We start from the raw sequence: 67178 nt of genomic DNA on the forward strand, positions 1-67178 counted from the left end.
GACACCGTTTCGCGTTGATTTCGCCTCCCAAAAATCATAAATATTCCAAAAAAATCTCTGTCCGTTTTTATCCCGTTTGGACTCCGTTTGATATTGGGTTTCTGCGAAACAAAAAAACATGCAACAGACAGGAACTGGCACTGGGCACTGGATCAATATGTTAGTCCCAAAAAATAGTATAAAAAGTGGCCAAAAGTATATAAAAGTTGGAGAATATTGGCATGGAACAATCAAAAATTATAGATACGACGGAGACGTATCAGTGCCATGCATGAATGTTGATCAGCATGATGTTAACTGGCTGGTAGTTCCGTTTTCGACCATGAATAAAACTTCCAACATGATGTTAACACTGTTTGAAAAGGCCGTGTTAATATAAATGCTCTGCCTCTGAAAGTTGCAGTTTCTTATCTGAAACTGAAACTTGCAGTTTCTTCTCTGAGAATCACATTGTCTGCACTTTTATACTCCTATGAAACTACATTTTTTAAGTGCTAAAAATAGATCTCTAGAATTCATAAAATACTTCATATGCTCAATACTGCAAATCTAAAATTCAAAAGACATTCATATCTGAAAGTACTCTCAAAATACACCACACAAAACACAATTCACAACCTGCAAATACTGACAACCCTAAGCTCCTCCTGACAATTCACAACCTACCCGACTATTTGGCTGGGGGGGGGCAGCCCCCTCCTATTCCTCGGCGGCAGACAGCCGCCCCGTGAGACGATGTGAACGGCGAGGGAGACGATGGAGGGGAAGCATCGTCGGGCCAACTGCTTTTCTCCTACTGCAGTTGGGTTCGGTCGACGAAGACTCCACCGGCTCGCTCTGGCAGGACACCCTCACAAACGGCACCCTGAAGATGCTCGATCCTTAAATCTCTGGTGGATGCTCCATCTGGGATCGATACTCCCACCACCGCTCCCACACGATCAGATTCGGTGAATCTGTTTGCTCCATGGCCCAGAGGAGCAGCTCTATGTACTCCGGCGCAATTCCCTCTGGGAGTATCGCCGCCTTTTCGCTCTGTTGCAGATATTTGGCCATGGATGTCGCCGTCGCCTCTAGTTGGTCCTTGTTGTCAAACCAAGACTGTATCTCCAACATCCTAGCTAGCTTCACAGGGTCGCCGTCTGCGATCCTCACGTATTGGTTGTACTCCTCCATCGATCTACTTCTCCACAGCACCTTCACTCGCCGGCGGTGGTTTTTGAATGGAAGAGGAGAGGAGCAGCGCTGGTTTTGGATTAGAATGGGAGAGGAGTGACGCTGGTTTTGACTGGAACAGGAGAGGAGGGGCGGTGGTTTTGAAATGGAAGAGGAGAGGAGCGGTGCTGGATTTAGATTGGAACAGGAGAGGAGCGGCGGTGGTTTAAGAGGAGAAGAGCGGAAGAGCGGCGCTGGTCTTGGAAGTATTTTTTGTTGTTTTGCGTATTTTGGGTCAAAGTTTGACGACGTACTGTATTTGACAAGAAAAATGTGACTGCATGTCACCAAAAATTGTATCGTTTGGTTCGTATTTGAATATACTTTCAAATTATATTATTTTTGCAACATATAACATATATTTTATGTGCGAAAATCATGGTCAATTATGACCCAGAATAAAAGGGAGACTAGTTAATGTGGGGTCGCTTTCTTAATTGAAGGGTAAATTGATTTTGATTTTGATCCAGTCACAGCGCGCTGGCCCTCTCGTCCAATCCTAAATTGCTGCCGCACGCTCCTCTCCCTCTTCTCCATTGCAAAACCACCTCCTCTCATCTCCCTCTTCTCCATTGCAAAACCACCTCCTCTCCTGTACATCATCTCCATTCCAAAACCACCGTGTCGCCTCTCCCTCTTCTGATCTTCTCCATTGCAAAACCACCTCCTCTCCTCTCCATCATCTCCATTCCAAAACCACCGTCTCACCTCTCCCTCTTCTCTAATGCAAGACCACCATCTCTCCTCCCATCTTCCAAAGCTAGCACCGGACCACTCAGAAGGACATCTATGGAGAGGATGCAGCAACGAATCAGGCAGATCGCCGGCGGCGACCAGGCAAAGTTAGCCAGGTTGAAGGATATCCTTAGTTGGTTTGACAATGAGTGGGAGATTTCAAGGATGGTGCAGGCCATGTGGCAATGTATGCGAAAGAGCGAGACGGCGACGATGAGGGCGGCGATGTACATGTACTCCTCGGCAGCAGTCATGCCGCAGTCCTCCGAGTTCATCGAGTATCTCCTATGGGTGATGGAGCAGACAGATTCTCCCGAGGCGACAGTCAGGCGTAGGTGGTGGGCGTACAGGTCGAAGGTCGAGCACCCAGAGGATAACGAATCGATTGTGTATGGTGTGCCGTTCGTGAGGGTGCAGACCCAGCCGGAGCCACAGGAGTATTCGTTCTCCCACTGCAAGAGGAGGCCGGATGGCGCGACGTCGCTTCCCCGCCATTCTCCACGATTCCCTCGATGCTCGCCTCGTTTCAACGGCGGCGGTAGGGTTTAAGGTAAGCTTCACACTAACCTAATCTTCCACCTGCTCATGCTTACAATCAGTGTGACAGCTAATGAAAATCATGCTTACAATCAGTCTCCGAGTACTATGCCAATCACCCTAAAATAGCTCTGTACCTTTGGGTCAAAGTTGTGACATAGTGTACAAATAAAGAAAAATAGATTGGTGCTTCTTTTAGAAAAGAGTACTCCCTAGAAAACTGCCAATATAAGCTACTAGTATTTGGTTAGAGGATTTGCTGCCGAGAAAGATCCGTCCACATAGAGCGCCACACATCCCACTGGTGGTGGTGGATGCCAATGCGTGCATGCAGCATGGTTGGTGTCGGTAATTTTTACTTGGCACACCTCGCACTCTGCATATATGCCGGTTCCATACGTACATTTGTGCAGTTCCACCAAAACGCAGCTGAATAACCCTGTTTGCACAGATAATGAAAAAGCGTGATTACATTGTAGTGGCACTAGTTGATGAAACACCCAGTATAAATAGAAGAAAATATTGCGATAGTATCATAGTATGCCATGCTGCGAGGGCGAGATGGGCCCTGCGACGCCTCATACGGTACGTCTCATACTGGACATCGTCCCAAGTCTCCCAGATAAACCTTCTGCCAGTGATGAACATCAATGTACAGCGGTAGTACAAGGAGGCGCCTTGAGACATTCAAATCTCTGTTTTTGTACATATCAACTAAAATTAAGCACCCCAGTTTGCAGAAACGCTTAAACATTAACAATGGGATTAGTTGATGAAACATACGTTAACAAAGAGAAGCACTTTCTTTATCTACATTGGAAATGAAATGATAGAGATGACACTCGCTCTATTTTAACTGTATTATTACTTCATTTTATAAGTGACACTAGGGTCGAGCAGGTGGCAAACGAGTTGTACCGTGCGTCGCAAGGATGGAGGCCGGGGGTGCTTAGACTGGGATGCTGAAGCTGGCTCTTTCAGTCACCAACATGGATGATTCAATTCATGGGACCTTTGGGTGCAGTTCAGCTAAAATGAAGCAATGTCCCGTGAGCTAGCAGCTTCTTCTTCAATTTTTTTTAAGAAAAGGGCTCCAACCCCGGTTCCATTTCCATCAGAAAACGAAACCCACAAAGCTTCTTCTTCATTAGTTGCAATAAAATTGAGCAACATCAAGGTTGGTTGTGAAGCTCCTGGAATGCTCAACTATAATTTGGATATCATTTGTGCAGTTCAACTAAGATCGAGCGTGAAATGTATATCTCTGTTTGCACAAAAAAGGTGGAAAGGAGGGTGACTAACAAGTGATGAAACATGCATCAAATGAAAAGAAGCATTTTCCTTATCTGAATGGCAATCCTACAAGGACAATAGCAATTTCTAAAGCAGTGGCATTGCTAGATATTAGTGTGGGCATTAGGATTAACTATGACAACCGTTAAATACGACATTACTTTGGGCATGGGAGAGTAGGCGGACCAGGACAGTTGCATTTCTAATGAAAAGAACCAACTTATCTTAATGGGAAATTTTAGCAGGACATGTAAAGAAGTGCCATTGTTTCATATTACTGGAGGCATTACATTGAAAACAACATTGGTTTAACGTGTCCTTACTTTTAACAGTGCGACTGCTACATTTTTGTTCGGTATAGCCACCTTATACTGTGTGAGGCTAGCAAATCTAGTGCTGGACTTACTCTGTTGACTTGTCCCCCAGTCCACACTTTCTTTCCTTTTTCAACCAATAGATCGGGTTTATATTGAGTTTGTACTGCGTTTCCTTGTATTTCCCTATTAGACCTAGAGACCAGTTGGATAGCCAGTCTCTGCTACTTTTCGCCCCCATTATTTCCTCTTTCGACCAAGTCCTAGATTCAGGTAACAAATCATCCCCCACCCCCACCCCCTTTCTTCCTTGTTTGAACCAAGTAGTACTATATTCGAGTGCATGAACTAGTTTTACCTCCTAAACGTAAAAAAATAGGTGGTTTTCGAACAGCCGATCGATCCTATCTACGAGGGGGCCTGAGAAATAGTAAAAGATACAAATGCAGCGACATCAGGAGCTCGAGAAGTAGAGCAAGGCCGGTTTCGAAGGAAGTTATACCTGATGGTCGCCGGGATGTCACTAGGTGGGCGGCGGGAGGCCGGATCTGCCCACACTACGACAGCGAGGAAGAAGGGGTCGGAGGCCCTTCCTCGCCAGCAGTGCTTGGGAGAGAATGGCAAGGCAAGCTGATCGGGACGCGCCCAGCAGTGGGTAAGAGCCGTCGTCGAGGACGACCGCGTGAACGTTGCACCTTCTCACCTTCCCTGGTAGAGAGGATCCGGTTGGATCTGTGACCAGCGGTGAGCAGAGAGAGAGAGAGTGTGGCCATCGCTGTCGTGTTTAGATCTGGAGAGGCCAAGACAGTGTGAAGAGAGCAACACTAGCAAGCAAGCGCGGAAGCTCCTGCCTATATAGTGGAGTAGTACTAGTTTTCTTTTGTCTACCGGAGCCGGCTTGACCTCGTCAATGACTGTCGAGAAGTCTTCATGCACGTGGCCCGGAGGCGCAGTTGTCGTCGTTTTGATCTGAAGCGCCGGATTATAACATATAACACGAAAAAATGCCACATGACAAGAAATCATAACCTCACTGCCCAAAGGAGACAACATGAATCCCGACGGACAAACTAGAGGAGGAACAAAGCTCAAATTAAAGATAAACTCGTATAAAAGGGGTCCGTCGATAGATGTCCTAATTAACATAGCCGGCTTGACCTAGATGGCAGCCGAGTAGTCACTATTCGTGCATGTGCCCCCAATGACTAGCCCAACTCAGTTGTTGCTATTTAACCCTCGCAGTGATCCGAAGCACATGACACCTAATTTTGCGAGATGACAAGAAACCTTTTTTAGATTTCTCACCACAACTACAACCATGTACAACACAGCCTGCACGATATGTAGACGATAGCCAATCCAGGCGTGTCTGCTGGAGTCTGGTCACATGCATAGACGAACTGATCTATCGTGTCTTGCAGGGATCGTCCAGGCACAAACGTAGTACAACACTTCTCTATTACTATCGCTCGTCTCCCTCTTCTATTAAGTCACCCGACTTGCGGGGCCGGGGAGTGTGCCCATGGTCGGTTCTCAATTATCGTCCCACATGTGTGTGCGAACGCAATATGACGCATGTTCCATTCGGAGTGCAGCGTGCCAGACCGACCGACCATCTGGGGTGCGACGCGAACGCGACGGGCGTGCTGTATACTCCGTACATGTGTACCACCGTTTTCTAGACGCTTTGCTCCATGGCGTGGGTGCAATCCATGGATACAAAATTAGTATATTGTATTCTATTTAAAAGTCGAGGGCGGGGCTTTTCCTGCGCGGTAGGCGGCGGGGCAGTTCCGCCTAGTCGGTTCGAAAGAGATGCGAGAAGACAAGGGAGTAGGCTGCTGCAAACGTAGGGCTGTGTGATTTGACAGCGAGTTATTGCTGGACAGGTGGGGCCCCGTGATTTGACTTGCCATTATCATTTTAACTGCGGCGCTACGACCGGCGTGAGTCTCCCGATTCCTGACCACCTCCATACATGTGCCTCTCCCAATGCTCCACCATGTAGTAGAGGCTGGATCTTGCATGAGAGCCCACTTCTCCACTTTTTCCTTGCCTCTCTTTCCTCCACATATGCAAAAATGCCATGTAAAGCGCACTATTGTACTTACTTGCTCCTACAGGTGCTTAAGCTTGCCACATAGGCATAAAGACTGATGTGGCAAGTTAATCAAGAAGAGAGAGACTAGGTTGGTGACCCAAGGAAGAAATGGTGCTAAGGGCATCCACAATGTGAGTATTTGGCGCCACTAAGGTTGCCTCTAGACCCATGAACACTGCCTCTATACACTGCATCACCCGCCTCTAGCCTAAAAATTCTTGGAGATGTATCTATGCTAAGCGCCGGCCTCCAATGCTTTGTGGTGAATAAAATATTCTGATGTCCCCATTGTCAGTCAGTTAGGTGCTGGAGGGACCGATGAGTTGGTTCACAAATGCATCATATTTTATTTAATTTTGGGCCCGGCTTTGTGTAGCGACCCGACCCGAATGGATCAAGTCTCTGTGCTTAAGTGTCATCCCTGGATCGGTATGCTGACACACACAGTACTCGAGGATTTATAACAGAGGTAAATCACATGTATAAATAATGTAAATACCATTACCTCAATCCAAATAGTGGAAGTAACAAGGTTGTGGATTCCCATCAACACCAACGGCAAAGTTGAGTGTAGAAAACATATCACTTACTCGTCGTAAGATCCTGCAACATGAGACGTTGTAGCCACAAAGGGTCAGTACATTGAATGTGCTGGCAAATTCACACCATAGAGCAAAGATGAATAATAGCTATCACTACATGCATATTTGGCTGGTGGAAAGCTTTATGGTTATAATGTTTTTGCGAAAAGCCAATTTTTCCCTACTACAAAGGAATAAATTTTATTTAACTATCATGGTGGTTGTTAAACATTGAGAATGGTTGACAGCATTCTCAATCCCAATTAAAAATATCATCATTAACCCAACAAAATTATTTGACATAACATGATGAGATTCACATGATACTAGATACTCAAGATGTCCATAACCGGGGACACGGCTAATCATGATTAGCTTGTACACTCTGCAGAGGTTTGCGCACTTTTCCCCACAAGACTCGATCGCCTTCGTTGATTTCTCGCACTATAGGGTGTTTGAGAAACGGATGACCGAGACATAGTCTTTCAGAAGCGCTAGCACCTTACGATCGGGTAGACCGTACCAACCTACATCCCCTACATCAGCTAGTCTACCACTGTAAGAGTTCGCACGACTTAGTCAACTATGCTAGAGCCCATAGTAGCTTGTGGCTGCACACGGAAGTTTCTAGTATGAATAGTCTCATGATCCCTTTGAGCCTGGGTGGCGGTTCATAATAAAACAGGCAATCCTGGTCTACCCAGGTGCCTAGACAGGCAATCCTGGAATAACCAGGTACCTCAATCCACCCAGATGTGTGTTTAAGTTGCCACCTTAGATAAACCATTTATTAAAAATCTCACATCTGTCATGGATATTCACTCAAACCCAATCCACGTCTACGAGCATAGCATGGCATTATAAGCAAACGTAGAAGTAACTCCCAAGGGTTTGATAATAAATCAGGTAATAGGTAGTACCTCAAACTACTTCCCAAAACCCACAATTTAATTAGATCCTAATCATGCAATGTTTGAGGATTGATCTAAAGCAATAAAAACTGGGTAGTAAGAGGTATGATCAAAGTGTGAACTTGCCTGCAAAGTTGATGAAGATGATTCGCACTCAAAACTCTTGATAGCTCTACTCGTCACACTCTGTTCAATCTATCGTAAGCAAGAAATAGTAACCACACATAAGCAATCACTCAAAAGATCGGAAAGAACAAAGAAAACAATTCAGAAAACATCAAACTAAGCAAATAACTCTTGCAACATAAAACAATTTCTAACAGTATCAAAATTATGTGAATTTGGCCTTATCAAAAAGTTTAGGTCAAGAGCTTCGATTTGCAAAAAGAATCAACAAAATCGGAGTTACGAAACTCAAGTTATGATCAAACGAAGTTCAAATTCAAATCTGATCTAATTCAAATTTTAAACTTTCAAAAACATGTTGAGTTGGATTACTGGATAGAGGAGATTGTAACAAAGAAGTGGGCGTTGGTTTCGTTGGATTTGGACAAGCGGACAAAAAGTTGTGAGCGTTTGAAGTCCAGGGGCTAAACTGTAAATAAAACATCTACAGATAAGTCCCTGACTAAAACTAACAGAAAAAGAAAAAAGTCTAAATAACGAACGTTCGTTGTAGAAGCCTAACAAACGAAAACCATCCACTACTGAACCCTAACTAACGAACGCTCGCAAAATAACTAAACTAAAAGAAAACGATTTTTAAAGGAGAAAACCTGAAAAAAACCTAAACCCTAAAAGAAATAAACCGGACCGGGCGGTTTACCGGTTTGGTTCGACAACGGCGGATCTCCGGCGAGACGGCGGCGGCGGCGGTTCGGATTCGGCCGGGACGGCGGCTCCGGTCGTCGAGGGCGGCGGCAAAGTAGTCGGGGAGGGGCGGCGCGAGACGGCAGACCTGATGGCGGTGGTGGCACCGGCCGAGCGCGCCGGTGGAGCGCGGGGCGAGGCGGCGGATTTTCGCCGACGGCGGTGGCTTCCGGTGAGCGCGGTGGAGATGCGAAAAGGAGAGGGGTGGGGGGGTCCCGTGCGGCGGCTTTATAGGGGGAGGGGTGGCCTCGGGAGGCGTGGAGGAGGGGGCACGGAAAGGCGGCGGCGTCCGGGCGGGACACGGCGGCGGCGGCGCTGTCGTGGTGGAGGCGGTCTCCCGCTCGGGAGCTCAGGGGCGGCGGCGCATGGGCTGGGCCGTGGCCTGGCCTGGGAACTGGGCCGGCCCAGTCGGCGGAGGAGGGAATTTTTTTTTATAAAAGCAGACAAAAAGCAAATAAATAAACTATCAAACTTAAAAAATATATACTATTGGCATATAATATATCAAAAATTTCAGAAAAAGATTTTCTACAAGTTTAACATTTTTCTAGCATCCAATAAAATCCACACTAATTTAAATAATTCAAACAGTGCTACTGCTATAATAAAATCCAGTAAAAATCATTTTAAAAATACCAAAATTAATTCAAATTTATTTCTCTCCAATTTTATGATGTAGGGAATCATGTTACCCTATTTTCCATATATTTTATTTTTGGAGAAAAATAATTTGGATAAAACTCAAATAACTCCAAATTGAAAATAAATTCAAAAGAACTTTGAATTTAATTCTTTGAAACTCCCAACTCATATTTCATATGTTTTGAAGAAGTCATTTTATCTTCGCTCGTGAAAATCATTGAGTTGCATAAAGTTCCTGGGTTGGAAATATTTTCCAAATGAAATTCAAATATTTTCAACACCCCTTGTCATTTAAATAAATGGAAGAAGTCATGTCATCTTCTCTCCAGGGTTTTGTGGTGAAAAGAATTTGAATTCTCGGAGAGTCTAAAAGCAAAAATGAAAGTTTGGGAAAGTCCTTTTATTCCCTCTCATTTAACTTTCCAAAAGTTTCAAATTCACTCACTTTCAGTCAGTCAATAAAACAATCAATCAAAACTATGTATTTAATATAACATTCCAAAATTTAGAATTTTGTGATGTTACACTTTGTCTCTAACGCTAGAGGCTGCACACTGCGGAGTTTTCATCTATGGTTAGAGGCAGACCCGTGGGTCCCAGTTTAGAGGCAAGGTTGTCTCCAAACACTGGAGATGCTCTAAGCGCGTGTACCTAGGTGAAAAGACAATTTTGAGTCTATAGCTAATTAAATGAAGCAAACTTAGCAATACCATTTCATTGGAAGAGGTCACTCCTTGGCAAATGCAATAAATACTAGTACTCCCTGTGTCCCATAATATAAGAACGTTTTTGGCACAACACTAGTGTCAAAAACGTTCTTATATTATGGGACGGAGGGAGTACAAAGAAAGAGATAGAGAGAAGTAAAAAAAATACACTTATAGCCAACCTTATAGCCAAAACCTTGTTGTAGTATGAGTGACTAAGTGATGACTATGTATGACATGCCAACATCAGAGAGCCTAACGCACCGTGTTAGATCTCCAAGGGCGCGACCGCACGAGCGACACGACGGTCGTGGTAGGCGCGACCATGGTACGGGCTGCTGGCAGCCCTTGGATCTGAGATCAAACGGTCGCATGCTAAGTTGCTGAAAATTTGCAAAATAACCCTCCAGGATAGGATATTCACCCATAGGTCTAGAATCACGCCATGCAACCGTTCGATCTCAGATCCAAGGGCTTTCGGAAGCCCGTATCATGGGAGAATGGAAAGCCACTACCCTGCCGTTCTCACGCTGGCAGTTCGCTCCTACTCGTGCCTGCACGTCCTTTAATACTACGGTGGTTCGCTCCTAGTCGCCCCGTCCTTTCACATTACGGCAGTTCCACTAATCCTAACCCTCCTCCCAAATCCATGGCGTCCCAAATCTCCCCAATCGGCGGTGAGTACAAGGTTAGAACCATTACCGGCGATGAGTTCGACGTCATCTACACCCGTTCTTCCGCGATGGTGAAAGGATGCCTTTCTCGCTTCAGACGCATGTTCGAAGACTCAGATGATGAGTGGGTCGCTGGGCTAGATGTTGAGTACACCACAATCCTGGGACGAGAGAAGCATCTAAAGGACGAAGAGAGGAAGAAGCCCGCCGTGATCCAGGTTTGCGTGCATGAATTATGCTTGGTCTACCACATATGCCATGCCGACGTTGAGTGCCAGGATTTTAAGGACTTCCTCGAGAGAAACCTAGTCAAATTCATTACTGTAGACTTTGGTAACGACAAAGAAGTCCTGCGTCGGATAGGCCTCGTTGTAGGAAACACCTTCGACCTCCAGAAGAATCGGCTGGTGCCCTCTCGTCAGCCTTCAATGCTGACCCTGGCAGGAGCCATGGTTCATCCTTCGTACGGTAAACTGGAGAAACCTCATTACATGTTTCATCGTCATGCATGGCAGCGGAATGTACTAGATATAGACCACATCCACGACGCTGCAATGGATGGCTACCTTTGCTTCAATATCTACAAGGGTTGGATGAAGAGCAACAGCAAAGTGTGCGGTTCAAGCAAAGAAGTATCGGCCAAGAGGAAGAGGGACAAGGACGAAGTCGAGGACGTGGACGAGGACTCCGAGTAAGGTGGCGGTGTCGTTGCTCATGGTGGTTCTAAACTTCTAATGCAGTGTCCACCGGATTAGTTGCATAGTTTAATTTCAGGTGTGCTTAGTTTAATTTGAGGGGTGTGTTGTGTTGAGCCCCCAGCAGAACTATGTTATGTTTCTTCTTGTTACTTTAACTCTGCAGTACGTACATACTAGTATTTCCTACATTTCATCTTTTAGTTGGTATAGTACTACCACTCATTTCTTCACATTATATACGTACAATATATATGGCCAACATCATATAGCCAGCAGTTTAGTTGTCAAAGAATTTCAGGGTGCTTAGTTTTGTCAAAGAATTCCAGGGTGCTTAGTTTTATTTGAGGGGTGGGTTGTGCTGGACACCATTATTGTGACTAGCCTTTTTAATAGTACTATATGCATAATTTGGCGACGAGCGCTCTCTATATGTACCACCTTTTTTTAAATTTCAAGTTTTGCTCCATGGCGCAGTCCATCGATACTACTGCTGTACAAAAGTATACATTTTTTAAAAGGCTAGAGGGCGGGGCAGTCCAGCTTGGTCGGTTTCATGAGAGGCGAGAGCCTTTGTGATTTGACGGCTCATTACTGTTGGAAGGTGAGGCCTTGTGATTTGACTGCTCGTATAAATGCGCCGATGACCTGATCGAGGAGGAGCAAAGAACCGTGCGGTATACTCAAGTTTTCCACTTGAGTAGTACTGCGACGGAGGAGCACGAAACACGGCAGCCCAGTGCCATATGGCGATAAAAAATGATCTTATTTGCTAGTCATCTCATTGTTAGAATTGTTCTATTAATTCCCTCAAAAAAACATTGTTCTATTCATGCCTCGCAGAGAACGTGACACGTGCGGCGAAACACCCGAAGCAAAAGATGAAACACATTAGCAAAAGAAGAAGGAAGATTATCACCCGAACTGATCTAATTCGCCGCAGAGTCGTAACTGCTTCTTCATCGCCTCCACGACCTCCATCTCCTTGCGCGTCTCCTCCGCCATCTTCTTCATTCTGTCCATGACGCGGGATTTCTCGACGCGAGGCTTCATCATCTCTTCCACGGCCGCATTACATACCTTGACAGCAGCCGGGTGCTCGATGCGGAGCTTCGCCAACTCCTTCTTCTGTTCCATGACGAGGGCCTGCAGCATCTTCATCGAGGAACTACTATTCTCATGGAGCTTCTTCCAGCCGGCGTTCTTCTCCTTCAACAGGTCGATCTCGTGGCAGAGCTTCGCCTTGTCCTGCAGAAGTCGCGGGATTTCGCCGGTCGTCTTCTTCTCCGAGGCCATGCTCTTCTTCAATAGCATCACCAAGCCGGCGATCAACTCCCCCTGCTGATTGAGCTCAGTGGTTATGTCGTCGAGGCTCTCCTTCAGAACTCCATCAAGCCTTGGATGAACTCCTTCTTCTTATTGAGGTGCTTATTGAGCTGACCGGTCATGCCGTCGAGGGATAACGACTCCAGCTCCGCCGGCTCGGCATGTTCGCCTCCGCGGCTAGGGCGCTCCTGGGAGCCATCGCCTGCCCGTGAGAGATCTTTCGAGGTCACTGCGTGGTGGCGAGCCCTCTCTTTTTTTTCCCAGCCTTCGTTGCCCCTCCCTTGTTACGAGTAGTTCTCGACCTAGAGCTCTGGTCACCGGCCATGGCAACAACGGACGAAGAAGAAGCACTTATGAGGAGGAAAGGTAGACTAATTTTCGGTTAGGTAGTTCCCCTTTTTATAACCTAAGTACTAGCACTACTACTAATACCTGCATAGTGGGAACACGTTCAGGTTTGGTACGCACTAGTAGATGTGAGCATGCTTTTGAATGTGATGGGAACAAGGTAAAGATTAATTGATGGTTTTGATTTCGAGGCCCGAAACGGCTCCCGATGAGTTTAGCGGAACATAAATTTCAAGTACTACACTGCTCAAATGCGTAAATATTATGTTACTGTCAAAAATTGGCACAAAATATGAAGGAGACCAATGAAAGTACTACTAGCAACCCACTATTTAACTACTTGCATGCGCGCAGTGGAGTAATAATGTCTTTCTTCCGCCCTCACGTCCACTCAATTTGCATGCGCTGTATTAATTGACCATCAATGAAGTGAATGACTTTACACACGTCAAATTATCACATGGGGTGGATCTTGGTACAAAATTGCGTCCGCCCGTGTACCCGCGTGTGCATGCGAGGGAATGAGTGCGTGCGTGGTGTGTGTGCACATCTTCGCTTCGTGCATGTACCGCCAGTATGGCTCAGGAAGGACGAGTACATTCTTCTGGAACCAGCAGCACGTCACTATGATCAATCCACGCAAGGAGGTCGCGACAACGCCTCCACATGTGCCACGTGGCTTTATGAACTGTAAGAGAGACACTGTGTTGCGTGCCATTGATATTCTAATTTACGTGTTTTGCACATACTCGATGTACTAGTAAGGTACATGTGCATTGCACGCATCAGATTTTGCAACCAAATTATGAATAAATACCACACTATAGCATGTAAGCTCTGAGTCATATATGCCTGATGTAGCCCTTCGTTTAATTCTTATAGTTCATCTCATTCAAAATCAATTAGTTTTTATAAAAAAGCTAAGAACGCGGGAATAAGAAAAACATGGGATTATAGTGGAATGTCATCTTGAATCCTACAGGATTGTACGAGTGTTTGATTGTGCATAGAAAAAACGCAAAATTCTTTCAAAGAGGTTTGAGTGGATGGGATGTTTCCCATGAAATCTAGTGCAAATGAATCATATGGAAAAATTCCTATGGTTTACAATCCTACGAATCAAACAACCAAGATAGGAAAAATTCCTAATGATTAGAATCCTCCAAAATTCATTTGAGAATCCTTTGAATCAAATAAGCCCTTAATCTATTTTATGATTCATGGAATTGTGCGTTGTAAAGCATAAAGTAAAAAACAAATAATGGCAATTCAACTAGAAAAAAAGTTTGGGTAGTTATGATACAGAAGATTCTAGAACAAAAGAGAACCACTGTTGTTTTGAGGTTTGTGCATTATGCTTAAGTTCAACCATGGAGTCTGCTAGATTGTACATGTGGAAAAATCCGGTGGGGGACTAGAAGATGGTGCGAGGGGCCGAGTGGAGGGAGACTATGAAGGAATGCACAAGTGCGAGATCGATATTTAGAGAGCGGGGGCGAACACGTGCGCTGTTGCACGCAGTGGCGGAGCCATGAAAAATAAATGAGCTAGGGGGCCAAGCATTGCTAATCCTTTACGAGGAGGGTCAATTCATGAAATTAAACCATTTTTAGCAACAATTGTCTAATGATCACATTCATATTAGCCTCGATATATAGTGATGTTAGGGGGGGGGGGGGCAGAGCCCTTACTGCCCCCTGTCTTCGCCATTGTGCACGCGTCTGAGAGATGAAGCGGAAGGCATGGATGATGAGAGGGGGACGTTGGATATATAATTAATGTGGGTGTATTAGCTATATATATATATATATATTAATCCTATATAGAGAGGTATAGATTGATCGATGTGGACGTGGGAAAGAGGGTGAGACCTCACTGGATATATCAATTGATCGGTTTGTGTGGAAAACTATGAAAGACCTAGCTATATACACACATACATAGAGGAACATCGATCGTTGCGCATGCGCGCGTGAGATCTAAAGAATGCCCGATATGATGGAGAGGGGGATGTGTGTGGGTGTGTGCCTTCATGGGAGACCGACCTAAAGAAAAAGATTGCATGCGTGCGATGGATAATGCCGACCGGTAGTGTGTGTGCATGCATGCACGAGAAAGTTAGTGGTACAATTATAAAGAGAAGACTACTGTGTGGGTGTAAAAGAATAGGTGAGGTCATAATCAATGTAAAGTTGAATTCAAATATTTGAATAAGAGATCCTGATGTTTGAAACCCATGCATGCATGAATATAACGGAGATCTGTGCGGTGTGGTTTGAAAACGAGCATGTTGTAATGTATACACATTGAACAAGGTCAGATTGATTTGAATTTGAGATACCGATGGCAGACATCATTTGGCCACGTCGCATCCGTGCATGGACACACTATTCTAATTGGAGATGATGGGCGGCTTTCACATCACATATCTATATCTATACCCCTATATATATATATATATATATATATATATATATATATATATATATATATATATAATTTTATATATTTTTATATTGTGTGCGGGTAACTTTAACTTTGAAAGATGGTTGTTGGATGAGGCAAATCCGATGGTCCAAAGATGGCAAATTTGAGCACTACTGGTCGTTGGATATCATCTAGATTCCACCAGATTTCGCCACATGTATAATCTAGAAGACTCCATGGTTGAACTTAAGCATAATGGACAAACATCAAAACACAAGCACTTCTTATTTGTTCTAGAATCTTCCGTATCAGAATTGCCCAAGTGTTTTTCTACATGATTTGCCATTATTTGTTTTTACTTTATGTCTTACAACGCACAATTCCATGAATCTTAAAATAGATTATCTTTCTTATAAACACTAGATGATTTTGAATGAAATGAACTATAAGAATTAAACAAACATCTACGTCATGCATATATGACTCAAAGCTTGCATGCTATAATGTGGTATTTATTCATAATTTGGTTGCCAAATCTCATGCGTGCAATGCACGTGTACCTTACTCTAGTCTAAATGGTGTTTGTGTGTGTGTTGTGCATGTTGAGGTGCAAATTGTCTTTTTTTGGGTACACGTTAAGCTTGTTCTTCCGAAATTTCAAGCCGTGCCATGTTATGCCGAAAATTCAAGCTAGTGTCTCTGTCTATCATGCTGCGAAACTCCCGCCTCTTCAACCCGCGCCTTGTTAGCCTGAAATATTTAAGATATATCTTTGTCTCGTTGTGCTCCGACAACTCCCTCCATCTCAATCCGCGTCGTGCTATTCTGAAATTACAACGCGCGCGAAAACTCCCACCTCCTGTGAAATCCCGACACGCGAAATGCCCGTGGTACCCCTGAACCGAAAGAACCGCCTCAAATCGGTGGGGGGTACTTTCTTAACTTACCCCACATTTCGGACAAGCACGTCTCTAAGCCATGGTTCCCCACTGCCATCCATCCGCCCACCCATTCGTACATCGAGGCCGCGAAAACTCACGACGAAACCCCACACCCTGCTCCGTCCGCCACCCAGCCGGAGCCTCTTCCCCGACGACGTCGTCTACAGGAACACCTCGACGTCCCTCATCCACAAGTACCGAATAAGGATCCGTCGTCGATCTCATCGTCCTGCCGGTTTAGCCACCCCGTCCTCCACCTCCAAGGAGCTGCCCCGAAGTTCCCCTCGTCTTTCGCGCCACCTCCATTCCCACACCGCCGTCTTCACCTGCACCATCGGAAGAGCATCATCATCACCGTTTCCTCGGATGAAGCTGCGGCCTAATTGGCGCCACCAAAGAGGTTGTACACTAATCGCCGCATTTTTCTTCTTGATTCGATCTCAAGGTGCTGCCGGCGCTCGGTCCCAAGCCGACACGGTGCGGCTCCATCCACGGTGGAGTCGCCGGCCACTTCCTCCACGGCGTCGCTCCCTCGGGGGTGACGTCCACATCAATAGGAGCTGATACTGCTTTAGCTCTCGCTCGCGCTGCTGCTCTGCCCTTGCTCTCGGTCCCCTGCCTGGTCTGCACTTGCTATTGCTCTTGGTCGCGCTGCTGCTCTTGCTCTTCCTCTTGCTTGCGATGCTGCTCCGATTTGGCTACACTTCAGTCGACTGAATCGACTTTTGGGTCAGTCGATTTTCGAGGGGTGGGCTCGCCGGGGTGAAGGAAGAAGCAGCCGTAGCGGGGACGGGGGCTCGCCGGAGAGGTACCCTACTATCTATCTTAAGGTTCAGGATGGGGGCGGTGGTCGCCGGCGGTGGCGGGGCGTTGGCAGAGCGGTGGCGTGGGGATCGCCGAAGAAAAAGCTCGACATGGGGGGGCCTAGAGGCATGGCCGGGGCGGCGGCGGACCGGCGGTGGGGAGTGTTTTCGAGGCGGGCGGGGCGGCGCACCGCCTGCCGCGGGCGGCGGGGTCTACTGTTTGGCCGGTGGTGGCTGGCGGCCAGGGGGGTGGAGGTTGAAGACGAACCGCAGGCCCTTGATTTCGTATCCAACGACTGCAAAATCGACTGACTAGAGATGAAAAAGTCAATCGACCGACGTGTAGCCCCACCTTGCTAGTGTGTTCAGTTTCGACAGCAAAATTCAGTTTCGACAGCAAAATTCAGTTTCGACAGTTAAGTTCAGTTTCGACAGTTAAGTTCAGTTTCAACAGTTAAGTTTAGAGATGAGCAGCTGATTTATTTTACATCTAGCACTTTGTGGTTATGTATTTTACGTCATGTATTGGAGATGCTATTAGAATTCCACTCAGGTTAACGTTCTTCGTTGTCTCTCTTGTCCTGCTTTAGCCTCGGCGTCGTACAACTCACCGAAGCTGCACCAACGACGAAACCCTCCATCACAGCGGAGCAGTACCTCGGGCTCCATCTCCAGACGCCTAAGATCTTCTTCCCCTCGTCCAACAGCCAAGTCAGCCGGAGCATCCTCACCGGTCAACCCAATCACGCTGAGATCGACATGGCTTCGCCAAAGAGGTTGTACACATGTTGCATCTCTTTTTTACTCTACATGTTATATATATTGTCCACTGAGCACTCGTAGTAACGGAAAATACGATTATTTTATCCTACTATATGACAAGCAGTGAGGTACCAGGCAAATTGGCTATCCGTGATGGACTCTCTTGAACGCCATCATTTTTTATCTCTGCGCGTTTGAGCTGTGCATTTGTCGATGGGCCTGGGAGTTGAGCTAGTATGGCAATGGCCTGGGTCCAAAGTAATAGAAGTAGCACAAAAACATTTTTTTAGTGTAGGATTTTCCTTGCTCAAGCCTGCCTACTAGAATCGCCAGTACTTGAAAGGAAAAGTGAATGAAAAACATAGGAATTGGAAAGTTTCCTATGGTACTACTTATCATGAATTTGGTGCAAAGGAATGGAGCAAAGGAAAACTGTAGGATTTGTTTCTTTAGTGTCTCCTTGAAAGAAAAACCGTAGGAATTCTAATTTCCACTTCTCCTCCTTTTCATATTCCTATTCATCAAGCACAAGACTAAGAGATAGTAGCATAATAGCATTATAGCCGTACATTTTCTTGTGGTTTGACTTAATCTCACCATGCTTTTTTGCATCCTGTGATCTTCCAATTGTTGTGAATCAAACACCCAGATTGGCAGAAATCCTGTGTTTTTAAATTCTCTGTTTTGCACGTGCATTCCTGTCCTATTCCTGTCTATTTCCTATCCCTGCATTGTTAGAATCCTCAAATTCGAACAAGCCCTTACTCAATTACTTCTGTTACAGATATGTGTCAAAGAAAACCTTGTGTGGTTTGTCCTGCTCCTACGGCGCTGTGTTCCACCCCAGCTCAGCTGCTCCAATGACGGAAGGGTTCACCACAGCAGTGATCCGCTCTCCAGACTATCTTTTGCCGCCTCAGATCTTCTTCCCCGCCGCCGGCAGCCACGACAACTGCATTACCATCATCAAGTGAGCAAATGACCTTGATGACTACACGGGTCCGCAAGAGAGGTCGCACTCTTCCGTGTCTGCTTACGTTATGCATCGCTTAATATGATGACATGATACATTATCGTCGTTTTCACCTATTAGACTCCGAGTCAGGTCCAAACTAATGCTGAAACCTGAGTTTTTAAATGGTTGTGGGGTACATGTTGGGGCAGCAATCAATACTATATGTCTACTATCTAGTTAATCTCCGGTGTCTACTATGAGTTTCATGTTGGGTGCAAACAAACATTAAAGGAGCCATTATCTGTATTGTTTAACTAAAGCTATTATCTGCCTGCTATCATTGGTTTTGGGTCTATCCATAGTTTGCTACCATCACTCTGGATTTGTACATGCACTCCTTACATAATCTCACTATGTTTTATTCCTATGCATGCCAGTTATTGTACACAATGGAACTGATCGTGTAGAGCAAAAGAGACGAGCCTTGCGTGGCAATAAAATTTCATGCAGACGTCGTTCCATGGTGGGCGCAACGGCAGCCCCCCCTCCACCCATTTCGGATCGTAATCAAGAGGAAGATAACTGTTCTGAGGGGGATTCAGAAGGACAAGACCACTCCTATTTACCCCATGAGGTCTTCGCTCTAACTTGGCATGCTGATGTTGGTAATATCATGCATATGGTGCCTTACATTGCTTACTGTATACATTAAAGATGTCATCTGCTTAGTTTAGACATGCTTTGTGTCAATGCCATCTGTTTAGTTTCTTTATCGTATATGTGAATCATGCAATGCCATCTTGTCTAGCCAGGCATCATATATGTGAATTTTGCAATGCCACCCTGGTTAGCCAGTTATCTTATATGTGAATTATATCATGCCATAATTTTTTTATTTCGTGTTAAATTTTTCAACAATTTTAGTACATTCAATTACTCTTCCTGTGCATCAGCCATTCGGCACGGTCATGGAAAAATCTGGAGTGGAAACAAGGTCTTCAGAGCAGACAATGCTATCTGACGAATCGCATGTCTTACTGGTTGCCGATAGCTCCTCAGAGGAGGATTCAGAGACAGATGACCAGTCATATCCCCCCCCCCCGAGGTGCATGCCCTAACTTGGCAGGGTTATGTTGCTCATATCGTGTGTATGGTATCTTGCATTGCTATGTCATTTTCTTAGTTTAGACATGCTTTGTGTGAATGCCACCTGTTTAGTGTCTAATTACGATATATGTGAATTATGCAATGCCATCTTGTTGCAAGACATTATATATGTGAATTATGCAATCTTATCTTGTTGCAAGACATTATGTATGTGAATTATGCAATGTCATGCTGTTTAGGCAAGCGTCATATATGTGAATTATATTATGCCGTCCTTTTTTTGTATTTCTCATTGCTTTTGTCGACAATGTTTGTATATTCAACTACTCTTCCTGTGCATCAGCCATTTGAATTGTTGATGGAGAAATCTGGAGTGAAAACAAGGTCTTCAGAGCAGACAATGCTACCTGCTGAAGCAGATATTTGCTGGTTATAGATAGCTCTTCAGAGGAGGATTCAGAGGCAGATGACCAGTCCTATTATCCCCCTAAGGTGTATGCTGAAACTTGGCAGGGTTATATTACTCATATAATGCATATGCTGTATTGCAATGCTTAGTTTTTACATCATATACACAATATTGAATGCCATCTCCTTAGTTGACACATCATATATGCGATTGTCCTCTGCTCACTTCCTTAGTATATAAATCATATATTTTAATTATGCCATGCCATGATGTTTACATAGACAACATGTATATGAATTATGGCATGCCAACCTATTTTCTAAAGACATAATATAGTTATATCATCTCATCCTGTTTACATAGTCAACATATTTTATATTATGCCATTCTATCCGTGAATTATATCATGCCATCATGTTTCCATCGACGGCATGTTTATGATTTATGGCATGCCAACCACTTTAATAGACACATCGTATAGTTATATCATGTCATCATGTTTACATAGTCATCATATTCTGAAGTATGTCATTCTATCCTGTTTAGTTAGTCATCATACATGTGAAATTGTGTCATGCTATCCTGTTTAATTAGCCATCATATATGTGAAATTATGTCCTGCTATTCTGTTTGGTTAGACAACATAAATGTGAATTATTTCATGCCCTGTTTTCTTCCCTACTATACATTTCACCTGTCTATCTTACAATGTCTGTACATTCAATTACTTTTCTTGTTTATCAGCCATTTCAATTGGAGGGAGTGATGGCAGTATCTGTGGGAGTAAAAACACGGTCTTCAGAAAAGATTGTGCTACCTGTCGATGCAGATAGAACCACGGTTGTACTTGCCCAAGAACCAGCCCCACCACACATAACCCACACTCATGCAGATTGTACCCCTGCCCAGTTGGACAGAGAACCAGCTACACCCCTTCTAACCCCAACCCCAACAGATAGACACCCAGTTCCCGTTGACACAACACCGTCTCTACCACAGAGCACCCAAACACGAGCAGTTAGTAAGGCAACTGCAGTGCCCAAATCACGAGGACCACCACTCCAAACCCAAAGTCAACGCTTAAAGCAGAAGAAGAATTGTTCTCAGGTTAGGTTCCGTAGCTATGGTTCATACTACTTTGCTCTTGCATCACTGTATTACTGATACCAACCAATTTCAAATTTGAAGGATGCAATTGAAACTCCAATGGTGCAACAGGTATGTTTTAAACCTGTTTCTTCAATGTGTTTGGCTGTTTGCTGTTGTAACTTGCTCTATGTTGATTTCATTTTCAATTGAATAAACAGTTATGTTCTCATGCCATGCACATTACAAGTGTTGTTATTGCCGTGTAGTTTCCCACACTTATATTCTGTCTATGCTGCTTTGTCTTAAATAGATATGATTCGAACTGTATCTATCTTTATTTGGCAACATAAACTAGAATGATATAAGACCATACAATGACCATACTACATAGATATATGTTTGTTTCATGCTGTTATCATGTCCACCTTACTACTGAACTGGTTTACCAAAATGAGTTTCATATACTACATTGTAAACCTGACATGTGTTTGTTTGTTTCTCTTTTAGAACGCGGATAAAATATTGGAGAAGAGTACCCTGTTATGCAATGGTAAAGGAAGTAATGCAGATAAGGTTTAAGATAGTGAGACATCCCTGTTGGTCTCCAAGAAAGCTAATAAAAACTATATTGAAGACACTGAGACAACCCCAAAGTCTTGTCTTGATGTAGTGTTCGAGTTACTGGCTACCACTGCTGGCACCGGCTCTTCGAACTCGTTGCCTGAATCAGTTCGGCTCTTGAGTCTCAACTTCAAGTTGAAAGACATCGATCAGATGTTATGCGACAGGAAGCCGAAGGACCGAGGAAGGACAGGAAGCGCTGGAGGACTTAAGCGCCAAACAAGAGAAAGTTAATAAGCTTGCTAAACATCTTGCCAGCATTATGGGTACCCAGGATATTGTTTCTTGAGCTCTTCTAAAGTGGTTTCAGTTCTGGACTTGTTTTGCTGCGGCGTTTATATGCTGCTGTGTTCCCTATATTTGTTGGGTTTCGTAGTAATTTCAAAAAATTTCCTACGCGCACACAGGATCATGTGATGCATAGCAACGAGAGGAGAGTGTTGTCTACGTACCCAACGCAGACCGACTGCGGAAGCAATGACACGACGTAGAGGAAGTAGTCGTACGTCTTCACGATCCAACCGATCAAGCACCGAAACTACGGCACCTCCGAGTTCGAGCACACGTTCAGCTCGATGACGATCCCCGGACTCCGATCCAGCAAAGTGTCGGGGAAGAGTTCTGTCAGCACGACGGCGTGGTGACGATCTTGATGAACTACAGCAGCAGGGCTTCGCCTAAACTCCGCTACAGTATTATCGAGGAATATGGTGGCAGGGGGCACCGCACACGGCTAAGGAATCGATCACGTGGATCAACTTGTGTCAACTTGTGTGTCCATGGGGTGCCCCTTGCCTCAGTATATAAAGGATGGAGGAGGAGGAGGCCGGCCAAGGCAGAGGTGCGGCCAGGGTGGGGAGTCCTACTAGGACTCCAAGTCCTAGTAGGAGTCCACCAAGAGGGGAGGAAGGGAGAAGGAATAGGAGGAGAAGGAGAGGTGGCCGGCCCCCTTTTCCCTAGTCCAATTCGGACTAGAGGGGAGGGGGGGCGCAGCCTTTTTCTCCTCTTCCCACTAAAGCCCATCAAGGCCCAATACTCTTCCCCGTATTCCCGTAACTCCCTGGTACTCCCGAAAATACCCGAATCACTCGGAACCTTTCCGAACTCCGAATATAGTCGTCCAATATATCAATCTTTACGTCTCGACCATTTCGAGATTCCTCGTCATGTCCCCGATCTCATCCGGGACTCCGAACTCCTTCGGTACATCAAAACTCATAAACTCATAATATAACTGTCATCGAAACCTTAAGCGTGCGGACCCTACGGGTTCGAGAACAATGTAGACATGACCGAGACACGTCTCCGGTCAATAACCAATAGCGGGACCTGGATGCCCATATTGGCTCCTACATATTCTACGAAGATCTTTATCGGTCAGACCGCATAACGACATACGTTGTTCCCTTTGTCATCGGTATGTTACTTGCCCGAGATTCGATCGTCGGTATCCAATACCTAGTTCAATCTCGTTAACGGCAAGTCTCTTTACTCGTTCCGTAATACATCATCTCACAACTAACATATTAGTTGTAATGCTTGCAAGGCTTATGTGATGTGTATTACCGAGAGGGTCCAGAGATACCTCTCCGACAATCGGAGTGACAAATCCTAATCTCGAAATACGCCAACCCAACATCGACCATTGGAGACACCTGTAGTACTCCTTTATAATCACCCATTTACGTTGTGACGTTTGGTAGTACCCAAAGTGTTCCTCCGGTAAACGGGAGTTGCATAATCTCATAGTCGTAGGAACATGTATAAGTCATGAAGAAAGCAATAGCAACATACTAAACGATCAGGTGCTAAGCTAATGGAATGGGTCATGTCAATCAGATCATTCAACTAATGATGTGACCTCGTTACTCAAATAACAACTTATTGTTCATGGTCAGGAAACATAACCATCTTTGATTAACGAGCTAGTCAAGTAGAGGCATACTAGTGACACTTTGTTTTGTCTATGTATTCACACATGTATTATGTTTCCGGTTAATACAATTCTAGCATGAATAATAAACATTTATCATGAAATAAGGAAATAAATAATAACTTTATTATTGCCTCTAGGGCATATTTCCTTCAGTCTCCCACTTGCACTAGAGTCAATAATCTAGTTCACATCGCCATGTGATTTAACAACAATAGTTCACATCACCATGTGATTAACACCCATAGTTCACATCGATATGTGATCAACACCCAAAGGGTTTTAAGGTGCGATCATGTTTTGCTTGTGAGAGAATCTTAGTCAACGGGTCTGTCACATTCAGATCCGTAAGTATTTTGCAAATATTTATGTCAACAATGCTCTGCACGGAGCTACTCTAGCTAATTGCTCCCACTTTCAATATGTATCCAGGTTGAGACTTAGTGTAACTTTTACAACAAACTCTTTTACCACCTCCATAATCGAGAAACATCTCCTTAGTCCTTACTAAGGATATTCTTGACCAATGTCCAGTGATCTACTCCTAGATCACTATTGTACTCTCTTGCCAAATACAGAGCAAGGTATACAATAGGTCTGGTACATAGCATAGCATACTTTATAGAACCTATGACTGAGGCATAGGGAATGACTTTTCATTCTCTTTCTATTTTCTGCTGTGGTCGGGATTTGAGTCTTACTCAATTTCATACTTTTGTAACACAGGCAAGAACTCTTTCTTTGACTGTTCCATTTTGAACTATTTCAAAATCTTGCCAAGGTATGTACTCATTGAAAATCTTATCAAGCGTCTTGATCTATCTCAATAGATCTTGATGCTCAATATGTAAGCAGCTTCACCAAGGTCTTTCTTTGAAAAACTTTTATTCAAGTATCCCTTTATGCTATCCAGAAATTCTATATCATTTCCAATCAGTAATATGTCATCCACATATAATATCAGAAATGCTACAGAGCTCCCACTCACTTTCTTGTAAATACAGGCTTCTCCAAAAGTCTGTATAAAACCAAATGCTTTGATCACACTATCAAAACGTTTATTCCAACTCCGAGAGGCTTGCACTAGTCCATAAATGGATCGCTGGAGCTTGCACACTTTGTTAGCTCCCTTTGGATCGACAAAACCTTCTGGTTGCATCATATACAACTCTTCTTCCAGGAATCCATTCAGGAATGCAGTTTTGACATCCATTTGCCAAATTTCATAATCATAAAATGCGGCAATTGCTAACATGATTCGGACGGACTTAAGCATCGCTACGGGTGAGAAGGTCTCATCGTAGTCAATTCCTTGAACTTGCCGAAAACCTTTTGCGACAAGTCGAGCTTTGTAGACAGTAACATTACCATCAGCGTCAGTTTTCTTCTTAAAAATCCATTTATTCTCAATCGCTTGCCGATCATCGGGCAAGTCAACCAAAGTCCATACTTTGTTCTCATACATGGATCCCATCTCAGATTTCATGGCTTCTAGCCACTTTGCGGAATCTGGGCTCACCATCGCTTCTTCATAGTTCGTAGGTTCATCATGATCTAGTAGCATGACCTCCAGAACAGGATTACCGTACCACTCTGGTGCGGATCTTACTCTGGTTGATCTACGAAGTTCAGTAGTATCTTGATCTGAAGTTTCATGATCATTATCATTGGCTTCCTCACTAACTGGTGTAGGTGTCACTGAAACAGTTTTCTGTGATGAACTACTTTCCAGTAAGGGAGCAGGTACAGTTACCTCGTCAAGTTCTACTTTCCTCCCACTCACTTCTTTCGAGAGAAACTCCTTCTCTAGAAAGGATCCATTATTAGCAACGAATGTTTTGCCTTCGGATCTGTGATAGAAGGTGTACCCAACAATTTCCTTTGGGTATTCTATGAAGACGCACTTCTACGATTTGGGTTTGAGCTTATCAGGATGAAACTTTTTCACATAAGCATCGCAGCCCCAAACTTTAAGAAACAACAGCTTAGGTTTACTGCTAAACCATAGTTCATACAGTGTCATCTCAACGGATTTAGATGGTGCCATATTTTAAAACGTGAATGCAGCTGTCTCTAATGCATAACCAAAACGATAGTGGTAAAGAGATATCATAGATCGCACCATATCAAATAAAGTGCGGTTACGACGTTCGGACACACCATAACGATGTGGTGTTCCAGGTGGCGTGAGCTGTGAAACTATTCCACATTGTTTTAATTGAAGACCAAACTTGTAACTCAAATATTTGTCTCTGTGATCAGATCGCAGAAACTTTATTTTCTTGTTACGATGAATTTTCCACTTCACTCTGAAATTCTTTGAACCTTTCAACTATTTCAGACTTATGTTTCATCAAGTAGATATACCCATATCTGCTCAAATCATCTTGTGAAGGTCAGAAAACAACGATGCTTGCCACGAGCATCAGCACTCATTGGATCGCATACATCGGTATGTATTATTTCCAAGAAGTCAGTAACTCGTTCCATTGTTCCGAAGAACGGAGTTTTAGTCATCTTGCCCAAAAGGCACGGTTCGCAAGCATCAAATGATTCATAACCAAGTGATTCCGAAAATCCATCTTTATGGAGTTTCTTCATGCGCTTTACACCGATATGACCCAAACGGCAGTGCCACAAATAAGTTGCACTATCATTAACTTTGCATCTTTTGGCATCAATATTATGAATATGTGTATCACTACGATCGAGATCCAATGAACCATTTTCATTGGGTGTGTAACCATATAAGGTTTTATTCATGTAAATAGAACAACAGTTTATTCTCTTACTTAAATGAATAACCGTATTGCAATAAACATGATCAAATCATATTCATGCTCAACGCAAACACCAAATAACATTTATTTAGGTTCAACACAAATCCCGAAAGAATAGGGAGTGTGCGATGATGATCATATCAATCTTGAAACTACTTTCAACATACATCATCACTTCACCCTTAACTAGTTTCTGTTTATTCTGCAACTCCCGTTTCGAGTTACTACTCTTAGCAACTGAACCAGTACCAAATACCGAGGGGTTGCTATAAACACTAGTAAAGCACACATCAAACACCTGTATATCAAATATACCCTTTTTCACTTTGCCATCCTTCTTATCCACCAAATATTTAGGGTAGTTCCGCTTCCAGTGACCATTTCCTTTGCAGTGTAAGCACTCAGTTTCAGGCTTTGGTTCAGCTTTGGGCTTCTTCGTGGGAGTGACAACTTGCTTGTCTTTCCACTTGAAGTTCCCTTCCTTTCCCTTTGCCCTTTTCTTGAAACTAGTGATCTTGTCAACCATCAACACTTGATGTTCTTTCTTGATTTCTACCTTCGTTAATTTCAACATCACGAAGAGCTCGGGAATCATTTTCGTCATCCCTTGCATACTATAGTTCATCACGAAGTTCTACTAACTTGGTGATGGTGACTAGAGAATTCTGTCAATCACTATCTTATCTGGAAGATTAACTCCCACTTGATTCAAGCGATTGAAGTACCCAGACAATCTGAGCACATACTCACTAGTTGAGCGATTCTCCTCCATCTTTTAGCTATAGAACTTGTTGGAGACTTCATATCTCTCAACTCGGGTATTTGCTTGAAATATTAACTTCAATTCCTGGAACATCTCATATGGTCCATGACGTTCAAAACGTCTTTGAAGTCCCGATTCTAAGCCGTTTAAGCATGGTGCACTAAACTATCAAGTAGTCATCATATTAAGCTATCCAGACGTTCATAACTTCTGCATCTGCTCCTGCAATAGGTCTGTCACCTAGCGGTGCATTAAGGACATAATTCTTCTGTGCAGCAATGAGGATTTAACCTCAGATCACGGATCAAATCCGCAACATTGCTACTATCATTTTTCAACACAATTTTCTCTAGGAACATATCAAAATAAACACAGGGAAGCAACAACGCGAGCTATTGATCTACAACATGATTTGCAAAATACTACCAGGACTAAGTTCATGATAAATTTAAGTTCAATTTAATCATATTACTTAAGAACTCCCACTTAGATAGACATCCCTCTAATCCTCTAAGTGATCACGTGATCCAAATCAACTAAACCATAACCGATCATCACGTGAGATGGAGTAGTTTCATCGGTGAACATCATTATGTTGATCATATCTACTATATGATTCACGCTTGACCTTTCGGTCTCCGTGTTCCGAGGCCATATCTGCATATGCTAGGCTCGTCAAGTTTAACCAGAGTATTCTGCGTGTGCAACTGTTTTGCACCCGTTGTATTTGAACGTAGAGCCTATCACACCCGATCATCACGTGGTGTCTCAGCACGAAGAACTTTTGCAACGGTGCATACTCAGGGAGAACACTTCTTGATAATTTAGTGAGAGATCATCTTATAATGCTACCGTCAATCAAAGCAAGATAAGATGCATAAAAAGATAAACATCACATGCAATCAATATAAGTGATATGATATGGCCATCATCATCTTGTGCTTGTGATCTCCATCTCCGAAGCACCGTCATGATCACCATCGTCACCGGCGCGACACCTTGATCTCCATCGTAGTATCGTTGTCGTTTCGCTAATCTTATGCTTCCACGACTATCACTACCGTTTAGTAATAAAGTAAAGCATTACATCGCGATTGCATTGCATACAATAAAGCGACAACCATATGGCTCCTGCCAGTTGCCGATAACTCGGTTACAAAACATGATCATCTCATACAATAAAATTCAGCATCATGCCTTGACCATATCACATCACAACATGCCCTGCAAAAACAAGTTAGACGTCCTCTACTTTGTTGTTGCATGTTTTACGTGGCTGCTACGGGCTTAAGTAAGAACCAATTTCACCTACGCATCAAAACCACAACGATAGTTTGTCAAATAGACTCCGTTTTAACCTTCGCAAGGACCGGGCGTAGCCATACTTGGTTCAACTAAAGTTGGAGAGGCAGTCGCCCGCAAGCCATCTCTGTGCAAAGCACGTCGAGGGAACCGGTCTCGCGTAAGCGTACGCGTAAGGTTGGTCCGGGTCGTCTCGTCCAACAATACCGCTGAACCAAAATATGACATGCTGGTAGGCAGTATGACTTGTATCGTCCACAACTCACTTGTGTTCTATTCGTGCATATAACATCAACATCATTAACCTAGGCTCGGATGCCACTGTTGGGTTTCGTAGTAATTTCAAAAAATTTCCTACGCGCACACAGGATCATGTGATGCATAGCAACGAGAGGAGAGTGTTGTCTACGTACCCAACGCAGACCGACTGCGGAAGCAATGACACGACGTAGAGGAAGTAGTCGTACGTCTTCACGATCCAACCGATCAAGCACCGAAACTACGGCACCTCCGAGTTCGAGCACACGTTCAGCTCGATGACGATCCCCGGACTCCGATCCAGCAAAGTGTCGGGGAAGAGTTTCGTCAGCACGACGGCATGGTGACGATCTTGATGAACTACAGCAGGAGGGCTTCGCCTAAACTCCGCTACAGTATTATCGAGGAATATGGTGGCAGGGGGCACCGCACACGGCTAAGGAATCGATCACGTGGATCAACTTGTGTCAACTTGTGTGTTCATGGGGTGCCCCTTGCCTCAGTATATAAAGGATGGAGGAGGAGGAGGCCGGCCAAGGCAGAGGTGCGGCCAGGGTGGGGAGTCCTACTAGGACTCCAAGTCCTAGTAGGAGTCCACCAAGAGGGGAGGAAGGGAGAAGGAATAGGAGGAGAAGGAGAGGTGGCCGGCCCCCTTTTCTCTAGTCCAATTCGGACTAGAGGGGAAGGGGGCGCAGCCTTTTTCTCCTCTTCCCACTAAAGCCCATCAAGGCCCAATACTCTTTCCCGTATTCCCGTAACTCCCCGGTACTCCCGAAAATACCCGAATCACTCGGAACCTTTCCGAACTCCGAATATAGTCGTCCAATATATCGATCTTTACGTCTCGACCATTTCGAGACTCCTCGTCATGTCCCCGATCTCATCCGGGACTCCGAACTCCTTCGGTACATCAAAACTCATAAACTCATAATATAACTGTCATCGAAACCTTAAGCGTGCGGACCCTACGGGTTCGAGAACAATGTAGACATGACCGAGACACGTCTCCGGTCAATAACCAATAGCGGGACCTGGATGCCCATATTGGCTCCTACATATTCTACGAAGATCTTTATCGGTCAGACCGCATAACGACATACGTTGTTCCCTTTGTCATCGGTATGTTACTTGCCCGAGATTCGATCGTCGGTATCCAATACCTAGTTCAATCTCGTTAACGGCAAGTCTCTTTACTCGTTCCGTAATACATCATCTCACAACTAACATATTAGTTGTAATGCTTGCAAGGCTTATGTGATGTGTATTACCGAGAGGGCCCAGAGATACCTCTCCGACAATCGGAGTGACAAATCCTAATCTCGAAATACGCCAACCCAACATCGACCATTGGAGACACCTGTAGTACTCCTTTATAATCACCCATTTACGTTGTGACGTTTGGTAGTACCCAAAGTGTTCCTCCGGTAAACGGGAGTTGCATAATCTCATAGTCGTAGGAACATGTATAAGTCATGAAGAAAGCAATAGCAACATACTAAACGATCAGGTGCTAAGCTAATGGAATGGGTCATGTCAATCAGATCATTCTACTAATGATGTAACCTCGTTAATCAAATAACAACTCATTGTTCATGGTTAGGAAACATAACCATCTTTGATTAACGAGCTAGTCAAGTAGAGGCATACTAGTGACACTCTGTTTGTCTATGTATTCACACATGTATTATGTTTCCGGAAAATACAATTCTAGCATGAATAATAAACATTTATCATGATTATAAGGAAATAAATAATAACTTTATTATTGCCTCTAGGGCATATTTCCTTCAGGGAGGTCGACCATGGAAGCCATTTTCTTGGTACGACAACTTATGGAGAGATATAGGGAGCATAAGAAGGACTTGCATATGGTGTTCATTGACTTGGAGAAGGCCTATGATAAGATACCGCGGAATGTCATGTGGTGGGCCTTGGAGAAACACAAAGTCCCAGCAAAGTACATTACCCTCATCAAGGACATGTACAATAATGTTGTGACAAGTGTTCGAACAAGTGATGTCGACACCGATGACTTCCCGATTAAGATAGGACTGCATCAGGGGTCAGCTTTGAGCCCTTATCTTTTTGCATTGGTGATGGATGAGGTCACAAGGGGTATACAAGGAGATATCCCATGGTGTATGCTCTTTGCGGATAATGTGGTGCTAGTTGACGATAGTCGGACGGGGGTAAATAGGAAGTTAGAGTTATGGAGACAAACCTTGGAATCGAAAGGGTTTAGGCTTAGTAGAACTAAAACCGAGTACATGATGTGCGGTTTCAGTACTACTAGCTGTGAGGAGGAGGAGGTTAGCCTTGATGGCCAGGTGGTACCTCGGAAGGACACCTTTCGGTATTTGGGGTCAATGTTGCAGGAGGATGGGAGTATTGATGAAGATGTGAACCATCGAATCAAAGCCGGATGGATGAAGTGGCGCCAAGCTTCTGGCATTCTCTGTGACAAGAGAGTGCCACAAAAGCTAAAAGGCAAGTTCTACAGGACGACGGTTCGACCCGCAATGTTGTATGGCACGGAGTGTTGGCCGACTAAAAGGCGACATGTGTTGGGTTTCGTAGTAATTTCAAAAAATTTCCTACGCGCACACAGGATCATGTGATGCATAGCAACGAGAGGAGAGTGTTGTCTACGTACCCAACGCAGACCGACTGCGGAAGCAATGACACGATGTAGAGGAAGTAGTCGTACGTCTTCACGATCCAACCGATCAAGCACCGAAACTACGGCACCTCCGAGTTCGAGCACACGTTCAGCTCGATGACGATCCCCGGACTCCGATCCAGCAAAGTGTCGGGGAAGAGTTTCGTCAGCACGACGGCGTGGTGACGATCTTGATGAACTACAGCAGCAGGGCTTCGCCTAAACTCCGCTACAGTATTATCGAGGAATATGGTGGCAGGGGGCACCGCACACGGCTAAGGAATCGATCACGTGGATCAACTTGTGTCAACTTGTGTGTCCATGGGGTGCCCCTTGCCTCAGTATATAAAGGATGGAGGAGGAGGAGGCCGGCCAAGGCAGAGGTGCGGCCAGGGTGGGGAGTCCTACTAGGACTCCAAGTCCTAGTAGGAGTCCACCAAGAGGGGAGGAAGGGAGAAGGAATAGGAGGAGAAGGAGAGGTGGCCGGCCCCCTTTTCCCTAGTCCAATTCGGACTAGAGGGGAGGGGGGCGCAGCCTTTTTCTCCTCTTCCCACTAAAGCCCATCAAGGCCCAATACTCTTCCCCGTATTCCCGTAACTCCCCGGTACTCCCGAAAATACCCGAATCACTCGGAACCTTTCCGAACTCCGAATATAGTCGTCCAATATATCGATCTTTACATCTCGACTATTTCGAGACTCCTCGTCATGTCCCCGATCTCATCCGGGACTCCGAACTCCTTCGGTACATCAAAACTCATAAACTCATAATATAACTGTCATCGAAACCTTAAGCGTGCGGACCCTACGGGTTCGAGAACAATGTAGACATGACCGAGACACGTCTCCGGTCAATAACCAATAGCGGGACCTGGATGCCCATATTGGCTCCTACATATTCTACGAAGATCTTTATCGGTCAGACCGCATAACGACATACGTTGTTCCCTTTGTCATCGGTATGTTACTTGCCCGAGATTCGATCGTCGGTATCCAATACCTAGTTCAATCTCGTTAACGGCAAGTCTCTTTACTCGTTCCGTAATACATCATCTCACAACTAACATATTAGTTGTAATGCTTGCAAGGCTTATGTGATGTGTATTACCGAGAGGGTCCAGAGATACCTCTCCGACAATCGGAGTGACAAATCCTAATCTCGAAATACGCCAACCCAACATCGACCATTGGAGACACCTGTAGTACTCCTTTATAATCACCCATTTACGTTGTGACGTTTGGTAGTACCCAAAGTGTTCCTCCGGTAAACGGGAGTTGCATAATCTCATAGTCGTAGGAACATGTATAAGTCATGAAGAAAGCAATAGCAACATACTAAACGATCAGGTGCTAAGCTAATGGAATGGGTCATGTCAATCAGATCATTCAACTAATGATGTGACCTCGTTACTCAAATAACAACTTATTGTTCATGGTCAGGAAACATAACCATCTTTGATTAACGAGCTAGTCAAGTAGAGGCATACTAGTGACACTTTGTTTTGTCTATGTATTCACACATGTATTATGTTTCCGGTTAATACAATTCTAGCATGAATAATAAACATTTATCATGAAATAAGGAAATAAATAATAACTTTATTATTGCCTCTAGGGCATATTTCCTTCAATATTTGCACTAGTGGCGAACTTTGATGCCTAGTGGACGTTATATGTGTAATAGCCGTGACAGCCTAGTGTAAGTTGCTTGCTTATTTATTTCCTTGTTGTCTTGTTTATTTGTTTGCTTGTAGTCAGTGCAGTTCTTTTTCTATGGTTTGCTAGTGGCTGCAATAACCTATTTTTTAAAACTAGGCCACAATAACCATGGGCTAATATTTACTGTAGTGACACCGGGCCTCCTACGGGCCGTATAAACAGTGGGCCTTCTACGGGCCATAGAAACAGTGGGCCTTCTACGGGCCGTAGAAACAATGGGCCTTCTACGGGTCGTATCATCAATGGGCCTTATACGGGTCGTATTATCGATTGGCCAAACATGGGCCAAACAGATCGCATTCTGGCCGTAAATGGGCTAGAGTTGAAATCGTCCATTCATGGGCCGACCATAACGGGCCATCGTTAATAGGCCGTATTTGATGACGCTATGAAAACGGCCCAACGTATTAATGGACCACAAACGGGCCGACTGTAACCACGGGCTGAATTTGGCCGACAAGCAGAAAATGACAATAACGGGCCATAAGTAAACAAATGCTAGAAATGAGCCCAAGAATAAATGGGCTCTGAGAAGGCCGAAAGATAACATGGGCTGGAAACGGCCCGAAATAACGGGCCGTTAATGGGTATAAAGTGATACACTGTTCTTTGCGGGCCAGTTTCACCACGGGCCGTTAATGGATGTAAAGTGGTACACTGTTCATTACGGGCCAGTTTCACCACGGGCCGTTAATAGGCCAAGAGTTACATAGGGCCTCATATGGGCCGAAAGACGTCATGGGCCATACATGGGCCAGAAGTGAAAACGGGCTGGAATCATATTGGATGGCCCAGATGACGCTACTGGGCTTAATTCGAATAGGGCGTAATGAGCCTTGGGTTAGCGGGCTATAAATGGGCTATATGCGAACAGACCGTTAACAGGCTTTCCATGGGCCGGCCCGCCACCTTTTGACCAAGTCAAACGGGACGGCCATTTCACAGGAATGGGCCTCTATTGGGTCGTGACACGTGTTGACGTATCATAGGCGCCTTCTGTCCAATGAGTGGATGACATATGTCCCAGTGATGAGCCGTGACGTGTTTCCTCCAGCCAATGATGATTTTACACGTGGAAAATCCCCATTGGTCGGGGCTGATAACGGGTTATCGGATCCAAAACCCGACCCGATAGCTTAACGGCGTTCCATTATAGTGGATGCCACGTGTCGGTCACCCTTGACGAAAGCACTTCTGTGACGCGCGATTTATCGTCATGGAAGTGGACACTTCCTTGATGATAATTTTGGTAATGTCATGGAACCAATTCTACGACAGCACAGGTATCACTATCTTGATTCTGTCATAAAATCGTCATGGATGTACATGCATGACAAAAAACGCGACCTACTGTGACAAACACGTATCATCACGGAAGTGTTTTTTTGTAGTGATGTCACTCTTGATTCATTGCCCATCCCGGTACACTGCCGGAGGCATTCATATAGAGTCATATCTTGTTCTAGTATCGAGTTGTAATTCTTGAGTTGTAAATAAATAGAAGTGTGATGATCATCATTATTAGAGCATTGTACCTTATAAAAAAAAGAAAGGCCAAAAAAAGGCCAATAAAAAAGAGAAAGGCAAAAAAGGCCCAAAAAAAGGCGGGACAATGTTACTATCTTTTTCCACACTTGTGCTTCAAAGTAGCACCATGTTTTTCATATAGAGAGTCTCCTATGTTGTCACTTTTAGGGATGGCAATGGGTCGGGTTTGGGGCGGGTGGAGCTGGTCCAAATACAACCCATGACCCATCTTCCTACCCTCTGTCTATCCACCAAATTATCCATGGGCACAACTTGTGCCCATGCCCAAACCCGCTGGATACCCACATACCCATGGAGCTCCATGGGCATAGAAAAGTCAGCATGAAGCCTTCCCAAAGATCAAATTTACTCATCATCATTCACTCACAAATGACAACATAAACTACATGCATAAGTAGCAAAAAGTAATACGATGAGTCCTTATGTGTGACATACTAGAGGTTGATTCTGTAGCATGTAGCTTATGGCACCAGTTGCATATTGCCTGCCATTTTCCATTGATTCTCTCTTTCTACTGTCACTGGCATATGGCCCCACATGTCATACGGGTATCCATTGGATATCCATGGAGCACAAACTATAACTGTGCCCAACCCGGCTATTCGTGGGTATCCATATCCACGGACCCATGGGCAGAAATGCGCCCCATACCCTTGCCCAATCGGGTCGGGTATCCATGGGTATCCAGATCCATGGATAAAATTGCCATCCCTAGTCACTTTCATATACTAGTGGGAATTTTTCATTATAGAACTTGGCTTGTATATTCCAACGATGGGCTTCCTCAAAATGCCCTAGGTCTTCGTGAGCAAGCAAGTTGGATGCACACCCACTTAGTTTCTTTTGTTGAGCTTTCATACATTTATAGCTCTAGTGCATCCGTTGCATGGCAATCCCTACTCCTCATGTTGACATCGATTGATGGGCATCTCCATAGCCCGTTGATTAGCCTCGTCAACGTGAGACTTTCTCCTTTTTTTGTCTTCTCCACATGATCTCCATCATCATATTGTATTCCACCCATAGTGCTATATCCATGGCTCGCGCTCATGTATTGCGTGAGAGTCAAAAAAATGAAGCGCGTTAAAAAGGATGAACCAATTGCTTGGCTGAAACCGGGGTTGTGCATGAGGGAGTATTTTGTGTGAAAAAAATGAAACATAGCCTAACTATATGATTTTGTAGGGATAAGCTTTCTTTTGCCATGCTATTTTGAGAAGACATGATTGCTTTATTAGTATGCTTGAAGTATTACTATTTTATGTCAATATGAACTTTTATCTTGAATCATTTGGATCTGAACATTCATGCCACAATAAAGAAAATTACATTGAGAAATATGCTAGGTAGCATTCCACATCAAAAATTCTATTTTTATCATTTACCTACTCCAGGACGAGCATGAATTAAGCTTGGGGATGCTTGATACGTCTCCAACATATCTATAATTATTGATTGTTCCATGCTATTATATTACCCGTTTTGGATGTTTATGGGCTTTACTTTACACTTTTATATTATTTTTGGGACTAACCTATTAACCGGAGGCCCAGCCCAAATTGCTGGTTTTTTGCCTATTTCAGTATTTTGAAAAAAAAGAATATCAAACGGAGTCCAAACGGAATGAAATCTTCGGGAGAGTTATTTTTGGAACGGAAGCAATCCAGGAGACTTGTAGTAGACGTCAGGGAAGCTTCGAGGTGACCACGAGGCAGGGAGGCGCGCCCTACCCCCCTGGGCGCGCCCCCACCCTCGTGGCTCCCATGACCGACTTATTTTGCCTATATATGTCCATATACCCTAAAAACTTCGGATAACACTATAGATTGGGAGTTCCGCTGCCGCAAGCCTCTGTAGCCACCAAAAACCATTCAGGACCCTGTTCCGGCACCCTGTCGGAGGGGGGGATCCCTCACCGGTGGCCATCTTCATCATCCCAGCGCTCTCCATGACGAGGAGGGAGTAGTTCACCCTCGAGGCTGAGAGTATGTACCAGTAGCTATCTGTTTGATCTCTCTCTCTCTCTCTCTCTCTCTCTCGTATTCTTGAGGTGATACGATCTTGATGTATCGCGAGCTTTGCTATTATAGTTGGATCTTATGATGTTTCTCCCCCTCTACTCTCTTGTGATGAATTGAGTTTTCCCCTTGAAGTTGTCTTGTCGGATTGAGTCTTTAAGGATGTGAGAACACTTGATGTATGTCTTACCGTGCTTATCTGTGATGACAATGGGATATTCACGTGATCTACTTGATCTATGTTTTGCTGATCAACTTGCGGGTTCAATGAACTTATGCATAGGGGTTGGCACACGTTTTCGTCTTGACTCTTTGGTAGAAACTTTGGGTCACTCTTTGAAGTACTTTGTGTTGGTTTGAATAGATGAATCTGAGATTATGTGATGCATATCGTATAATCATGCCCACAGATACTTGAGGTGACACTGGAGTATCTAGGTGACATTAGGGTTTTGGTTGATTTGTGTCTTAAGGTGTTATTCTAGTACGAACTCTATGATAGATCGAACGGAAAGAATAGCTTCGTGTTATTTTACTACGGGGTCTTGAATAGATCGATCAGAAAGGATAACTTTGAGGTGGTTTCGTACCCTACCATAATCTCTTCGTTTGTTCTTCGCTATTAGTGACTTTGGAGTGACTCTTTGTTGCATGTTGAGGGATAGTTATATGATCCAATTATGTTATTATTGTTGAGAGAACTTGCACTAGTAAAAGTATGAACCCTAGGCCTTGTTACCTAGCATTGCAATACCGTTTACGCTCACATTTACCACTTGTTACCTTGCTGTTTTTATATTTTCAGATTACAAAAACATATATCTATCATCCATATTTCACTTGTATCACCATCTCTTCGCCGAACTAGTGCACCTATACAATTTACCATTGTATTGGGTGTGTTGGGGACACAAGAGACTCTTTGTTATTTGGTTGCAGGGTTGTTTGAGAGAGACCATCTTCATCCTACGCCTCCCACGGATTGATTAACCTTAGGTCATCCACTTGAGTGAATTTTGCTACTGTCCTACAAACCTCTGCACTTGGAGGCCCAACAATGTCTACAAGAAGAAGGTTGCGTAGTAGACATTAGGTCCCACGGTGCAGGTACTGACGGTGGTCCTGGCCTCCATAGGGCGGCGCCTGGGCGGGCGCGCCGTAGCCACAGAGGGGTGGCGGCGCGAGCAGAGCACCATATGGCTGGTGGCCCGTGGGGCGGGGACCAAGGAGACCCGGTGCAGGGGCCAGCGGGAAGGGCATGTGATAGGCATGGGCAACGCCCATCCACGGGTTCTGCCCGGCGGCCCATGGCAGGGCGGCTACTGGTAGCGGGGCGCCCCCTGCGCCCGGCGCCTGCTGCTGGTGGCTGCCCCGCCGGTTGCGCCAGCTCCCGCCACCTTGCGGCTGTTAGGAAGGCGCGGGGGGTGCGGGCGGCAGCGGGCAGTAGCCGGCAGGCGCAGGTGGTGCGGGTGGACGAGGCGCGACCGGTGAAGCTGGACCGCCGCGGCTGGTGCCGGCGGCGAGGGCGGTGTGCTGGACTCGCTGGTTCAGCTTCGTCATCCGGCGCTCCTCAAGTTTGAGGTACACGAAGACGCGCTGAAAAGTGGGATGCGTCAGGAAGGTGACGTTGGACGCAGCATTGCCGAAGTCCTCGTTAAGGCTAGCAATGAGGGTGCTTAGGATGAGGTCGTCAGAGACCTTGGTGCCGATGTCTCGAAGCTCGTCGGCGAGCATCTTGAGCCTCATGTAGTACTCATCGATGGTGGAGTTGTCTTGTTGATAGCCGAAGAACTCCTGTTGCAAGAAAACAAGGCGCTGAAGTTTGTTGTCGGTGAATATCGCATTGATCTTGGCCCACACGTCACAGGCGTTGTCATCCTCAGCGACAACCGTGTGGAAGATGTCCTTCGAGACCGTCTGGTAGAACTATCGGATGATCGTGGCCTCAATGGCGAACCATTCCGGATCGCGGCACATGTACGCGCTGTCCACGGAACCGTCGATGTGCTCGGTGAGATAGTACTCGCGGAAGATGAGGTTGAAGTAGGTCTTCCACGCGTAGTACGACGTGCTAGAGCTGTTGATACGGATAGGGACCCGGGCGTCAATGTTGAGGTCACGGATGGCGGCGGTGGAGGGCTCGGGGCCGTGGAAGGGGTTCGATGAGCGAGTCGTGGAGGAGCCCGGGGTGAAGTCCATTAGAGCGGCCGCGGTGGTGAAGAGCAGCGACTAGGGTTAGGGTTTGGTTGAGGAGAGGGAGAAGAGGACAGCAGCGGCGGGAGATGTAGCTGCAGCGGGTGGTGCGGCGGCTGCGGTGGATGAGGGCAACAACGGCAAGGAGGCGGCGGCACGACGCGGGAGTTGGCGCGGGCGGCACGCGGAAGAGGGGTGACGCGGCGTAGGAGGAGGGTGGCGCGCGATGCGGGTGGCGGAAGCAGACGACACGGGGCGGGGTTGGCCCGGGAGGGAGAGGCGCGGCGGCGGTGGGGTGCGGCGGAGGTGGGGAGCGGCGGCGGCGCAGAGAAGTGGCGCGGCGGCGGCGACGGCGGCAAGGCTTCGCCCTAGGTCAGGACCTTCAGAGATGATACCATATAGATGAATAGTTTTGTAATACATGTTGAATTGATGGGGTGCTGGTGCACGTATATATAATTACAAGGTAGGCCTCTACTTCAACTATACAAGACTAGAAGGTAGGCCACAACTCCAATATACATGCAACATGAAATACATACTCAACAGTCTCTTTTGTACGGTTGGTTCTTTTTTGTTTAATAAATTCCTAACAGTGGGGGCCTTCCCCTGTTGTTGTTCTTTAAGAAAAAGGTAATCGGTCGATACAGGTTTCTAATTGTGTACTTCGCTTAGAGCAATTTTAGCAGACCCTGGATCCGCCCGGCCCGCAAAACTGTTTGCAGTTTGCGGAAAAACGTCTTTGCGGGTCGGCACGCACGGCCGCGGATGCATGCCGCGCAAAGCCGACCCGTAAAAAACATATTTCGCGAATCCATGGCCGCCAATCATCGGCGGCGCCGGGGGGACGAACAGATCCCTCCATGCGGTGATGCGCCCTTTCGGTGCTGCGGAAGATGCTCCCGGACCACCTTGGCACAGCCACCGGCGGCCGGCAAAGCCAAATCAGGCAGCCACGAGATGAAGGTCCACAGATCCGCAAATCCGGCGGCCCACCGGCGCAGGGGGTGGGAGAGGGGAGGCCTCGTGCGTGCGGCGGCCTTTCGGCGAGCTCCTGCCGGCTGCTTTCGCCGGAATCTTGGGCGGCGGGGTGGCGGCAGCGCGAGGGGGGAGAGATGAGGTGGTTGGTGGGGGAAAGCGTGGGCTGAAATGTCCCCCCATCAACCGCTTCCTCTTATATGCAGGGTATCGCAGCGGCGAGGGGAAAACCCGCGAATACGCAGGTTGGGGCCGAGATTTTGCCGCACTACACAAATTTTTTTGCGGGCCGGGGTAGGATGCAGGGTCTGATCGGGCAGGTTTTTTTGCCCCGACCCGCATTTTGACGGTTATTTTTCGGATCGGGGCGGGATGTGGGGTCTACTAGAGTTGTTCTTACGTCCATGCTAACAACACAAGGGGTGGGATCATTGTTACAGCACGTAGCCCGGACGCGGTACTCCAGGACCCGCATATCGGTTGCTACTCTGTCACGGTGAAGGTAGATCGCCGGGGAGCCATGGTAGCTGTCCGTCGTTTATGGGCCACAGGAAGAGGGTGCTAGAAGCCTCTTCTTTGAGGAGCTGGAGGCCATAAGTGATCAGTGCCGGGGCCCTTGGGTCATCATCGGTGACATCAATCTCATTCTGGATGATCCCGACAAGAACGACACGCGCATTAACAGAAGAACGATGAGGCAATTTAGGCTGCAGCTGCTAGACATTCACCTACACGGTCTCACCTTCGCCTAGGGCCTCCACCTAGCTAGGCGAAGACTCTACAGTATTTTGCCTGTCGGAAACCCCCTAGTTTTCCAACATCTCAGTTGCTGTTCTGGTCTAGAATAATCCGACGGGCGCCGTTTGGTTCAGCGATGAGCCGGTGATCTGGAGACACCGAGCAGCGATGGATACGGACCGACCGGCGCCGTCGTTACCCTCCCCATCGAGCTTTCTCTTACCTGGCCGTGCAAAAGTGCCTATGCTGTGCGGCGGCGCTTGTCGCATCCGGCGGCGAAGATGGGTGGATTACGAGTGTGCTCTTTCTAGGCAAGATGCGTCGTGAGCTGCTGTCATTAATTAAGGACGCCGCTAACTGCCACATGTGTGGGCGTTAAGGAATCTACCCACAGGTTCTGTGTGATGCTTAAGAGGACCAGCCCACACGTCTGTGTGTGGGCAAAACAACTAGCGTCCACACGCCTTTTTTTTCCCGGTCTCTCTTACATGCGTGCGTGTGGACGAAATAGATAACACCCACACGCCCGGTACGTCAGGCCTCATACCTCGTGGTCCTGCACGCCCCACGGGACACTTTACCGAGCGCCCCGCAGTTGCCATGGGCCGGACCCTCGTCCATGTTCGTTTAAGTGCAGTTGCCATGTCGCTGAACTACGGTTGCCATGTCGGACAACTACAGTTGCCATGTTTGCTCAACTGCAGTTGCCATCTCAGGTCAAAATTCTAGATTGCCATCTTTTGGACAACTACAGCTGTTGCCATGTGTGGTCTGGTCTACTGCAGTTGCCATGATTTCAAAACTTTAGGAGTTGCCACCTACTAACACTAGGCAGTTGCCATGTAGCGCTACAAAAAAAGGCATGGCAAAAAACATGTTCGGATAAAAGAGAGAGTTGCTATGTGCTCACAAGCACGCTAGGGCAGTTGCCATTTAAAAAAGAAAGAGTTGTCATCTGCTTACGTGCATGCTAGGGCAGTTTGCCATGTAACATACCAAACATATGGCAACTGACATGTTCGGGTAAAAAAAAAGAGAGTTGCCATCTGCTTACAATCACACTAGGGCAGTTGCCATGTACACTATAAAACACATGGCAACTGACAGCTTGAGTGTGGGAAAGGAGGCGGGCGTGTGGACGAGATGGCAAACTGCCCACACACCAGCCCTTGTGCGTGACTGAAACTGGTGTGTGGGCGAACTGCTAAACGCCCACACACCGGCCCTTCCGTGTGGTAAAACGAATGTGTGGGCGATCTCTCTCACACACCACACACGCGAGTTGTCCTATGTGGCATACAAAATCAGCTAATTCGTGCCAAGATTCGTGTAGAAGTTACTGGACGGTGATGAAGGCGTGTGGGCGTTAACATTTCCGTTAATTAATAACACAAGGGCGTAAACAATCATTTAGAAAATTACCAAACTGTCCTCGAGATCCCAAACATATTAACCGTTGGATTAGTTTAATACTACCCCTTTAATCCTTAGTATAATGCACCTTAAAAAATCCCTTTCAGTATACTAAGCAAAAGCTGGGTCTAAAGCACACGCATGAGCACGTGCACGCACGGATAAAAAGGTTAAGCAGGAGCGAGGAAACAAATACGGTAGCTCGTACGGAAGAGTATGACCAGCTTTATTCCTTTCTTCTCGCTGCAACTAACATGATGTTTCGCCTGTAACCACCACTGTTGCGGGCAGTTAGCATAAAATAAAATGTAAACCAGTGGCCTAAGAGCACCCCCACTGGAGGCTAATAAATCTATTAGCCTCAACCAAAAGTTGTGCTACACGTAGGACCAAGAGAACTGAGACTACCGGACATGCAACGCAGACAAGTGTGGAGACCCAAGGACGTGGTCTCGTGCTCCTGCTGCAAAGCTGTAAAGCAGCTCTGCAGGTATGCAATCGGTCCAATCAAAACCAAAGAAAACGCAGGGTAAATGAAGGACTGAAAACGGCGACCAGAGGGAGGGTGAATGAGAGCATCAAATTTCTTTTGAAATATTTGGCCGTTGCCCCAAATTCAAACCCCAAGAAGCAAACCCAAACACTGTGATGACCACGACCTAGAGAAGGGTGGATGTTCCCTCAGAACACAGCGGGTCACAACAAGGCAAGCTGGAAAAGGATCAAAAGAGAACCGAACCAATAGACGAGAAATTGAGACTCTCCACTTCTATTGAAAAGAGGCAACCAGTGACAAGAGCGCCTAGATGAGGTCTACGGAATGGTAGAAGTCCAACGCAACAGATGGCACCCAAAACGGAGTCCAAACGACCAGTATAGAGAGAAATCAGCACAGCTGCTACAAATACCGGACACAATACCAGACATGTCCGGTATGAATATCGGATTCATCCGCTATTCAGAACAGCACGACATACAATGGGTGGAAAAAAAATCAAAAACCCCATCAAATGGTGTCCAAAAATCATGTGATTTTAAACATACACCAAAGGGAAGGTCTCCACCAAATTTCAGCTCAAACCTCAAAGGTCAAAAATATCGGACATGTCCTGTATTGATATCGGACATGTCCGGTATTTTGAGCTGCTCTCAGGAAAAATCGAATTCGAGACCAAAACTTGACCAAATCAACTCGGATTGATCTCAAATTTTGTGGGTAGGCTCCTAAGGTATTTAGGATGCTACCACATGAAAATAATAGCACATTTCATGCCTCACAACTTTAGAAATCGAAGGAGAAACGAAAATCATGAGTTCAAGAACCCTAGGCACAAATCTGTCCCGATCTACAACTCGTGAGGAATTGATCGATTTCCTTCGGTGGAAGGCTTCTTCTCACATCATAGCTCGAATCAACGCAAGGAAAAGGATCGAAACGGTGCCAAATCGAAGAAATCGGATGTAGAGCGGAGAGGGGAAAAGAAGAACGCGATGAACACAAGAACAAAGCACACATCGATTCTTCCGGCCAAAAGCCCCGAGGGCACGAGCAGAGTAGAGCCTGCTCTTCCCACCAACACAGTGCACTACAAGGGTTTGTAGTGGATCTCTCGCACAATAGCAGAGCAACTAGAGGCAGGAAACCCTAAAGGAAAAACTGCAAAATGAGGAGGTAGAGAGGGGGCTACGACCCTATATTCATAGTCTCCATTTTACATCCCTAAAATACCCCTAGCTACTAAATGAGCCATACCACATCACCGGAGGCAATATGGTCAATATGGTCTGACTCGGGATAAATTGATCCGACGACCACCGCGCCTTCCTTACCGTTAGCTTCGCTTCGATGCGAACTCCCTTGTGCCGCCACGTGTCGTCCTTCCAGCATTGGAACCTCTTCCCGGGTTTTGAGGCCCAAACCCGCGAAACCCGCCGCCAGTGGTTTTGAGGCCCAAACCACCAAACCGGGCCATGAGTAGCATACCGCATATGCGTCCCCCGCACTTCCACACGTCTCACCGCCGTCCTCGACCGCCCGGCCGCCAAGTCTTCTAGAGTGTCCCGCTCGCTTGCACGTCCGCCGTATTGACCCGGTCCACACGGTCACTCCATGTGTTCTTGCACTTGTCTTTGTCCCAAGTTCTCAGCCACCACGGCTGGCCACTCGGGGAACCGGTCCCTTGGTCCAAGCCTCACGTCCGCCCGTCACCGCACCCGGTCCATCGGCACGGCACGTCCTCCTTGGCCTTTACCTTGCCGCCGACCACCGACTCCGAGCTCGGCACCTGCACAACACAAGCCAAGAACCACGTTGCACGACATACCTCGTGTGCCAGGTTAGAATAATTGAGGTAAAAAGAAAAGGAAAAATAGAATAAAAATGTTGAATTGTTGACAATCGCTCATCAAACAAGTGAACACCATGGGCACTTCTCAACCATGTGTTGGCAGTAAGTTCGTGTTGCTGCATCGCGTGCTTGAGCGAGTGTCCGTGTGATGATTCTGCAGGGTAATCTGAGACCCTGCTAGGCTATAAGAATCTGAGGCTACAAGAACACGCTGTAGCTAGGGTTGGGCGTGGCCTAGGAAGCCTCCGGGATTATTCGTCGTCGCGGCGCGGTCCTTCACCTTTTGAAAAGATTAAAAAAATCGCTCATCGGCTGCTAGCTCCGAACATCGGCGTACTTGTGTATAAAGAAGCCGTCCGCTTCGCTGCTTCTCTACCTCCTCTATTTCACGTCACATTGTGGCATTGTGCCTTGGACCGCGCTTCCCCCGTCCGCTGACGATCCATCCATCTGCTCCATTCTCCGGGTGCGCGGCTGAGCACTCCGTAAGCACTCTCATCTTACTCTGGCACTTCCTTTGTTTACTTTTCAAGTTACGAAATGTAATTATATGTCCTAGCCACTGCGATTAAACGCCCAGCAATAATTATTAGAGCGAACTGGATCTTGCCAAACCTCGGGTGGACGCCTTCCCTCCCCCGGTTTCTCTTCCTGGAGAGGAGAAAAAGGAGGCAAACCGTGCTCCCTGTGCCAGCCGCCGGCCAGGCCGCGGGCTCCCTCTCTCTCTCCTCTTGCGGGCGTCTCCGGTGATGGGAATACAAATAAGGTTCCGGCGTCCTCGGCGACGGGAGAGTGGGGGAGCACCGGATCTGGGTCTCCGGTGTGTAGATATTAGGGTAGGTGTGCTTGGCGGCGGTGTTTCGGTCGGTGGATGCGGCGCCGGCGTCTAGCAATAAGGTTCCCCAGCTCCAAATCCACCTCGATGGCGTCCATAGCGGCGTCGACGAGGAGCTCGTGGGATGCCGGAGTGTGGTTGATCAGGCGGTGGCGCCAACCACGCCATTGCCTTTTTGTCCTCTGGTTCCTGCCCTGTCTCGTCGGTTTCTTGCTCCGATGCCGACGAGGAGGCCTGGAGGTTCTTGTGTAGGAGCGGTGTGGCCGGCGGCGGTTCGGGGGTGCTGGTGGTCCAAGATCTAGGGAGGTGGTTGGTTGACGGCGGGTCTGGCTTTCTTCCTCGACCGCGTTGACGGCAAGCGGCGGATCTGAGACTGGGAGAGCATGGGAAATTGGGAATGATCCCTGGCCGATATGCCACAGCGACGTCAGCTCCGCCGCTGGTGGTCCTCCTTGTCTGGCGATGGCGAGCGGTGCAGCCGGTGGTTGCAGAGAACACCGAGCACTTGGTTGTAATTTCTTAGTTGTTGGGGTGTTTTTCTGTTACTCCCGGCGTTTCTGGGTGTCCGTTTCCATGTGTTAATGACATGCGGTTAGCCTCTCTCTAAAAAAAAACTGGTTCTGATCTGGACTGGCAGTCTGACCAAAAAAAAAACAAAGAGATGAGCGGAAGGGAAGTGATGGAGAGGGAAATTTACCACTAAGCTATATAGGCCTCACTCTATGCATTTGAAAACCGAACCGAAAATAAACCGAACCAAATCAATTTTATGTTTTTTATGGTTTCTGGTTTTGGTATGGTACAAAATTTTCATACCGATTTGAACTTTGGTTTTTATGATACATACCCAAAAACCGAACTGTTAACCGAATAAACCAAAGTAAAAAATGAATTTATATTTCTTGAGATGAACAATCATACAAGTTGTCATTTTTCTTGTACATGAGTCAAATTCACTACTAAGCACGTAAATATTTCTTGTAACATAGTTATTTTTCTCTTTTTAAAATGCTAAACACGTCCATAACCATCAGTAGATGAATCAATGCATGCATATACCCTTACATACATAGTTATATACTATTTGTGTAAAATAGTATGTGTTTTCATTTATAAATTTCTAAATTATTGTTACGCCATTTTCAAGTTCGCGTCAACTTTGGTTTTTATGGTATATATCGAAACCATGCCGAGATAATTTGGTATATACCGAAACCAAACCGTATTTCAATTTCATATCGTATTTATCAAAGTATTAATACCGTACAAACTGAAACCCATATAAACCGAATAAACCGAATGCACAAAGTAAGCTATAGCCACGTTTGTGGTTGAAATATAGTCATGTTGATCCGGACAAACGGCAAACCAAGAAATAATTGGGTGGATCACTATGTTAGCATATCCCTGTTCTCCTCGTGTCGTACTACCCCTTCTCCACTAAATTATGTTTAGCACAAGCTGGTTATTTTAAAACAATATTTTTTATAGGAAAGCCTTCTTGGTTTCCAAGATTACTAGATCGAGTTAATACAATGTCTTGAAAAGTAGTACTTGCGATATCAGCGTAACAGGATGCACCCATCCTAATCAAAATAAAGACAAACATGCTAATCAGCTAATGCCTATCAATCTGTAGAATAGATGCCCACCCATGTGCCTTGCTACCCGCATGAACTGTTGTGATGCAACATCCCATGAAGCTAGCTTTTGTAACAAAACGGAGGGAGTAATTGGAAAATATGCGACTTGCTGTGTGCATATGTTTCTCATTGGGTCCATAAGTGCACCCAATCTTTCTCCGGATTGGTTTGCTTGATTTTTCAGTGTCATTTACATCGCATGTTTTTCCAGAAATTAAGAAACACCACGTGCGCTACACAAGAGAAACGTACTCCCCTAAACTACTACTCCCTCCGTTCCTAAATATTTGACTTCCTAAATATTTTAACAAGTGACTACATACGGAGCAAAATGAATGAATCTACACTCTAAAATATGTCTACATACATCCGTATGTGGTAGTCATTTGAAATGTCTAGAAAGACAAATATTTAGGAACGGCGGGAGTAGATCGTAGCTTTTATAAATTACTAGTAACTTACTCACTCCGTTCTACAAAACAAAACATTTTAGGATTCAAAGTTTATCGTCATTTGATATGTGCACGTGAATGTGTATGCGGCAGTCAATTATCGCCAGATATGACTAACAAGAAAAGGACACGGAAGGTCATTTTATTACATTCTTATTAATCTATACTTGAATTTCTGGAATAGCTTGAATTTTTCAGATCGAGTGAGTATATACGATAGTTCTAGGCACGCAAGGGCACCTCTTCAATAGATAGTTGTTTTGGTCCATTAAGTTTGGTGCTTTTTAGAGCATATGTGTCAACACTAAGGCTAGTCATAGTGGGTAGTAATTTATACTAGTAACATACACATGTTACTAGTCTATGTTACTACCATCATAGTGGGTAGTAACATAAGTGTAGTGTCATACAAGCCTTCATTTATTATGTTGTAGACTCATTTTGCATTGGGGTGCGTTATGTTATGGTAACATATTATGTTACCACAAACACCTCTCTCCTCATTAACTTCATGCCACATAAGCATATATGTCTTGGGGTGCGCTATGTTACTACCTAATTTACTCCCATTATGGCTAGCCTGAAGGCACTACCGCAGACCAGTTTTCTCCGGTCGGTGGGAGGCTTTTCCTGCAGAAGGGGTCATATGTAGTACAAACATATAACATACTATTACTAATCTGATATTTTTTCAAGCCTCTAAAGTATTAATAGGCATAAGATTTATTGTGTTTTCTTATTTTTTTTACCTATCCACACTACTAAAGGAAGTTCAACCGAGGCGGGCGTTTTGGCTTAACAGAGGTGGGGAAGCCAACCACCTGGGACAAAAGGTCACAGTTAACCGAGGCAGGCGTTAGCTTATGCTTTTCCCGAAAAGGATGTCCGGCAACATGGGTGTTTGTTTTCAGGGACTTATTGGCTTGGGGACTTAAAAAAATCCCTATAAGTCCCATCTAAATCAAACAAGAGGGACTTATAGGGACTTAAAGTGGGCATTTGGGACGTATGAAATAAGACTCTCAAGGAGGGACTTATATGGACTTATAGTTGTAATATGGTCTTATAGGGACTTATAAGTCCCAGGAACCAAACAGGTAGGGACTTTTTAGGGACTTGTGACTTATAAGTTGGGACTAAAAAAAGTTCTAGGACTTATGAACCAAACAGGGCCGTAATCCTTGAGCTGTAGCTTGGTGCTCCAGTTTCTGATCTTCTCGAACTTCTCTTCCTATGCTAAATCGCCTTCCTCGTTGAAGAACGGTCGCTCAACATGCACACTGGAGTCTAAGATAAACTTGCATGTGTCCGCAGCTGTTTGTGTGAAGTTGTTATGGCCAACCTTTTTCATTTGCCACCATCCTTGTGCTTTCTTAAGCTGCCGCCAGCTGCCGCTGTATTTGTTGCACGTCCTTAGGTACTTGCAAATGCAGAATCCACATAATACTGAGCCATGAGGTTGTTTGGCGTACTGCACGATATATATACACAATTATTATAGCATATATAGAGAGCATGATCGATATAATAGCATAAACGGCATTTAATACTTACCGGGAATTCTCGCCCGAGTTTCAGTCTTGTGCCATTCTTGATCTTCTTCTCAGATCTTCGATCATAGCACTGGGGATTTTGCACGTACTTCTATGCATTGTACGAAGAACCACTAGAACGCCTCTAATTGTATAGATTTTGCATATGAAGAATGCTAACCAGTAGAACACCTCTAATTGTGTAAATTTTGCATATGAAGAACGCTATAGCGATGCTATTTCGCGCTACGCTATAGCACAGAAAAATTAACTAAAGTCATCCGCACTATGTGCCACTTTGCAGATCTTGTACACATGTGCACAGGAGACATTGTTTATTTTTCATGTCAAACACATATAACTCAAACTGAGTTTTGACTAAACACGTGCCAAATACTAATTGATGTACTGTTGCTATGAAAAGTGGAAACTATTGGTGATGGAAAAAGCATATGGTCGCACGTCGCGAGTCACGCGTGCGGTGTCCGATCCAGCCATTGAACTCACGTCCTACCTCCTCGCGTGATACATCCTTACCATCCCACCTACACCACATACTTGCACACAAATGGAAAATCTATTCCTCTTGAACCTCATTGTCTAACATTTTGATCCATTACTTATGAAATACAAGCTAAAATTCGAATTGGATAGGTGTGAATCGTATTTCGGCGCTAACATTTTGATCCATTATTTAAGAAATTACACAATTATAGCACACATTCATATGCAAAATTTATAAATTTCCAAATACAAGCTAAAATTCGAATTGCATAGGTGGGAATCTTATTCGTGCCCGCGCAATTTTGAGAATGTGTGAATAATGGATTATCCTGCGGGCTCAATATCGAGCCGGTGGAAAGAACAGATTATCCTTGCTAGCTCAATTTCGAGCCAGAACCAATAATCCTGTGAGTTTTTGTGTTAGCTCAATTTTGAGCCTCGTGCCAGAGCAATTTCATGCTGGAAAGCATAATCATTATTCCTGCTCTAAGTTGCACCTGCACAAATAATATAGAGCTGACATGGGTTCACTAATTATTTGTCCGGGCTCATTTCTGACCCGGTACAAATGACTTATTTGTGCCGGCTCATTTATGTCTGGCACGGATGAGCCGATACGAATGAGTGTTTCTCTGTTAGTGGATCTAAATAACTACGGAAATGTTAACGCCCACACATATGGGCGTTAGCCAACTCATCCACACGCCTCCATCACCGTCCAGTAACTTTTGCACGAATCTTGGCACGAATTAGCTGATTTTGTATGTCACGTAGGACAACTCGCGTGTGTGGTGTGTGAGAGAGGTCGCTCACACATCCGTTTTACCACACGGAGGGGCCGGTGTGTGGGCGTTTAGCAGTTCGCCCACGCACCAGTTTCAGTCACGCACAAGGGCTGGTGTGTGGGCAGTTTGCCATCTCGCCCACACGCCCGCCTCCTCTCCCACACGCAAGCTGCCAGTTGCCATGCGTTTTGCAGTGTACATGACAACTGCCCTAGTGTGATTGCAAGCAGATGGCAACTCTTTTTTTTTACCCGAACATGTCAGTTGCCATACGTTTGGCATGGTACATGGCAAACTGCCCTAGCATGCACATAAGCAGATGGCAACTGTTTCTTTTTTAAATGGCAACTGCCCTAGCGTGCTTGTGAGCACATGGCAACTCTCGCTTTACCCGAACATGTTTTTCGCCATGCCTTTTTTTGTAGTGCTACATGGCAACTGCCTAGTGTTAGTAGGTGGTAACTCCTAAAGTTTTGAAATCATGGCAACTGCAGTAGACCAGACCACACATGGCAACAGTTGTAGTTGTTCAAAAAATGGCAATCTGGAATTTTGACCTGAGATGGCAACTGCAGTTGAGCAAACATGGCAACAGTAGTTGTCCGACACGGCAACCGTAATTCAGCGACATGGCAACTGCACTTAAACGAACATGGACGAGGGTCCGGCCAATGGCAACTGCGGGGCGCGCGGTAAAGTGTCACGTGGGGCGTGCGGGACTGCAAGGTACAAGGCCTGATGTACCGGGCGTGTGGGCGTTATCTATTTCGCCCACACGCACGCATGTAAGAGGGACCGGGAGGGAAAAAAGAGACGTGTGGGCGCTAGTTGTTTTGCCCACACACAAACGTGTGGGCTGGTCCTCTTAGGCATCACATAGAACGTGTGGGCAGATTCCTTAACGCCCACACGTGTGACAGTTAGCGGCGTCCAATAACTAAAGTCTGTACCACCCGATAAAGATAAGAAAGTAAGTACTAGCTCGGTCCGCAAATGCTTGCAAATATAGAAGCCCGAGATAAAGTTAGTGATGATGAAAAAAGGCGCATGTGCCCCTATTAGACATGCAGTTTTTCTTGTCTTCCATCACTCCCACACGCCATAGCTCGCAACTCTCAGCGTAGGATTACAAGCTTTTGCGGGTACTACTTCCTCCATTCTTGATTGGAAGTCATTCCAACTTTCTTAGAAAGTCAAATCATCTCAAGTTTGACCAAATGTATACAATAAAGTACTGACATTTATGATACAAAATAAGTACTATTAGATTTTTCATTAAATATATTTTCATAGCATATCTATTTGGTGCCATAAATCTGTGTGATCCTCTCTATAATTTTGGCCAAACATAACATAGTTCGACTTGCCAAGAAAGTTCGAATGACCTACAATTTGGAACGGAGGGAGTACATCGGAATATGTACAAATAAGAGGGAGCAAAGATAAGGAATTTTATTCAGCTCAAGGCCCAAATTTATCATGAACTTCAATATAGACTTATCATATAGTATATCTCAAGTTACTAGCCGCCTGTTGAGGAGCACATCTTGATGGGCTAGTTTTTTCTAATTAGAAAAATTTATTTTTTCGCCATATCTGATATTTATATGTTTTAAAATTTGATGTCTTTTATTAATATATTTCTGATACGTATATTGTTCTATTCTACGTCATAGGCATATCATACTCTGTAGATTAATAGATTTTGCGTATCGTCCGGTAAACCCATACTGTTAGCGACATAGCTGGGTAGGGTCCACTCGTAAGCCATGGACGCGGTCGCGGTCTAACACGATCCGCATTGGACGCGGTCACCGCTATGTGCAACGCTCGCCATGCCACACACGTCTCTGGATTGCGATGGCTTGCGTAGCAGACTCCTTAGGCCTTGTACAATGCAAGGTGCTTAGGAGAGGTGCTTGGAGAAATAAACTAAGCTTTCTTCAAGCACCGGTGCTTATTTGCACAGGATAGACGCTTAATTAAGCGTCTCTTATGTAGAAATAGGCACTGATGCTTCAGAAAAACTCGGTTTATTTTTCTAAGCATCTCTATAAGCATCTAGAATTGGAGTCTGTTGAGCCGAAGGCTCTTCTGTACATCAGATCAATACAGTGATCATTTCTTGTTCTTTCACATACCAATTCTTTGCCTCCATATATGTTGTTAGTTGCCTTTCTCATTTTCATTGCTTTCTTCTTGGTTATCCGCATTGGCCGGCTACAAAATATATTATAATATCCTTAGCATCGATATCCTTCCATCTAACACTACACCTCCCATGCACTGCTACAGAATGCCTAAATAATGTCGGACAATCAAACTATCCACTTTGTCTTGGGAGATATGATATATTACATCAATTTTCTCTTGAGACAACCCTTGCAATTTTTTTCTATATTGGAATGAATGGGTCATCATCTTGTATAGTGTCCTATCCTATGTCATTTTCCTATTTTTACACTTATCGCTATGTTTCTATTTTTCATTATTTTTTACATCAAAAGATCCTCATAATTAAGTGCGTACATCGTGCAGTGAATCCAATACATTTCATAGATATTATTATGCACCTATACATCTCATAGATATTATTATGCACTTAACCTATATAAAAAAGCTAAAACGACCTGCAATTTCGATAAAAACACTATTATAATAAATTTAGCTTGAATTATGCCCTGCCTAGCTAGTCTCGCTCTACGGACGAGACTTGCCTGCTCCCCTCGCGTGCGCCCATCCGTGCTCCCGCATACGTGGCTTGATTTGATTGGAACAAAATAAGGCCCGGCCCCACCCCCTTAAAATCAGGGGGGAGATGATTAGATTAGAAAGGAAAAAGGGAAAAAGACAGCCGTAGGATGAAGTGGGAGCACGGATGGGAGCATGGGGAGGGAGCAGGCAAGCCGGATCCTCGCTCTACCATCCCTGACTAAGCCTATTTTCGGAAAAAAAAATCATGCCTTGACTCTTAGGCTGGCCATAGTGGTCGTATCTTAGGCGGTATCATGCACTCCGGAACAGCAAACACGTTGATGTGATAGAGAATTAAAGTAGAAAGATAGAGTTAGAGTAACATAGGTAGATAACGTATCATGTTAAATGCAATGCTACTTTGTGTCATGCATGACAATAAATATGATTATCTATGATACTACTTTATGATATTATGCATTACGAAGGTAGTATCATATACTAATATCATATGCATGATACTAGTATATGATGCTCCCCACTATGAGTAGCCTTACTGAACAAGTACACTGGACTCGTCTCATGTAGATCGATGGACTCCTCCCGAGAAGCCCACTTCAAATGCAATTATTGCGGAACGCTCCGAGACAGGGACACGCAAAACAAGCACATAAAGAAATGCATGACATTTAGGGAACATATGCATGAGGTGAGGATGGGTTTTGGTCAACTCTCAGTAAATATTGGCCCAGCTGGAGCAGAAACAGAGGCTGCCAAGAGCAGAAGGGGTGAAGGGTCGACAGAGATGGAGATCGATGAAGAGGGAGAAGAGAAAGAGCTGACACCTATGCAGTTGGTGGCTCGCATGATCGCGTTAGAAGGGTGCGATCCCGCGATCCTGGATAGTGAGCATTTCAAGACCTTAATGCGCAGCAGTTCGTCGGAGGTGCCTTTATCCCGCGTCATCATAGAGCAGATGTGCGATGAAATCTTTGATGAAGCAAGCACGGCTGTGTATGAGGGGCTAAGCAACACTCCTGGGCGGGTCAGCGTGGCAGTGGGCAAAGCTAAAACTCTGGACAGGGATGTCCTATATACGGCGTGCAACTTCATTGACCAGAAATGGAAGCTTCACAAGGTGATCCTGGATGCTAATGTCCTTGTGCCCAATCTTCCGCACAATGAGCCATTGTCAGATGTTCCAGAGGTCTACAGTACTGGAAGCGGAACCCACCATTTGACTGAAGAGGCCCCGTTGAGTACTTCTCTCCCAAGGGTAAATCTTCGTCACCGCTTGTTCATGATGGCATGGGGAATATTACCAGCTTATGAGTCTGACATGGATGTACGAGTGAATCACTCTGATGGTCTCAAGGATCAACTAAGCACGGAATTTCCTGATACCTTTCCAGTTCAAATGGGGCTACTTTCTACGGCATTTATAGACCAAGTCCTTGAGCGCATTGCTCGATGCCTTCTATTTGTGGATTTTGATTTCAAAAAGAGAATACGTCAAGAACTTCTGAAATTAGATCTGACAAGAGATAAGCGTCAACAGCTATATTCAAAACATATTCCCCAGCACCTATCCACATATGACAAGAATTGGTATCGGAACTACTGTGCCTTGAGAATTCTCCGAGGTGAAAATTCTGCTCTGATTCATGAATTCCCAAAACTGGCAGACCTATTGATCAAGGTTTTTGGTGCAATACATACTGCTATTCAAGCAATCTACATCCCCAGCTGTCCCACTTCAAATCTTTGTCTCCTAGAGTTATTCAAGGTCAGGCAGGTTCTGCAATCGGAAGTAAAAAGGAGTGAAGCCCACCCAAATGTCTATGAAATTACTACTGATTTTCCAAATCCTGAGGACATTACAAATTGTCTCAGCCAAGCAAAGAAAATTTTAGACAAGGCTATTGAAGACTCATACCTGCTCTGGTCCGTACCACTTGTAATGGACCCTCGGTACAAACTCAAACGCATAGAGTCCCTTTTCAAAAGGGAGGAGTATTGGCTCAATAAAGCTGCTGAGATGTCGTCACCCAAGGACAAGGTATTATGCAAGCTGAAAGAGCTGTACTCCAAATATACTAGTAAAGATGGTGGTAACATTTCCATGGACATGGACAGCACAGGCTCAGAATATTTGGATGATCTTGATAAATACCTTGATGCTCCTCTCATTACTTTCAAAGGGAAAGAAAAAATGGATCCCAATGTCCCTACAGAAGAAGGTTTTGATATTCTAGATTGGTGGAACAAAAATCAGGGCTTGTATCCTGTGGTAGCTGAAATGGCGCGGGACGCTCTGGCCATGCCCGCATCCAGCAGGATATCTTCTGAGCAGATGGCCCATGTCAGGAGCATGATTCGCGGTTACTCCAAAAAACCGCTCAAACGTATGGACGAAGCAACAGCACAAGACGCAGCAGAAGCAGAAGCAGATGCAGAGATGTCAGCAGCAGATGCAGCGATGGCTGTAGCAGATGCAGCGATGAAAGCAGCAGTTGCAGCGAGGGATGCAGCACAAGGCGAAGCAGCAGCAAAAGCAGCAGACGCGGCAAAAGCAGCGGAGGACGTTGCCGTGGCAGCGACTAAAGCAGCATCAGCACTAGAAGAAATGGAAGAAGAAATGGAAGAAGAAATGGAAGAAGAAATGGAAGAAGAATATACTGAGGCAACAAGTCAAGCAGTGGATGCAGCAGAAAATGCAGTTACACAAGCAAAAGCAGCAGAAAAGGCCGCATCACAGGCAGCAACAGCAGAACCCGAATTAGCAAAGAAGGCAGCTGAGGCAGCGGCACTAGCAACAAAGGAAGCAGCAAACAACTTGAAAGAAATATTGAAAATATATAAGATTATAGAACAAGCTAAACTAAATTCCTGGAGGCGATTCATGTTTTGTGGTAGTCGCGATGATGAAGAGAAGAACAAAAGGCCGAGGAGCCCTGGCAACGAAGGGAATGATCCAAAGAGGATGAGGGTGGACTAATAGTTTAATACCTCCTACAAGGCGGGCATCTAAAGTTTCTGACAGCGTTTACTAGTATCGCATGGATCCATATCCACTCCAGGTGTGAGTGATCTTCTTCGAAAGTGGTTGTATTTGTTGGTGTCTTCTATTTTGAGATGTGGTGTGCATTTTTTACTTGGAACCTGCGTGTGCTGTTGTGTGTTGAAAATTGAAATGTACTGCATAAACCATCATTCTTGTGATGTGTTTGTTTATTTGGAACAGCGTGTGCTGTTTGTTTATTTGAAATCTAAAATTGAAAATTGAAATGTACTGCGTGTGCGGTGGAAGTCTTTGTTTATTTGGAGAATTGGACACAAGCCCCAACTGGATTCACCTGTTGTAGGCTTGTACCTCGTCTTGTATGGAAATCGATTGTGGCTCCAATGAAATTTCGCCAGAAATGCAGGACGCGGAGCATATCTCCACCGCTCATGCATGCGAGCCGATGGGATTTTATATTCGTGTGGAACCCGCTGGTCAAACCCAATTGTGCCGCGTGCCCGATCGCGTGGGGTGCGGGAGGACTGGAGGATTTAATTTTCGCTTGCTGGCACTCCAAATGTTCTAGGCTGATTCCAAATATTGCCTAGCTAGCGCGCGAGGCACAAAGACCTCTGTAACATCCTATGTTTTCAGAGCATCTAAAAAATGGACTTTCTATTTTTTTTTCTTTTATCACAACACATCCGCCTCATCCCAAACATTCAAACCCGTTTTACAAACAAACTCAGCATAAACCTAAGCATGAATGCTGGATTTGATTGCTCTATGGAATCCCCTCCTCCTTCCTAAGGAGATTCTCGAACTAAATCCCTGTAGAGACCCTAGTTCCATGTCGAAACCAAGGCCACATCCAAATTTGAAATCTATTCCAATTTTGGATATGAATTCATCCCTAAACAGATAGAAAATCTATTCCAAACCCTAACCAGGCCACAACCTCCCTTCTGTCCTGCTCCAACTTCCAGCCTAGCCCAGCGCCTCTCCTCCCCCATGAGGCCCGATCCCACTGGCCTGGCTCGGCCTGCCTTCGCCCCTTCCCACCCGGGCCGCCTCCACCCTGCTTCTGGCCTGACTCACCTTGTCAGTTATCACCTACATGTACATGGTTGTTGAATCACCTGTATATGCGTGTTACATCCTTTAAATTATACTGGTAAATATACACGTACAAGACGCACGTGTCTTTTAAAAATATTGTCTTAAAATAAAAACAATTATTGTTTTTTTGCAAATCAAGAGCTTTACAACTCAATTAGGGTGGATTACACGGGAGCTGAATACAACTAGCTAAGAAAGGAGGCATATAGTTTGTGCACAAACATCTCCTCCTCTCTTCTGTGGCTTGCTTCACACGACGATGGGCCGCTTCATTGGCTTCCCTATGCATAAACACCAGACCACAACACATAAATCCTCCCAAAAGCTCTTTGATTTCATGGCAAACAGCTGCATCGGCTGCTCTATATGGAAGTTCAGAGTTGCACATCCTAGCCACCTCCTAAGCATCACTTTCAACACATATCCGTGAGTAACCCATGTCTCTGGCTAGTTGAATCCCGTCTCGGATAGCGTACAGCTCCATAGTTGGGCACTTGATGCAAAACGATACCACAAGGCCTGCGCTCTAATTAGGTTGCCTTCTGAGTCTCGGACCACCAGCCCTGTACTTCCACACCCGGCCTGCTCAAGAAAAGCCGCATCCACATTGATTTTCAGAGTCCCTTGTTCCGGTGCTTGCCAGCGATCTTCCTCCCTGGTCACCACAGGTCGAGTAGTTCCCCTGCCGTTGTAAGGTCAACAACATTATCAAGAGCCCATTGAATAGAAGCTTGAACTGATCATCCCTTCTCACCATGAGTACGAGCATTCCTTTCAGACCATGCGGCCCAGCAACCACATAGTACTATGCATACAAATTGGTCCGATCCCAGTTTTCCTTCAATCAAATCTGAAGCCCACGATTGCGGATGTAACACTGGGATTTTAATCTGCATCATGGTCTTCATCTCCTTCCAGAAGAGTCTCGCCCAAGTGCATTCGAACAAGGCATGTGTTATAGTTTCCTCCTTGCCACATAGCTCGCAGAATGGGGGCATTTTCTATATGTCTGTTAAGCAGGACATAATTACAGGGGACAAAACCCCTTATAACTCTCCACCAAAAATTCCTGACTCTTGGTGGTACCGATATCTTCCATAGTTTGTTCCATAAGGCATTTCCTTCCGCTCCTGATGAAGACGGTTCATAGGAATGTCTCATGCTTATGCTCAGAATTTTATACGCCGACCGAACTAAAAAGTTACCATTCCTCTCCACCTCCCAGGCCCAACAATCTTCACCCCAATTCCCTATGGGTGTTTTAGCAATGGCATGCACATCAGTTGCAACAAAGTTTGCTTCCAAGGCAGTAAGTTCCCAAGTATTATTCACATGATCAATAAGCTCCTCAACCTTGGTGCATGCAGCCCCTGGTAACCGAATAATTGGACGATAGCCATGATTGGAGGGAATCCAAGGTCCTCCCAGATGTTAATACTCGTCCCATCCCCAACACGTTTAATCAGCCCTCCAAGTATTGCCCTCCAAGTATGAGAGGAGTTCCTCTTTTTGTAGCTGCCGAGAAATCTGAATCATGATAATATGGGCCTTTAAGCACCTTTGCACAAATTGATTCGGGGTTGGTCAAAAGCCTCCACCCTTGTTTAGCCAACATGGCTTGATTAAAGAGGCCAAAATCTCTGAAGCCCATTCCCCCCTCACATTTTGGGATAGCTATGTCCTGCCACTTTTTCCAATGCGTTTCCTTTTTCTTTTCATCACCTCCCCACCAGAATCTTGCAATAATACTTGTGATCTTTTTGCAGGTCTTTTTGGAAAGTCTAAAACATCCCATTAAATTGGTACGTATTGCTTGGCATATGGACTTGATTAGAACTTCTCGTGCTGCACTACTCATCAGTTTTGGAGTCCACCCATTAACCAACTACTTGATTTGCGTGACAATGTGCTCAAATTGACTCTCTGATGAGCGCCCAATAGCTGTGGGCGGCCCAAGATACTTTTCAATCAATGCTTCTACTTCAATCCCTGAGCTATCATGAGTTGCTGCCTTCATCTCATCCGGGCAATTTGCACTAAAAAATATAGCCGACTTAGCTTTATTCACCATCTGTCCTGAACCTTCTCTATATGTTTCTAAAATCTCATTAAGTCTGGTTGCACCTTCACTTGTTGCCTGAGTAAAGACTAGACAGTCGTCCGCAAAAAGCAAGTGAGAGACCCAAGGGGCACGGATACCAACTCAGATTCCTTTTCGTAAATGAGAAGATCCATATGACTTGAGCAAACAAGTTAAACCTTCTGCACATAGAAGAAACAAGTAAGGTGATATTGGGTCGCCTTGGCATATACCTTTTGAGTGATTGAAAGAGTCTGAAAACACCCCATTCACACAAATAGAGAAGGATATTGTCTCCACACAAGCCATCATCCTTTCAACCCACTGGTCTGCAGAACCAAGTTTTAACTGAACTGCTCGGAGATAGGACCACTCTACCCTATCATACATCTTTGCCATATCAAGCTTGATAGCACAAGCCCCTTCTTTCCCTTTCTTCCTTTCAAATAGTGTATACACTCATATCCTGTTAGAGCATTATCCGAAATAAAATGACCTGGTACAAAAGCACTTTGTTCTTCGGAGATGATTTCATCCAGTATAGGTCTCAACCTGAGAGTGATTACCTTAGATACAATTTTACAACACATTGCACAAGGAGATCGGTCTGTATTGAGTAATATCTTGAGGTTCTTTGATTTTTGGGATCAAGACAAGCACTGTCTTATTAATAGCCTTCGACATATTACCTTTTTTGGAAAACACTTGATAGCCGCACACATGTACTCCTTCAGCAAGTTCCAGTGCCTAATATAGAAACCTGCAATAAAGCCATCGGGCCCCGGAGACTTACTAAGATGCATCATAAACAAGGCATTTTCTATCTCAACCTCTGTTACTGGCACACATAACCTTTGGTTCACTTCCTATGTGACCTTGACAGGGATAGAGTCTATAACTCTCTCCGGTCTAGTATCAACTGCAGCTGTGAAAAGGTTTTGATAGAAATCGATCTCTTCTTTCTCCAGGTCCTCTTGAGCAGTTGCAACTCCTCCGTTTTCATATTTCAGTGATCTTATACGATTTGTACTCTGCCTCTCGCGGGCCCGTGCATGGAAATACTCTGTATTCCGATCGCCTTAAAGCTTCCAGCCAACCTTCGAACGCTGTTGGGCCATCATTTCTTCCCGGGTTATTAATTCTGACATTCTCCGCAATAAGCTTTTCTCTTGCCTGGATGGCCCCTGGCCCGCGAATTGAGTCTAATTTCCTCCAGCTTCACCCTTAAACTCTTGAGCTGCTTTGAGACTGAACCAAACTCGTCACTGCTCCATTTTTGAAGACTGCCTTTAAGCCGGGAAAAAGATTCTTGCACGTCCAACAGAGAGCCAATGCGTGGTACCCAAGCCGTGTCCACCACCTTATCATAGTTTTCATGCCTAGTCCAAGCATTTTCAAAACATAACGGTTTGAATCGCCTTTCACATCCTATCCAATTAGACTTTTGGACTGAGATGATCAAGGCACAATGGTTTGATTCTGTGGGTTGAACATGTTGTAGAGTTGTGTTACCGAAATGTTCCTGAAATTTATCATCACCATTATCTTGTTGCTTGTGATCTCACGTATGTGGCAAGCCCATATATCCCAGGCATCAAAACGGCACTCATCCATAGCTTCCCTGAAGCCATCCATTTTCCATTCCTCACGTACTAGGCCACCAAATTGTTCTGTTGCCTCGAGGATTTCATTAAAATCTCCAGCACACAGCCATGGGTTCTCAGACTGTTTCCTCAAATATTTCATAAGTTCCCAACTATTCTTCCTCTTAGCTCTAGTCCCTCACTTTTAACGCCAGTAAACCTCCACTCCTTATCTCCCAAGTTCTCATTCTAAATCAAAACATCAATATGAGAGTTGTTATATATTCAAGCTTACCACCGAGTCACTGTTCCAAAATAGCACCAAACCACCGCTCAGTCCCTCACTTTTAACGCCAAAGGAGTTCGAGAAACCGAGCCTCAACCGCAAGTCTTGAGCTCTTGTAGCAGACAACTTAGTCTCTGAGAGAAAGACTAAGCACGGGTGATACAACTTAACCAAGTTGTTTATTTCATTCACTGTCTCGGGCCACCCGCAACCCCGATAGTTTAGACATAGAATATTCATTGTGTCCGGCGGTCATCCTTGAGGGATGCCGCCGATCCAGCTGCCTTTTCAGAAGATCCACTACTCTCTATTGCCACACCATTAGTCTGTTTTAGCTTTTTTCTATTAGCATTTTTCTAAGGAGTTGTTAAAAGGTCCTTCTCGTTGGTTCCATCAAAGAGACCAATCATTCCAGTCAACTTAGATGCATGATCTACAGGAACCAAAGATTGGCCCGGGTTAACCCTTTCTGTATGGTCAGCCACTGAATTAAGGGCTAATCTTTTCCTTATTATCGGGTCATTCTCCAACATAGTTGTATCCAAACCCGAGTTCTGTTCATCTTGCTACAGCGGGTCTTGAACCTGACTTGGAACTTCCTCTGTCTGAACTGCTACATTCCAGCGCCAACTACTCATGCCGTCATAGTGTGAATTTGTCCCAGTGCCTCTCCCAAAACCCCTACCAAAAGATGCTCCTATCTGGCCCCTTCCTGTACATCTGCCGGTGCCGCGTCCAGCCCCCTGATTTTTCCAACCATCAACCGAAATGAAATCTCCCCATTCAAATTTTGATGTGTCATGTTCCCCTATACCACATCCTCATACCAGTGGCCTAAGAAACCACAATGATTGCAAAAAGTGGACATTTTTTCATACTTGACCTGATACTAGTCCTTTGTTCCTCCTTTTGTGATTGACACAAAGCGCTCTGGCTTTTTATTCACATCCAAGTTCACCTTAACCCTAACAAAAGCACCTACATAACCTGCTGCCAACTGGATCTGCACTTCTACAATTTGTCCCATCTTCCTGCACATTCCTTTTATCACGACCTCATTCAGGTACTTGTTAGGCAGCCTCAAAATTCATGCCCAAACCGCCACTTTGTCCAAGACTATCGATCTAGGATTTGTAAACCCATCATATTCCATCATCATAACAACTTGGTTTTTGATTAACCAAGGTCCATTCATCATTGCAGTATTCCAGTAACCCAAACAACCGAATTGCATAGTGAACAGATTGCTATCAATCAAATGCCAGCGAACATCCTTCGCTGGCACTACTAGGAAAAGGGCTATAGATGATATGGCCACTAATGGCGCACCAGACATGTGGTGCGCCACTACTATATAGCAGTGGCGCACCATGTGTTGGTGCGCCATTAGTGTGATAGACACTAATGGCGCACCAGACCCATGGTGCGCCACTAGTAACAATTTTCTTTATTATTTTTCCAAAAATACTAATGGCGCACCAGGGCGCAATGCGCCATTACTAGTTTTAATTAGTAATGGCGCACCAGCCACACAGTGCGCTACTACTATTTTTTTTTGCAAAACTACTAATGGCGCACCACCAGCTGGTGCGCCATTAGTGCGCCATTAGTAACCTGGGACCAGCTAGATATTTTGGACAGCCACACCTACACACTCACTTTCCCCACTTCATTCTCTCCACCTCCTCCTCCAAGCTTGTCTCGGCTGCCTCCTCTTCCTCACCTCATTTGCAGCATAGATTCATCCAAATTAAGTAGTTAACTTACCTTTTTTTTGATAGGTAAGTAAGGGGAAAGCTATCTTTGTGTTGTAGATCTACTTTTTTTCTCCCTCCAACAATGTGCACATGCACTTTTTATGGCCTAGCTAGATCTATGTATGTTTGTGGTGTTGCATATGTTTGTGGTGTTGCATATATGTTTGTGTTTGCTGGTATCGGTATTTGAAATGCGATAGTTGCCAATATTTTGCCGGAATGTTGATTCATTTCCGTTTCGGTAAGAATTTTGGCACTATGCATTCTTTTTGGTCCTATTTTTAGGCAAAGTCATGCCAAATTTTTTCTTGGTTCTAAAATATCGTTTTGCTCTACCCTGCAGGCGACCATGATCCGCACGATGACCCAAGGCATCGTGAATAGGTTTTTGAGCTCCGCGAAGGCCGAGATGCTTCAAAAGAATGAGACGGAGATAAGATGTCCGTGTCGAAGATGCAACCTGAGGAGCCTTGTGGACCCGAATTTCGTACAGGTGCGGGACCACCTGCTCTTGCATGGTTTCATGGATGGCTATCGGTGGCAAGGTGATGAAGATGATTATGAAGTTATCCATGGGGGCCGGGCAAGAAATGAGGAAGGGCAGCAAGACAACCGCAGCGAGGGCGGGCGAGAAGATGAAGAATCTCCAGGACATGATCACGAAGTAGATGCAGTACACAGTCATCATGTAGAAGATGCTGGACATGATGATGAGGAAGATGCCGGAGCAGACGAAGGGCATGATCATGAATATGAAGATGCCGGAGCAGACGACGATGGACCATCGATGGGCTGGGTGCAGGACCCTCATATTCAAGAGCTGCTTCTCAAGCAAAGGGATAACGCAAGAGCTGCCACCCGAGAGAAAGCCAAGCTGGATCAACTGGAGATAGACGCGGTTACTCCATTGTATGAAGGATGCAGGCCCGTGGATACCCGCCTGAAATTAACGCTCATGGCTCTGGAGATGAAGGTAAAACACAAAATGACCGACACATGCTCCAACGAGAACATGTCATTCTGGCACGAACATCTTCCCAAGGGGAACAAGTGCCCGACCAGTTTCGAGGAGGCGAAGAAAATCGTGTGTCCTCTAGATTTACCGCACGTGAAATACCATGTGTGCATGAACAATTGCATCATTTATCGGGACGAGCACGCGGAGTCTACCATATGTCCGGTGTGCGGCATCACTCGATACAAGAAGAGGAAGAAAGCTCCTCGAAAAGTGGTGTGATACTTTCGATCACTCCTCGTATGCAGCGGTATTTCGCGGACCCTAAGGTAGCAAAGCTCCTGCGTTGGCATGCGGATAGGGAGGAGAAGAAGCGAGGAGATGACGCAAATGATCCGGAGATAAATAAAAATGACAAGATGCTGAGTCACCCTAAGTATGGGAGCCAGCGGCAAGCGTTGACTTCGAACACCTAGAATTTGGGAATGATACAAGGAACATCTTGCTGGGCACGAGCACCGATGGAGTCAATCCGTTTGGCAACCAGAGAAGCACACATAGCACCTGGCCTGTGTTTGTGTGGATGTACAACCTCCCCCCTGGTTGTGCATGAAGAGGAAGTACATTCACATGAGTATGCTAATTGAAGGGCCGGAACAACCAGGGAACGACGTCAATCTGTATCTGGGGCTGCTGAAAGAGGAGCTAGACACGCTGTGGAAAATGCCATCCAATACGTGGGACACCGCAGAGAAAGAATATTTCCCTATGAGAGCCGCACTGCTCACGACGGTGCACGACTATCTCGGTTACGGATATGTCGTGGGGCAGGTGGTCCACGGATTTTTTGGATGCGTCAGGTGCATGGATGACACAACGTATCGCCAGCTAGAAAGAGATCCCGGGTCTTTGGAAACCGTGTTCATGAGACATCGAAGGTGGCTTCGCGACGATGACTCATGGAGGAAACACAAGGATCTGTTCGATGGTGAAACCGAACCCCGAAGACGCCCGCGTACGAGGAGCGACGAGGAAATAGACGAGCTGTTGAAAAATTGGAAAGATTGCCCACTGCCGGGAAAGAAGCATAAGGCGCAGAGCCGGGAAAGAACCGAAAGGCGAGCCACTGCTGAAGGTATGCAAAACGAGGTCTGTTTTCTGGGACTTGCCGTACTGGAAGATCCACCGTGTGCCTCACAGCCTTGATGTCATGCATATCACGAAGAACGTGTGCGAGAGTCTGCTTGGTACCCTGCTCAACATGCCAGAGAGGACCAAAGATGGGCCGAAAGCAAGGGCAGACTTGAAATCAATGGGCATCAGGGAGGAGCTTCATGCTAATGATGATGATGAGGCGAAGCTGGACACGGAAAGTCGTCGCAAAGGTAAAAAGGCCAAGAAGACTGGAAATGACTTCCCTCCCGCGTGCTTCACTCTAAGTCAGGAGGAGATCGATCAGTTTTTCACTTGCCTCATAGGAGTAAAACTTCCTTACGGTTACGCGGGGAAGATAAGCAGATACCTAGACTCAGCGAAGCAGAAGTTCAGCGGGATGAAGTCTCACGACTGTCACGTGTTGATGACGCAGATACTTCCAGTTGCAATCCGTGGGATCATGGACGCGCACGTCCGTGAAATGCTATTTGGCCTATGCAACTTTTTCGACGTCATCTCTCGGAAGTCGGTTGGCGTGAGGCAACTCAGAAGGCTACAGGAAGAGATTGTGGTGATACTATGCGAGCTTGAGATGTACTTCCCACCCGCATTCTTCGATGTTGTGGTGCATCTGCTGGTCCATATCGTGGAGGATATCATCCAACTCGGGCCGACGTTCCTGCACATCATGATGCCGTTCGAAAGGATGAATGGTACCATCAAAGGATACGTTCGCAACATGTCACGTCTAGAGGGCAGCATAGCCAGGGGCTTTCTGACCGAAGAGTGCATCTCCTACTGCACGAATTATCTAGGCATCGAGAACCCCGTTGGTCTGCCCGTCAACAGGCACCTCGGCAGGCTCGCTGGATGGGGTCACCGTGAGCGTCACCGCGAAATGCATGTTGACTTCGAGGGTTAACTCACTGACTTTGAAAGAGCAAACCTAGTCGCTCTACAACACATAGACGTGGTCGATCCTTGGGTGGTAGAGCACAAAACCTTCATTGAGAAGACGTACAATGACCGAGGCCAACAGAGTATGGACGGAGATATAATCAAAGAGCACAACTCATGTTTCACGTGTTGGTTCAAGTAGAAGCTTCTGTCGTACCCTTTACATGAGGATTCTTCCACGGAAGAACAACTCATATTCGCCTTGTCACAGGAGGCCGAGCACAACCTGATGACGTATGAGGTGTACGATATCAATGGCTACACATTCTACACCGAGGGAAAGGATATGAAGAGCGATGGTTATCAGAACTCCGGGGTAACAATGGAGTCCTACACCGGTAACGACAAGGACAAATACTACGAAAGGATCGAGGAGATCTGGGAGCTGAGCTACGCTGGAGAGAAGGTCCCGATGTTCCGTGTCAGATGGGCCAAGAGCATCATAAAAGAAGACCGGTATTTCACCACCATGGCTATACCCGAAGCCAAATCCAAGACCGCGGGCGCAAATGTGACCGCGAAAATGAGCCATGGGTACTGGCTTCCCAAGTGGACCAATGCTTCTTCATTACCGACCCGTCAAAGCCCAGTCGTGTTGTCGTGAGGAGAGGCAAAAGGAAGATCATCGGAATGGATGGAGTCGCCAATGAGCAAGACTTCGACAAGTACGACGACCAGAAGATGGAACATGACGACGACGATGAAGTACCAGCATACACCACAAGAAGAAGCAGGACCACCCTACCTAAAGGACGTCCGTTCAAGAGAAGAACTCCATTTACGAAAAATAAGGGCAAGAAGATTGTGAACAGATAGCTAGCTAAGATCGATTGTATTTAATTGTATCCTTCATTTCTCGATTGTATTTCATGGGCACTTTTTGAACTCATGAATATTTTTAAATTTCATGGGCACTTTTTGAATTCATGAATATTTTTTCAAATTTGATGATATTTTTTCATATTCAATATGAAAAAAATATTGAATATTCATGAGGACACTCGATCTCGATCCCCCTCCATCTCGATCTCGATCCCCCTCCATCTCGATCGCTATCACCCTCCATCTCGATCTCGATCCCCCCCGCACCCTCCACCGCTCCACCGCCGCCGCCGACCCCCCGCA

General features: G+C 45.4%; 1 protein-coding gene across 1 annotated transcript; it reads left to right on the forward strand.

The window, feature by feature from the left end:
• The first annotated feature begins 45096 nt into the window (after positions 1-45096).
• Positions 45097-56391, forward strand: LOC119292309 (zinc finger BED domain-containing protein RICESLEEPER 3-like). Its single transcript, XM_037571154.1, has 2 exons — positions 45097-45197; positions 53746-56391. The coding sequence occupies exon 2, from the start codon at positions 53750-53752 to the stop codon at positions 56153-56155; it is 2406 nt and encodes an 801-aa protein (XP_037427051.1). The 5' UTR covers positions 45097-45197; positions 53746-53749; the 3' UTR covers positions 56156-56391.
• The last annotated feature ends 10787 nt before the right edge of the window (positions 56392-67178 follow it).

This window comes from Triticum dicoccoides, chromosome 4B (assembly GCF_002162155.2).
Source record: "Triticum dicoccoides isolate Atlit2015 ecotype Zavitan chromosome 4B, WEW_v2.0, whole genome shotgun sequence".
NCBI classification, from domain to species: domain Eukaryota; kingdom Viridiplantae; phylum Streptophyta; class Magnoliopsida; order Poales; family Poaceae; genus Triticum; species Triticum dicoccoides.

Coding starts and splice junctions, on each gene's coding strand:
- LOC119292309 (XM_037571154.1), top strand. CDS start 53,750: ATGGACTCCTCCCGAGAAGCCCACTTCAAATGCAATTATTGCGGAACG.